Genomic DNA, 72,089 nt, shown 5'->3' on the forward strand with positions numbered 1-72,089 from the left:
GGCGCTCACTCGACAAATACGGTCACGTAAGACATTGTCCCTTGCGTCAATCGGCCAGTGTCATCTGAAACAACCCCAAAGACCCGCAGTCCTGTGCAGCTAAGCCAAGCATAGTGCGCGCAGTACCAACAGCAGTATACACATCGGTACTTCTATGTTTACGCATAGAGATAATATACTGACTCTGTTTACATGTTCTTTCGTAACTTCCACTGTTTGTGCCACCATTCTTAGGGCTTAAGGATGTGCCCTAAATTTAAACGCAAATAGCTCGTTCGGCAAGCTTATAAGCTCTGCCTAATTTGCGTTTGCTTCTGCCGTACTCCGCCAATTGCAGAGCTGTCTGGTATGACATCATAGGTTCTATTGCGGGAAATGAGCTGGTGGGTCGCATGGCCATTCCCTTTTTTCCTAATTGTGTAGCTTATTTGAGCGAACTTTACGTTAAAAGTGGTGTCAGTATGATTCTAACGAGGCAATCTTTTGAATGAAACAAACTTGTGTTTTCTCTTCATGGCTCCTTGAAAGAAGCCATGAAGACAAAACAGAAGTTTGGTTCATTCGAAAGGTTGCCTGGTACCGACACTGGCCGATTGACGCAAGCAACGGTGTCTTACGTGACCCCATTTGTCGAGCGAGGACTGTTTCAGGGAACGAATGTTTTCTCCCAGAACAAAAACAAGCCAGGTTTAAATGCGGGCAAAAACAAACCAAACGCTTGCCACGGTATGGTGGCGCCATCTAGGTTACGGAACGTAAAGAAACGCGGGAACAAACCAACACCGCTGTACAGGGTGGAGACAACCTTTGAACGGTCCCGTGCCGCCGCAATTGGGCCAACGGGCTCAACGCATTATTCTTTTCGTTTCCCACGAGACCTAGCAACGCGAAACAGACAATATGATTCAAACTTCTTCAGTAAACCGCGTTGCGGCGATAATTTTAGCGCGGTTTTGACACAATGACTTGCTTCGGCGGCGAGCGAGCAACCGAACATGGCAGCGCCAGCGTTACGTGTCTCTACCCTGTACGGCGGATGCGTGAATGAAGGTACTCTAGCCTGCAGAGCGGTCGGTTCCCGTGATGTCACTTGGGACTACGAAAACGCATGATTGAGCGGGAAAATCAAAATTTTAACCTAAATTGTTTAATTTCTCAGTGAATAAAGCACCGTTTGTATCCGGACAAGCGCTGGGGGCATTATAAAACACGAAATCTTTCGAATAAAACCAACTTGCATTTTCTCTTCATGGCTCCTTTAAGCAACAACTAGTTTTTTCGTTTGTGTGTAAACTGGAACAAGCAAGCAGGAGTTGCCTTCACTTGTGCTTTGCTTGTTGCATGAGTAATTTAGTCAAGTCATTATTGCTCCTTTCTGCTTTCTGGTCGCCACGAACCGGCACTGAACATTGCTCTTATGTTTGGCAAGAAACCATGGTGAAAGCAAAGTTGTGTACTGTACTTCGACACGAGCATGCCATGGGAATGGTAATGTTGCTTATTGGCTATTTTTTTTTTCATTTGTTTGGATATCTGGATGTAGTTCATTTCTGACTGTGCATTTGTTTCTAAGCTGTCCCTTGACAGCTCGAAGCAAAAAAGTAAAGTTTCACATCCTTTGCTGCAAGAAAAAATTCCTCACGGCCCTTGAGACTGCCTGCGTGCGTTGGAGGCGATATTTATTTACAACTTTGTCGCTGTGACATTGTATTTGCGTCTCTTCCTTCGTCTCCGTTTTTTTGTCTTTTGGCGCGTATCACTTCAACAGGCTTTTTTTCTGTTAAACCATATCTGTGTCTCTTTTAAAGCCGATAGTCTGTCTTGGGCTACTTGAACGAAAAGATTTTTGTCTGTCTGTATGTCTGTCTTTCTGTAATGCGATCCAGCCACCCGTCCAAAGTGAAACATGTGGGCTAACGTACGGGATAGCAGAGTACCCCGGCTAGCTTCGCTAGAGAACGCTACGCGCCGTACACTAGCCCTGCGGAATCTGAAGACTCACGCACGGGTTCGGATACTCACATGCAGTAGACAGGCTCCGGCAATCCAAAGCGAGGCTTTATTGCCTGGCAGATACAGGGCATATACCAGACAACACGACTATCGCTCGCGGGGAGACAGTGGCCCCTGTTGTTCGCTCAAGCCGCGGGACTCAGACCTGGATATCCATCATCACGGCCGCGGGAGCAGGGGAGGCATCCCGTGCGACCGATCAGGGCAGAATCTCTCAGCAGAGTCCGTGGAGCCAACTGGGTTCACCGTCATCGGGGCATTCGGCGTAGGCACTGCCGAGCCAACCGACTCCGGCCAAATCGCCCAGTCGACTCCCCGGCGGAGCGCTCGTTCGTCTCGCAGGTCAGCTCGGAGGGGAGAGGTCTTCCCCTGGTCGGGGAGAGGGTGGCGCAAAGGAAGGTGACAAACTGGTCCTCCTTCCCTTACGCACACGGTCGCGGCGAGCCGCTTCGGCGCGTCGCGCGGGGTCATGAAGAGGACACGACCTACGTGACACGCCAGCTACCCAAAATGGCGGCTACCAGCTTGTGAAAACGTGCAGGCAAGGCGTAGGGAAACAAGGGTCCCCACAAACATAAGCTGCGCAATAGGTTTATATGCCCACAGCCAAATCTAAACGTCTGTCATGGTTCATACTTGTCAACATTGTTGAATAAGACACAACATTATGCAAATATAAGGCAGGAAATTAATACACAAGTGATATTTAGTGTTTCTTTATACAGTGCTCCTTTATTTTTTGCGAAATGAAATACTGCATCCACTGCAGAAAAAAAGTTAACTCCGTCGCCTGCTGTCACCCGCGCCACTATCGCTTCTGGCGGCATATTAAGAAATCAAGCGGCAACAGTTACGAAAGGTTCCACTGATAGGTTCTACTTTCCGCTTGGAATGCACGTGGAGTAGGGGAACATGGTTCTATAAACATTGAAGTAGGGAGACTCGATTCACGCGCTTCTCCATATGGCAGCACTGGCATCAATGCACCTGGCCTGGAGCAGTGTAACGCAGTAAATTTAAATGGACTTAAGCAAACCTCTAGCATGTTGAGCAAACCTCTAAAGTTATCGATGGTGTCCAAGGCTTGCTGGACGATTCCCTGTACATCTGCTGTGTTCAAGGTCGTGCCCTTGTTGTCCAACCACAGCGTGATGTCATCCGCGTAGAATGTCAAGCCCAGGTGCGCAATTTTCCGTAGCTCTACAGCCAGTCCTCGCATCACGATGTTAAAAAGGACTGGAGACAAGATGGCACCCTGCGGCACTCCCGTGGCATTTGAGAACGTCCTTGGGTGGCCTGAGCCAGATTTGACTTCAAACGTTCGCGCTACCAGGAAGGATCGCATAAAGTTCATGATCCATGTGCCAACTCCAGCCCCATCGAGAGCCGTCAGCATCGCTGTGTGCACCACCGTGCACCTTCCGCCGATGCGTGGCTGTACATGTAAACAAATAAAGCAATGTATTAGCAATCTCCTCCCGCAGAAATTTTGTTGAAGCGATGAGTATTAGCTGAGAAATCGTAAATCAAAAACCACATATTATCGTCGCGCCGCGTTTCCTCCTCCTTTCAACTTACTCTCCGCTGTTGACGGCGAGCGAGCCTTCCCTCCCATGATGCTGCGCTCCTCGGCGGTGACGTACTTCCGCTATTGCGCTGCTCACACAGCCAACCGCTCCCGTCTGCTACGGGCAAGCTTTGTTGACACCATGAATCCCGCTCTCCGCTCAAGGCTGGAAAAGCGAACGAAAAATCTGGCCGCATGTGTGCGGCGGCCTGGCCTTGCCCTTTCGCGGTGTACGTTGCTGCAGAACTTTGCTATCGGCGGCACGCGACTCTTTATCGGCGCCGCACTCGCAGCCGCACGGGGAGGATCCTGCGCTCGCTCCCTTGGATGCACAGCGTACTGTTTATCCAAAAAGCGCCGTATCAGATGTGGCCCCGCTGGTGCCGGGTCTTATTTTGTGGCGGTGGTAATTCCTGGCGGCGGCATGTGAAAAAGACATTTTAAACCGATACAGAACCCGTGCACAAAACGCCAGTTCAGCTTGGGGCGACGCGTGGTGGAGAGCGGCAACGTTGGCAAAACATGCTCCTCCGCGGCTCTGAGCTTTCTAGCGCTGGAGCGAGCACCATTTCTTTGACAATATCAAACATCGGTTGCCCTAGAAACAAGGCACAAACCGCTCTAGAAGTCAGTTACGGTTGCGTGATCCCGGTTCAGCTTGGGGCCCCACCTCGCGGCATATGGGCACTGCAGGCATACTACTCAGTCCCATTTGGAAGTGCGAGATGCGTTTGGCATTACAGGAGGCGATGGTGTGTGTGTTGTGGACGCCTTTGTTTCGCGATGAAATGCGACGTTGTGCTTCTGCGGGTGGATAGTGCTTCCCATGGTCTGGATTATCTTTCTCAAGCGGCGTACGACTCAACCTCGCATGGCGTTTGTGCAGTGTGCGTGGCTAAAACCATCTCGGCTTGTGCGCCAGAGTTAAGTGACTTGCTGTTCGTCCCCGCAAACCGCGCGCGAGGCGAGTGCCGAATTTACGAGGGGCAGGAGGAGGCAACCCATCGTCTGTCAATCGCGGTTCGGACTTGCAACGCATGTTGTGACGTGTTCGTTCGAAACGCATCTCTGGATTGTTTGGAAGTTGAATAAAATGTATGCATCAAACCCGGGCATTCGGCTCAGGGCGTTCTCTGCGATTGCAAGAAAGAAGTGCCACGGGGCTTCAACGCTTTCTTTATGGAACGTACTCAAGTAAGACAATATTCATGTCGTGTTATGGCCATGTTGCATTCAATACAAACGGTTAAGCGTTTGTTTACACTTGTTTCGTTTGTCGTAAAATGTCCAAGCACTCCGGCACTCCGCTGGCAGATCAGCCGGCGAGCCAACGCTGAGCAGACGACTCATCTCTTTGCCGGAAGTGCGTGAAAAAGCCGCCCAATAGCAGGATGTCTAGCTCATGATGAACATCTGGGAATCGATGATGTAGACATGTGAAGATGGCGGCGTCCAAAAACACGAAGGAAAGGGTGAGGAAAAAGCGACAAACTTTGCAACAAAAGTGTGAGCTTTCCGCTGCGCATAAAAGAGTAATACTTGGCACAGACGATGTTGACGACCCAATCTAACGATTGCGCTAGTCAATTTAGTGTGCTCAAAACGCCTTTCAGGGCCCCTTTAAGGCGACCCCGACGACGCCCTCCCACCAACTGGCGCAGTAGCAGAAAGCCGTCTTGAGTGCACAGCCCTGGTCGGAAGCCAGTCTGGGCTGGATCGAAAAAAGCTGGGTTCTCCTCCTTGAGGTGGTATGTGAGCCGAGTCAGCACCATGCGCTCGAGGAGCTTGCATACTGTTGATGTTAAAGCTATAGGTCAGAGATTCTTAATGCTGTTGGGATTTTTCCCTGGCTTTTGGATGGGGTAGATAATCGAATATTTGCATTCTGCTGGGATGCTCCCAGTTCGCCAAATCTCGTTCAGCTCGTCCAGCAGCAGGAGCTTCTCTGGTTCGTCAAGGTTGAGGAGCATTTGCCAAGTGATACCATCCCCGCCTGGAGCACTGCGCACGTTGGCAGCATCCAGGGCCAGGGTCAGCTCTTGCAGAGTGAATGGTGCCTCAGCTCCCAGGTCACTGGCTGGTTTCCTTGGTTCATAGGTGCGTGGGTCTGCTGGGATGGCCGGTTGTGAGAAGAATGCCTCAGCAGCGGCCACCTCAAATTCTTCTGGCGTCAGGTCTAAGGCCATTTGTATGTTGAGTGCCGAGTTTTGTGTCTTGTGCTTGCCGGACATGGCTCGGTGGGTTTGCCATAACTTGAAAGTGCTGGTGTGCTTGTCAAAGGTTTCGCAGTATTCAAACCACATTGAACGGGCAAGCTGCTTGGCATATCAGCGAGCCTGAGCAGTTTTGTTGCACACTCTGAGGAGATCCCTGTATTGCCTGCCATTGGCCAGGTAGATTTTGTGAAGGCTCTCCCGTTTGGTCCATAGGTTCAGTAAGCGCTCATCCGGGGTGGAAGCTGACTTGTCTACCATCAGATGTCGTGTGGCCTCCTGTGCTGCCATTATTTTTGAGTCTGTCAATTAGCTTCAAAGATAGACATAATTAGCCATTTTTGTTCGAACAATGGAAAAAACAGTGTTCGTCATAAAACAGTAATCTTTATATTTTCTAATACTATGAGCCCTGGTGAATGCGATAATGGAAGCAGTCTTTTTTATGCATCATTTGGAACTAATTTTACAGCTCATTTAACTTTGGTGGCACCAGTGGCAAGGAACCCTTTTGAGTGCCCATTTAAATCACAAAAGTTTAATGAGCTGTAAAATTAGTTCCACGCGATGCATAAAAAAACTGCTTCAATTATTGCATTCGCCACGGTTCGTAGTATTAGAAATTATAAAGATTAGTTTAATGACCAATGCTCTTTTGTCGATTGTTTGAACTAAAATGGCTAATTACAACTAATTATTGTGGGAGCTAATTGACTCGCTGAAAAAATCATGGCATATTTGAAATCAGAGGGGGAAAAGCAGCAAGAGTGACAGGTTTCACATAGTTTACTTGCAAATTAAAAGTTGTTTTAAGACCAGTGTCCCCCCCCATAAGGAAATTTTTTACTGTGCCTGTGTTTGTATATTATGTCATTCTGCTTTTATTTTCTTTTTGATTCCCTGCTCTGCTGTTTACGTTGTTGGGGGTGGGAGCAGCACCAAGCAGCCTTTTTTTTCCAGAAATAGACAACAACTTCAAAAGGGGCATATGTATATTTAAAATTTTTGCAACGTGATCATTTACATTTTGTCAGCACATGAACAACATCCAAAATAAAAAACCAATAAATAGTTGTATAAAATCAAGAATAAACAGGTACAAGAGTCGCTTATTGCAAAAGGAGAGGCTCCACTGGTGGCATCGGCAACACCAACTCAGATGAGGCGTTCTTTTGTCCAAAGCTTCCGTTGAGAAAAAGAAAAAGAAAACCACAATGCACAATTTGACGAGTCGTTCACGGGTCTTCCTGGTTCTTGTTGATCACGTTTACTTTGATGTCTTGCAGCTCCTTTATGGCGTCGATGACCTTGTTGTGGCACTGCTGCACCAGCTCGAGGTGTTCGTCGTAGCAGGCCTGGGAGGAGAGCACCACTTCGCCTTACAATGAACACCGTCTAAACACTGTCATTAAACAAACATTGCCTAGGCCCCACTTTAAAGCAGCCACCACAAGTTTAAAGTTCCCGCCAAAACACGTTATAAACGTCCACTCATTCATCCAATGTGACAGTTATTGCAAGTGAACTGGATCCAAACTGCTGCAATACAAGTATCTAAGCAAACGGCCATTTCATATGTGCCACTGTAATAGTTATTCGTTGAAAAGTTTAGCGGTCAATTTCTTCGCCTGGCAACACTGGAAACGGCCACAGACATGGCCGATGCGCCACGGACACGGCGCGGCATGGGCCACTGCGCCCGCACGCCGAAGAAAACACCGGCGTGCGTCATCTGCTCCATTCCAATCCAATTCTAAACGGTGGCCTCAACAGAGATGTTATTAATCGCACTCACATTGAACTCGAGGCAATACTTTGCGTTCGGCGAGGTAGAGTTTGTAACGTGAAACACAGTCATGTGTTTCACAGTCGTGCTTAGCATCGACAGGTACCACCATCCCGTGGAGCCCGACGTAACGAGTGACTGTGCACTCACACGGTTGGATGGAGGAGAAGAGGAATGCCTGATCTGCGGGCTGTGCGCACGTCGCCTAGCAACACTTGGTTGCCTGCATGCATTCCATGCTATTGAATACCAGCTATAAGATGGTAGGGACAGCCTGGACAGCCCGTCCAGTGCGTGTTCCATTTTATGACCAAACAATAAAGCCTGGTTGGTCGACATTGCCTGGCTCCGACTGCATCATTGGCACCTCCCAGTGAGTTGAACAAACCCTCCCCCTTTGGTTCTCGTGTTCTAGTTCGCTAGCCGGGTAATACGGTCCGTTTCTAGCCGCAACCCCCCCATTCTGACACCCAAAGTGCCCACAAAACCAAGGGAAACCGCCGCTGCCTCCAGATTTTCACACTCAAAATTCTTCCTCTTGTCACTGAGAATGAGCGTCCCTTTCCGCTGCTGCTAGCAGTTGTTTACGGGAGTTGGTCGAACTGGAGCATTAGGTTGAACTCCTTACTGTTCCAAACAGTCGACGCTAGCCAGTGGCATGAATGACGACCCCAAACTGCACTCGAAAACGAAAGTTGAGACTATTTTAAATAATGTTCATATAGTAGTCGCCACTTTTGAAAATAGGCATTTATTGGTATTTAGACACAAATACCAAGATAGGCATTTATACATACTAATTCATGCTCTTATATCAAAGTGGGACAATAGCATATACCTGCCAACCTAGCAGCATGGAAATTTGGGAGACCACATCAGGGGGGTGGGGTGGGTAGTTAGTTTAGCATTACGAAATTACTTGGACTGGAGACTGACACCAGAAATGACAAGGGTGTTTATTGCGAGTTGATTTGTTCTTGCAACATAAAAAAAACTACTAGTTCTTGTAGCCGAGAGCACCAACTTGTGAAGGGGACCTTTTCCCTCGCCTTCTTTCGGTATGGTAAGGAGCACGTCTCGTGGCCGGCCTTTGTACGCTATAAACAACATACCGGCAGCGTCCAGATGCGTGGTGCACGCAGTACTATAGTGCTTAGAATATCCTTAGTGGTACTCTACGGTACAGTTACAAGGAACTATATGGTGGCGAGTGCTCTTCTAAAGCACCGCAACTGTTACAGCAGGAAAGACTTACGTCCGCGTGTGAATAAAAAAAGACCGACCTCTCGGCTGTGGTGGCCACTTTTAGGGAGATTCGAAATAGCATTCGTAAAATCGGAAGATGTGGTAAAAATTCGGGAGTCTCCCGGACAATTTGGGAGAGTTGGCAGGTGTGCAACAGGAACACAAGGAACGAAATAGGCATTCACCTGAAATGTGGTCTCTAATGACAACCAAGCCATGCTCGCACTACCTCGCCGGCAATCTCCGCAAAACCAAGACTGATGCAGCGACAATCAACTAGAACTGCTTCCCAGTTCTGGTGGCATTCCATACTGGTATACCTTCCATATGCGAAACTGAATAAACTGGATGCAATCAAACAATTCACTCGGTTAGTTGTTCTCAGACTTGCATTGGTGCGATTGTATGGCAAAATCGGACATTTGTCACGTGGGTCTCTCCTCACACAGTTTATGTTTGTTGCTGCCCTCAAGACTGCTCTTGAGAAAAGGAGAAAAAAGCAAGAAAGTAGCTGCCATGCTACGAAGTGAAACACCCACAATGAAACACAGAGCGCTGAACTGATAGCAAAATTTCTCTTGATGCATCGAGGTAAAACAAAACTCGTGGTCTAGTGGATCAACAAAGTGCGAATAAGGCACAGCATACGTTCCTTGTAGTGCTACCCTGCACATAAAGCTCGATGCAACATTTATGACACGATCATCAGGGCTGTCACCGCAGCTTTTGCAACTACGATCATGTCGATATGAACATGCACAGACATGCTTTAGCCCTCTAGTAAACTCAACGAACAGAACTTCACTCGTCACGTTGCGGGGTGGCAAATCTTCCAGCAGTGGTGGACAGCTACTATGGGTGTGCAGATATTCTAAACTTTTGATCATCGAAGTGAAGAACAACATGAAGCTCAATTCAGTTTTGAATAAAATCCGCTATTTGAACATTTCAAATATTTTCCAAGCATTTTGAAGTTTTGAAACCCAAACGGGAAGTTGTGTCAAAAAAACTCTGCTGTATGAAACTATGCCTCGTTGAAAACAAGAAATGCGCCGCTAAAATAGTTGCAAAATATGATTATTCAGATTAAGTTAGAGCCACTAAGTGACCACACGTATCGAGTGCCCCTTCTCTCCCTTGCATTGGCCTAGCTCTGCCGTCAAGCTCCTCTGTTCTCATCCTGATAGAGCAGTCACTCTCAAGCGACCCCAGTCAACCTTTTACAGATAACCAAGGTGGCGATGTTGTCTAGCTTTGCACTTCTAGAAATTAGGACAAAGCTTAATGAAAAGGCTCTGAGACTGCGCACTGGCAAAGCTGGTTTGCCCACTGCGCATTTTCATTCGGTACTTCAGCCAATTTGGCCTCAACTCTCTCTCTATACGTTTATATTAAGTATGAAGTGCCCTTAGCGGAATCCATATTTTGATATTCTTGTGTGTGCCACGAAAGTGTGTAATCAAAGTACGATTTATTTGTTTCTAGCACACAGAAAGGAACCCGTGATGCGAGCAGAAGCTTGGAAGGAAGCACGATACCGTCACTCCACGAGGGCCAATTAGGCCAATTATGCCTTGCATAGCCTGGACCTGATATGAAACTATGGAAGTGCCATTTACACCTTATTTTTATAAGAGAATGTTGTTAACCATACACCATACAGCTTATCAGTACCGTATTTTCCGGTGTATAAGTCACATTTTTTTTTAATGAAATTTTTATCCACCGGTGAGACTTGTGTAAGGAATAAATCCAGTTCACGGCGGGCGCACGTGGCCAGCGCACGTTAAGAGACACAGCTCTATGGCCTAAATGAACCCGAAGCCCACCGCTACGGTGTTTCTTGTAGCCCATATGTCGCTTCGGGACGTTAAACCAGATAATTTGCAGCTTTTTTTAGTCAAAAACAATGATAATGGCCTGGGACAACCGCGTGCCACTTTCTGCCATGCGCAGTAACTACAGTTCGGAATAAATTCAAAGTAATATCAAACCGGGTAGCAAAAATAAAATGCAGCTTATAAATTATTAGGGAGAGTTACTCTGAAGGAGGTAAACGTGCTGCTAATTTTTAAAATGACAGCTTGCTGATAAGTTTCGATTGTCGGGCCGCTTCCGGGCATGTCACTTCCGTCCGCCATGACACGTTTATTGCGCTGATTTACGACGGCACGCAAGAGACGCGCGACGTTTGGAGAGGTGGCCAAATGGATCTCAGACTCTTGGGACTCCATTTCTACAAAAACAGTTGTAGCCGGGTTCATAAAGGCCGGAATGATCCGTTCGGTGAGTGGCGATGATGTTGGCGAAAAAGACATCAGTGAATCGGAGGACGACAGCGATGTGCCGGCGGAACTCCCACTTGAAGTTGCTGAATTGTTTGTTAGCGAGTCGGAGGAAGACTTAGATGGTTTTGCCTAAACGCCGTCTGTAAGTACATGCCGTCTGTGTGTATCAATAAACCATTCCTGAGAAGTTAGTTCTCTCTAGACTTTGGACGGTATATGCACATGTCTAGCCCTCCTTACCGGGCGATGTGTTGATAGGTGGCGGCCGCCGCAACCATGCACTTTCGCCGCTCTTTCTAACGATCTGATTCACTACGAGTTTACCTAATTAACAAGTGCGTCTTGTACACTGGTGCGTCTTATACACCGGTGCGACTTATATACGTTTTTTTTTTTCCGGAAAAATTATCATTTTGAGGGGGGTGCAACTTATAGACCGGAAATTACGGTATATAGTTATACAAGAACTACACTAAGATACGCAAGCACTTGGTGTTGATGCCACCACACGCAATGAAAGTTGCCCCATTCAAAAGATAATACAGTCTATAAAGCTTCTTTGTGCTTGCTCTATGCTGCAGAAAAAATTAAGATCCTCTGAATGAGACTACTTTTTTCCAGACTGGCTATAGCAGCATACTTGAAAAAGCAACAATCGAGTTATCTCGTTTGAAATCGCTCAATATTCAGGCCCCTTAAAAAATGTTCATTTTGATGCGAACGGTTTTGATCGAATGGTTGCAAATCAAAGGCAGAAGCCACTACTCGCACACCCTAAGTTGATACGGGAGGTTACTTTTCACTTGGCAACACACTGCAAGCTTTGTTTGTTTTTTTCTTTCATGCTTTTAGGATTGGAGCACTCTGCCTCCACAACAGAATTCGGAGCAGTGTGTTAGAGCACACAGTAGTCGATGCAATTTAATTAAAATTTGCCAGATGTGGCCACTCCAAGGTGGCAGGAGAAACACGGTTGAAGGTGCTGTAGCTTTGATGTTCAAGATGCACCCAATGAATGCTGGACCACAGAGCAGGTGGTGACACCCGATGGGTTATACCCCTGTGACACGGGGACTTTCAATCGCGATTGAAGTGAATCGCGATTGAAGTGAATCGCGATCGAGTTTTCGAGCGCGCTCGACGCACTGCCGCTGCTACATGGCCCGTTTCAATCGCGATCGAGAAGTTGCACCGGTTGCGCTCGTGTACGCCAGATGGCGTTAACAATGTACTTGCGGCCGGCGTCTGGTAACTTCGTGCGGTCGTAAGTATACGTAACTATGTAAATGTTACCGACCGCTTATTTCGATCGCGCCTGGAAGCCTCGATCGCGCTTCAGAAACCAGGATTGAGTTCGAGCGGGATCGAGCTCGATCGTGATTGAGACTGCCGTGTACCAGCGGCCCGATCCGGATCGACTCAATCGCGATTGAAAGTGCCCGTGTGACAGGGGTATTAGTTTTAAATAAGATGTGGCAAAGCACCACTGAGGCTATGCCACCTCCAAAAAATGATTTTTGCAGCTGGAGAGCGTCACCATTACAGGTTCACAGTGGTCAACAGTACAGTAATATAGGCCAATGGAGGCAGCTGGCCCATATGACACCTAGCTGCCCAATCAGAACAGCCGTTCATTTTGTCTTTCTGAACGGTAAATGTAGACAAGTTTGAACGAAACAAGGAGGCAACCGTAAGTGCAAGTGCAAAAGTACGAGTTAGAAGTTTGGACAAATCATGTCAATAGAAAGAAACAGACATGCACTAAACCCCTTTGAACAGAAACGTGCCACCGAGTAAAGTCACTGGTTGTAAAAGCAGTAGATTAGGGAGAGACAGAGAGAGAATAGACATCTTTAATTGTAAAAGTAGCATCACGCCATACAGCAATGCAAAGGAAGCAAGGCTAAAATGGGGGCTAGTTGGTTTTGCATCTTCTTGAACCGCGCTGTTTTAAAACAGGACAAGGAAACGAGGACGTCTCGTCGTGTGTGCTATTTTGTTGTCCTGTTTTAAAACAGCGCGGTTCAAGGAAACGCAAAGGAAGGCATAATGCAATGTAAACGAAGCTTGAAAGCCCTATAAGACGTCGGCAAGCCTTACTTGCCTTTACTGCCAGCTTGATCTGTTCTCGCTCATTGTCGCTGGCAGCGGTGGTCTCCTTTTTGTTGACAGCAGCAACCGCCAACCTCTTCTGTGCATCGGCCAGGCTACACAGTTGGTGCAAAGGGAAGTAAAATCTCATTACACACCGTATTTCAACTTAAATTTTGATTTAAAAAGGCAGGCTAATTACACTGTATTACATTATTTTACTGCAGAATGTGACTAGAAGCAACCGTTTTGTGCTACAATGAGCTACAACATCGCACTGTTCATTCTGTATTAAACCTGAAAGAGCGAGACGCTTGGAAGCCCAGTTTTTCAAGCCACAACATGCAACAGGGCTTGGAACACTAGACATTAATTCTACATACAGCAGGAATTAGTTCACAGATCACAAAGCTCACAGAAGAGCTCTGCCACTTTAAAAAAAAAAAATTTCATTTCACTGCTCCCTGAGAAAATCAAACGTACATGAAACACTACGATGAATCCTTGGGCTGGCTTCCTAACATAAAACAGCTTTTGAGTACACTTGGCCAAATCCCCACCAACAAATGGCCTTTATATTTTTGGCCAACCCGTGTGTGGATGCAATCCATACGCAGGAAAACCTTGCTGTAACGAAGTCGGTGAAACTTGCAAGTTACTTCGTTACAGTGAAACTTTGATCCACTGAAATTTGCAGCTAACATGCCAGTGGCAACGGCAAAGCTTTTGGTGGCAACCGTGCTGCGACCCAGGTAGCTCTAACTACAGCTCAACTGCCCTTGCCAAGTTGGAACTCTAGGAGCAGACAAAGTTGCACCTGTGGAAAAGGAGACAGCCGATATTGTGGTCGAAAACTGTTACGAATTTTCGTCCTTGCTGCTAGTGAAGGCGGCCGTCAAATCTCTAGCGAATTCCTGGCGTCTCTGAATGCTTTCAAAAATGCCACCATGTGTGCATCCTTAAAATTGGTGCAACTTGCCAGGCACCCACCCACACGGCACCATGCTTTAGAGCGCTGCTCCCAATCCGCCTGCCTCATCACAGTAACCGCAGTCAGGATGAAACCGCGTACGTGGCAGCAGCACAAATGTGTGTGCCACAACGAGCCATGCAGCACGAACGAAGCCAAGACAAGACGAGACGTGGTGGCCGTGGCGCAGACGTCCTCTAGTGGCCACTTTGCACACCACACACTTGTCAATCTCTTCAATCTCTCCTAAGAAGGCACCCTTTGCAGATTGTAGGCAGTGTGTGGCCTCCTCCTCCATCAATGGACACGTCACCGGGCGACCCATTCACAACTCGTGCAGTATTACAAGCTTGTGCCAGAGTTCACGCTTCCCAGAATCTACTTTGAGAACCGAAAAGCTTGTGCTCAACTGTTTGCGAAACTTCGTTACGTTGAAATGTCGGCAAACAGGGCTGTCACAACACAACCGTGTTACACACTGCTTACAAATGCATCGCACGTGTACGCTTAAAATCGGAACATGAATGCATTTCGCTAAATTTGCACACCCCGCGGATTTCGCGGGGAAAGTTTTTTTTGTTTGTTTCAGCTACATTTCTCTGCTTTGTATGCATTCAAATGTATTATATGTATTATGTGTATTGCCGTTATATATGTATCCCACCTGCATGGCTCTTCATGACTGCAGTATACTGTAAACAGACAAGAAATTGGGGGATTCGTTAGATTCAAGTTCGCGTTGACGTTTGACGCTCTGGGCATGGACATAGGGGCAGTCTTAAGGCACCAGACGACCCCCTTCAGACCTAGCCATCAAAACACAGCTAGCATTGTTTTCCCCATTGCTGGTTCTAGTTGAGGCAAACTTGCCCATCACAACCAATTACACTGTCCTTACCTATCCTCGGAGCTTAGAATATAAACCGCGACAGTCTAATTGCCCTGTGGGGCCTGGGTTTGACTAGATTGAAAAGATGGGTCGCACACCCTTAAAGGAAACAAAACAGGACTGGGGACGGGACGAAGGAAGAGGCCAGCTACACACAGCGCTGACAAGCGACAAAAGCGTTTAGGTCCTACACGGAAATGCAAACGAAAAGCTCCATGGTATGATCAGACAGTGGAACCACACTAAACTTACAAGAAAAAAAAAAAAAAAAAAGCAACTTTAGGCAGTGGACTGCTGCAAGCAATATATTAGATACATCCACAAATATTAGCATATGCGCACATTGTATGAACGCAAATAAGCCCTTAAAAACATCCTTTGATGGCAATGCAATACTAACCGCTTCTTGGCATCTGCGACAGCCTTGGCCTGCTCACTTGACATGGACATGGTCTTGAGCTCCAGGTCCGCGCACCTCTTGGACAGCTCAGCGTACTCTTCGTCGAGCTCCTGAGCCCGCTTGCGCTTGTCCTGGGACAAGAAGACACAGGACGAAAACAGGCTGTTGTCTCGATCTTTGTCAACGAGCTCGCAACAACTTTAGCCGATGGTGGATTGGCCGGAACTGGACGAGATAATGTAAATATCGGAAAGGTTTTAAGCCAGATTTGCACGCTGGCAACAGTAGGAAAGGAAGCAGTACTGAAACAGGGTTCGTACAGGCTTCAAAAACAAAAATTCAAGGGTTTTGAAGGACTTTCAAGGACCAGAAAACACATTTTCAAGGTTCCCATCTAATGTTTTATCTGGGATTATTTATAACCTTTCTAACACAATGCAAAAGTTTTTTATTGCACAATGCCTAAGCACATTAGTGCACATTTGGATAGGTGCTAACGGGTTCGTAAATGCTCCCCCAGCTGTATTTTTTTTATTTCATGGCTGGTATTTACAGGTTTTTCTTTTTCCTTGGTGTTTTTCTGAGGCTGTTTGATTTCAAAACTTAGTTCATGTTGCCTGCATCTCCTGTTTTGTCACCAAGAGCATCAGCTGGAGCAAGTGTTGCTTCAAGGCAGGATGAACTATGTGCACGTCCACCATTTTCACGTAAAAGCAAACGTAGATGGAGCATATGAGACAGACTAGATGGAAGATCAAAAAGATAGAGAACAGAAGCTGGCTTTCACTGGATTGTACTATCATGATATGGATTGGATTGACAAGTGCCTGCTCCCAATGTTGCCTTGTAATAATGAAAATCTACCAAACTTGTAATTTCACACAATACACTGAAACTTGATTGTTACAATGTTTCTTTACATTTGTTACCACCTAAAATTTGATTGATTGTAGGGTTTAACGCGCCGACGCAACGCAGGCGATGAGGCGCGCCGTAGTGGAGGGCTCCGGATTAATTTTGACCACCTGGGGATCTTTATCGTGCGCCGAAATCTCGTACACACGGGCGTTTTTGCTTTTCGCCTCCATCAGAAAAGCAACCGCCGCGGCCGGGAATCGAACCCGCGACCTCGTGCTCAGCAGCGCAACGCCTTAGCCACTGAGCCACCGCGGCGGGTACAACCTAAAATCCATGACAAACACTTTAAATTCCTGCGAAAAGGCAGGGCCATTGATTCTCTCCGGAAAAATCAAGGCTATTCAAGGACCATTTAAAAATTCCAGGACTTTTCAGGCCTTGAACTTGACACTTCTAAATTCAAGGGTTTTCAAGGTTTTCAAGGACCGGTGCGAACCCTGTGAAAGAACTAGCTTGAGTCATGAGGTGCCATCAGTAACTAAGGAGGAAGTGGAGAATGCGCTTAGAACAGGGGAGAGAGGCTGCAGGTGATGACGTAACAATGGACCACCTAAAGGATCGAGGTGGCATTGTTCGAGGAAAGATTGCAAAATTATTTTTTTAAGCCAAGAAAACCACTAATATAATTATGATTCACAAGGCTGGATAACTGAAATATTTAACAGCATAAGCTGTTAACATACTAGATTACCCACACTTGATCATGTTTTATCAATCGGGCACCTAAGTAAAGTTATATTATGAACCCTTTTACACAAAATTTAGAAACTGTTAAAAAGGGTGATTCTGAACAAACTTCTGCAGTACTGGAAGCATTGAAAGAGGACGTAAATAAGATGCTTGGAGGACACACAAGGACCGCATCGACAGGATAATCCTTCACAAGAGCGAAAGGCTCCTGACCAGGACGACTATCAGACAAGAAGACACAATCTCTCCCCGATGGTTTACAGCCTCCCTGGAAGGGGCACTTGGAGAACTTGACAGGGAGAAATCAGGATTACGGGCAAATAAAAAATGTTTCCGTCTTGAAATTTGCAGACCTGTTTTTCAGCTAATCTTTTCACAGCTTGGGTGGAGATACATGACTAAATTGAAAGTGATGTCTACAAGACGCGCAAAAAGAGCCGTGCTTCTTGTTGGTGCAGCGGTTAGCACAATTGGCGGTAGAGCAGTAGCAGGGGTGGCTCAGAAGACAGACAAAGCCCCTACTGTGGCCAATATTATTTTGCATTATCTGTGAACATTGTCTTCCTTCCTCTTTATGCCCAGTTAGCACAATTTTCGTAAGGCATAATGCACCAACTAGCCAGCCAGTACATTTTACTTGAAAGAGCCATGAAAACAAAATACAAGTTGGTTTTATTCGAAAGATTTCGTGTTTTACAGCGTCCCCAGCACTTACACGGCAGCAAATGATACCGTACTCCCTGAGAAATTACCGTATTTACTCGCGCAATGAACCCACTTTTTTTCCTGAAAATTCAGCATGAATTTGGGGGCAGGAAAAAACTGCAACAGATTTTTGAAAGGGACCCTGCAACACTCTTCGTGCGGTGCAAGTAAACCTGCGCGATGTTTAGATTAGACTTCCAGGAACACCCGAGCCAAATATTACACGTGCACGTGAAGCGGTAAGCGTGCAAATTGCCGTGAAAGGCGTGGAAAAACCAACCACGCTCTCTTCAATTCTCCTCATTATGCACCCCTGGCATGGCCTCTGCGATGTCAATCGGGCCATGGCTGTCCTGGCTGTCCTATTGGCTGTCGCTGGTCAACTTCGCGGCTAAATTATGGCATTTCCTGTGACGATCAGCCGTCATCGGCGCTGTGTATGAACCTCTTCTATGTCCTAACCTGTCCGTGTGCTTTTGGTTTTCTTTTGTTTTGAGTGCGCATGGAGTTGAGTGACGAACTAAATATACCACTTTCAACAAGCCCACTCAACAACAGACGTTTATTGCTCCAAAAACGCCCTACGAGCCTGAGCACTTGCTTGCGAGCAGGCAGCCATGCCTGCTCTTTTGTGGCACCAGACCAGAAATAGACCCGTCCACGTTGCGGGGAAAAGGACGAAACTCCCCGGCCTGTGACATATCGAAGGCCACCGAACAGAACGCCGCGCGCCGCCCCCCTCTCCGGGAGAGAGCGCGCAGCTTTCGTCACGTTGTCAGCGGTTGAGTTGAGAGGGAACATTTATGCCGATTTTTCATCGCGCGTAGTTTCTGTGATAGTGAACAGATTTTCATATTTCTTGCAGGAGGAGATTGCTTGTACAATAGACTTTACCCCAAAAGACATTCCGAGTAGTCGATGGTAAGTGTTGCAGGGTCCCTTTAAAAGTTGAAATTCCACACAATAAAGCTGCTAAGAGAAGCGAGTCTGAGCCTTACCATTTCCGTAAAAACACCTTGGTTATTATGTAATGGAATTTTTTTTATTCTGAACATGCCCTACTCGCCACAGAGCTGTCCTCACCGAAGTCGCTTGCGGCTTCACATTTATAGTCGGCTCACAGCGCACCGTCTTCCGTGCCGTCAAGGTACTCCAAAACTTCTTTTCTCACACCTGAAACTTCCCTTTTTTGGGCCCACGAAACACACGACGATCCTTGTTCACTGACCAAAAACCTTATTTTCGCCCGTAGCGTACACGGAGTGGGTCAACACTGAAGTGCCGCCCAGCCGCGCGGTTTCCATGTGCATCAACGCATGCTCCACCCCTTTCAGTTTAAAGCCGTCTGTGCAGCTCATGTACTGGCCCATCGCAAGGCCCGCACCAGGAGCGCAAAAAAAGATCAGAACACAACTGAACAACACCACCACACATCGTCATGGAGTTTGTGTGTTCTCTTCATGGCTCCTTTAAGGAGCCATGAAGACAAAACACAAATTTGTTTCATTCAAAAGATTGCCTCGTTAGAATCATACTGACACCACTTTTAACGTAAACTTCGCTCAAATAAGCTACATAATTAGGAAAAAAGGGAATGGCCATGCAACCCAAGCTCATTTCTCGCAACAGAACCTATGATGTCACACGCGACAGCTCTGGGATTGGCGGAGGGCGGAAAAAGCAAACACAAATTAGGCAGACCTTATAAGCTTGCCGAACGAGTTATTTGCGCTTAAATTTAGGGCAAATTCTCTTAAAAGCCGGAAGAATGGTGGAACAAAGTGTAAGTTGCGAAGGCACATGTAAACATAGAAGTACCGATGCGTGCTGCTGTTGGTACTGCACGCACTATGCTTGTTTAGCTGCACAGAACTGCGGGGCTTTGGGGTTGTCCGAGACGACACTGGCCGATTGATTGACGCAACGAACCATATTTGTCGAGCGAGGACTGTTTCACGAAACGATTTTCTCCCAGAACAAAAACAAGCCAGATTTAAATACGGTCAAAAAAGAAAAAAAAGAGAAAAACCAAAGGCAGAAAACGGCTTGCCACGGTATGGTGGCGCCATCTAGGTTCAATAACGTAAACAAATGCGCGACTACCTAGATGCCAGGAAACCAGTGCTGCCGTACAGGGTGGAGACACCCTTTGAATGGTCCCGTGCGGCTACAATTTGGTCAACGTGCTCAACACGTTCTTTTCGTTTCCCACCAGACCCAGCAACGCGAAACAGGTACGACGATTCAAACTTCGCCAGTTAACCGCGTTGCGGCGATAATTTTATTGCAGTTTTTATACAATGACTTGCTTCGGCGGCGAGCGAGCGAACCAAAATGGCGGCGCCAGCGTATACGTGTCACCACGCTGTACGGCGGACGCGTGAATCAAGGGATCCTAGGCGGTCTGTTCCTGTGATGTCATTTTACAGACCACGAAAACACGATTTAGCGCGAAAATCAATATTTTAACTTAAATTAATTAATTTCTCAGTGAATAAAGCATCGTTTGCATTCGGACAAGCGCTGGAGGCACTACAAAACACGAAATCTTTCGAATAACACAAACTTGTATTTTGTCTTGCATTTACAGAAACTTGTATTTTGCCTTTAAGTATTTTGTTTTGTATAGGTGACGTAATGTGACTGCCGTTTCTTTGCCGCGACTCTCCAATGATGGCAGGGTTTTCCCACAACGGGCCAACTTCTGCTCTCGCAACTTAAAAAATGTGCAAATACACTCACGGCTGCCTGAGTGCTGAAGTAGGACTCTCGCTTTGAGATGAGCTCTTGTTTCAGCTGCAGCTGGCGTTGAAGGTCCTCAATCCCGAATGAGTACTGTGGGGAGAAAAATGGGACAAAGAAGATACCATTGTTTTTTCCCCAAATAAGCACAAGAATGCAGTGTCAGTGGATAGATTGCCGTCGCTCAGGAGACAGTAAATAGGTAAGGCAGTAAACCCCTGCTCAAAAGAACTGCTTTAATTACAGCTGTTTGGAACATGTAGAAATACACTCAGTACATTAATGCCGAAACACTGGTGGGTAGGATGACCACATTGATAAAGCTAAGAGCCACACGATGAAGCAAACAATTTTTTCATTTTAGGACACAAACACCTTGAAAAGGAGCTCAAACGAGCTTTCACTTATTTTTCCTGTGAGCTAGTTGTTCAGGCATGCTTAATAAGAAATTGTAGATTTCATTTTCCTAAATAGACGCGCCAATGAATGTTTGGTTCGAATCAGAATTAGTACGCTTGTTTTTCTTGCTTTCTATGCCAAAACCACTATTTGCACTACGCTACCAAAAACACAACTACAGAAGCAAAATACAAAATTTCAGCTGTAAGGAAGGCATTATCAGTCAATTCCTAAACTAAAACAGTTTCAGTGCACTTCTAAGGAACATTTCTAAACCAAATACTTAAAATGACACTGAAGTGATTTGTAAACAATGCGGGATTACGAGCGCAAATTGTATTCCGGAGTCCCTGGGCCCTGTTTCGACCACTCTGTGCGTGTTTACGCGAATTTATTTAGTAGAAAAATCAATTCGAAAATGCTGCCCTCCTCTCTGCACTCTCGCCCATTTTCTGTGGCGTTTTCGTGTGACGTCGGGAGGAGCCGAGCTCGCAATTGGCTGCGCTACTGCACGGCTCACCGACCTTCCGCGACCGAGTCAGTCAGCCCACCGTTTAGTCCGCCGGCCGCCGATGGGTCGTCGCAATTCGCTCGATCAGTTGAAACTAAGACACAACACGTTTGGGAATGGAAGAATGCGCCTTTCTTTACTTCGTAAGTTTGTACACTGTATCTAGCTCCAAGTCAAGGTCGCTTCACACAAGCGCTGCACAAGTGCACATGCGACGCTTCGCTGACTGGTACGCCAGTAGGAAAATATAAGGCCTCTCGAAGGGGGAGAAGAGTGAGCAAAGTCAATATAGGTACTAAGGAAATAAAATCAACTGATATTTTTACCGTACAGCGTAAAACTAGGGTGTGGGAAGCACTTTTTTGCGCTGGGCGAACAAGCACAGCGGTCAGCAGCACGACTACGCATCTGCGAACGCTTTTCCGTCTACGAAATGCAATTGCTAGACGTGAGATATTGTGGAAACTTGGGGGACGCTTACTGCACGAGCGCAATACAACAAATAGTCACCTAAGCTGCTTGAAATACTAAAACTAAATAAAAGTGTAAACTGGTTATACATTATATACCTTATATTTCCATCGCCGCCAGCGGCTCCCTGCGGCCTAGTCTGGGGCGCTAGGTATGTCATCGCAAGTGTTTCGCCAGTCACAAGTTCGAATCCCCGCGGGTGCATGCTTTTTTTTTTTTTACGAGTTAACTTTTTCGTTTTTTGCCGATGTTTTCTATATTGAGTTCACCTTTTTTTGGGCCGCAACGTTCATTGCTCCACGAACTAGTCCACAGAACTCGCGCAGGCTGACACTGGCGCGCTAGCGAGTTCTCGTTGGCGTGCTGTTGCCATAAGCACCGACTGCTTGCGGGCAGTGGGCACAGGCCAGAATCAACAGACCCTTGGCCTGGTGCGAACACGCTTTTTACGATACAGGCATGAGCGAGGCAAGCTCCAAATATGGGGGAAAAGCGCATGCATTTGAGCGTCTGCGGGGACGCAGAGGGCGTTCATGCACTGCGTAGGCCTCAGATAGTGACTGCTACGATTCCAAGCCGTCCTGGGAGGCTTATCTTATGCATTTTACAGCCGACAACATGGCAGAAGCGCGGTACTACGATAACTGGGATATTGAGAATGCCCATCCAGCGACGCCATCGAATGTCAAACATGTTTTACAGAACCGAAACCGAAACTTGTTTGATTGCTAACTTTGGGCATCGTCCAATCACGGTGCCCCCCCCTCCCAACGTCACAGCTTAGTTTGTGCGGCTGCCGCAAACCGCGCATGGTAGTTTTTCTTCTTTCGCGCTTTGTAAAATAATTACCGACTTGTCAACTGGATAAACGATGAAAAGTGTGCTAATTTGAGCCAGTCTACACAGAGCAAGCAAAAACGGGAGCTTGACAAATTCACTTCAGTGTCTCTTTAACATGTGTAAGCTACAAAAGCCCAACTAGTTAATTTAACCTAATGTACATTGCAAGCATTATCACTAATTATTGCAATTTAACGCGACTTCCTCATTCTAGGCCCAACTGACGACTCGCAACTTAGAACCACTCGATTGCCCACCAAGTCCTTCCCTGTGTAACGAGTCACACACACGCAAGATAATCCATTCACCAAGCGAGTCATCCAATCTTCCCAACCATAAGACGTTAGCTGAGCAAAGCAAAACAACAGCTTCAATTTTCACCCACCCACATCTTGATCAATGAGCCCATTCCTAGCCCCCGATCTTTTTTCCTGTCCCTTATCTAGTATTCTCTGCTTCCATCACTGGCTAGCAACACTTGCACTGCCCATCAGTTTCCAGCCTTCAGATTACATGCGTTGCCCAACTCAATCTCTGTAGATTTGAGCCCGAATGTCCTCAATACATCATGTGGGTTTACTAGGCCCCCTACACCCTACACCCAACGTTGCTTTTCACGATTCTTTGGGATGAATCAACAGAACCTTCGCCAGCGACGTCCCAATAAAGTTGTTCAATTCCACAATGCAATGCGCCAAGTAACGTTTCCACTTATTTTTGCTGCTGAAAGAAACATAATCGAAAGTGCAACCAAAACCCGACCATCCCACCAGCGTGGCAAGTTCCAACTGCCGTGCAAGATTCCACATTTCTGCTCCTTAAAGCGGCCACAGGAAGACAAAATATAACTTTGTTCTGTTTGAAGGAACTGGCCTTGGATAACTAACTCAGCTCATTCAAAGTCGTACAGCAATCGCACGAAAGTGGGTGGGGGATCACACCTGCCTCGTCTGTTCCCTTCAATCTCGATTAAATACTTGAAGTTTTGGATAAAATCGGTATTGTTATCGGAACAAAACAGCCTTTCTTATGACCCAAACTCCAACTGCGCCCTCACGGCCCCTTTAAAAGCAAATAGCCAAACTGTTTGCCTCTTAGTCAAGTGCGCTGAAGCGCGCAACTCGAACGCACCCTACACGTCCCGTTCTATTGTCCATGCAGAGAGACATACCTGGTCACACAGCTCCTCGTCCTGTCGGGTGGAGGCCTGCAGGTCCTGCTTGGCCTGCTCGAGCATTTCGTTGGCCCTGGCCAGTGCAGCCCTGTTGCAGGCCTGGTGTCGCTGCAGGGAGCGGGCGTCCTCCACTGGCCGCAGGTCAAAGTCGTCCAGCACTGAGCGTGGCAGCGCGCGACGCAGGGGGGCCACCGCACTGGAAAAGCTCTGCTGGAGCTTCGCGTTCGCCGCCCGGATCTGGATACCATACAATAGAGGAACCCACTGAAAGAACCTGGAGGCTCCTCTGTCTTCATGAAACTGTAGGGTTTCGTACTACAGTGAAAGCTCGTAAATTCGAACTCTAATCACCCGAATCAGCGGATACTTCGAAATGCACGATTCCCCCCCACCAAGGCCTGCAAAGAAGCGTGTGCATCAAAAAGCCCGTTAATTCAAACGAGAGCAAGTTCCCCCAATAGATAATTTAAACTACAATCCAGCCCAAATGGCGGCTTGGCACCTGGTACACGATAGGAGAAATGCGTCCACTGCTGAGAGAAAAGCGGAGAGAAGGTAAAATTGGGTACGAACTAGGGAAGTGCAAATACTCGAATATTCAAATACGAATCGAATAGTACCTCCGCGAACAATTGGATTTGGGAATCGAACACCTAATAGTCGACTTTTCGAATAGTCGAGTGGATTTTCCAAATGCACCCGGCTCTGCAAAAGCGAGAAATGTCAGTGCACACTAACTGACTGATCGTACACCATCTGCTCGGAAAGTAAACAAAACCAAGCTTTCGACAAGCCATAAATTTTATCCGGCTGCACGGGGTAATTTGCAATTTCATAAATAAGATCTTTCCATCATGCCGTCACTTCTGGCCACCATTTTGAATACTGCGACCACATGTTTACACGTTAGGGCAGCTTCTGGTAAAGCAATCACCGCCTCTTTTGTTGCTTGGACAGTAGTGCCTCCGTTAAATTAAAATGAAGAGCAGTTCTGTTTTTTTAATGCAGTTAATGTATGTTTATTGCATTGTTTTGTTTGTTTGCTTTTCTTCCACAACTTATCGTTCACGCTTCACGCTCCTCATGTGCTTCCAAAGCAGTGCCTCACTGCGGTCAGCGATTGTGGTTGTGCCGTACTTTAGCGTCATTGTTCATGCCTGCAAAGTGCTTGCTTAGATGTTACGAGGCACTGTCTAGTCGTTGCCTACGATTGCAGTACAGCAACTCCAGTGAAAGTCTTTGTTTTTGCTTTTTTCGTTCTCTTTAAGATAAATAAACGTTTTTTTTTTATCTTCCTTCAAATGCATATCATTCCTACTCCTTATTCCTGAAGTATTGCCCCATAGTGGTTCAGCGACTGCACTATTGGAAATGAGGGTTGAAAAGTGTGTTCTTCGGTTTGAAAAAGAATGTCATGACTCCCAAACATGCGAAGTAGATTCTTGTTTTTGCCCCAGAACTATTAAAAATAGAGGCCCGTGCAAAGAAAAATCGATATTCAATATTCGATTACATATTCGGCTTTTCTTCCCGAATTCATTCCGTATTCGGTTCAGAAGTTACTACTTTGTACTTACCCGATTCTAACATGCACTTTTTTTTTTCGGACAAATAAGCCGAAAAATCGCGTGCACATTAGAATCGGCTACGAAACTGAAACTGCCGAAAAAGCGGAAATTTCGTCCTACCCATCGTCATTGCCATCTCAAGATGGCGCCAAAGCTTTTACAGGGTTCGTACAGGCTTCAAAAGCAAAAATTCAAGGGTTTTCAAGGACTTTCAAGGACCAGAAAACACATTTTCAAGGTCCCCGTCTAATGTTTTATCTGGGATTATTTATAACTTTTCCAACACAATGCAAAAGTTTTTTATTGCACAATATTTAAGCACATTAGTGCACATTTAGATAGGTGCTAACGGGTTCGTAAATGCTCCCCCAGCTTCATTTTTTTTATTTCATGGCTGGTATTTACAGGTTCTTCTTTTTTCTTTGTTTTTCTGAGGCTGTTTGATTTCAAAACTTGGTTCATGTTGCCTGCATCTCCTGCTTTGTCAGCAAGAGCATCAGCTGGAATTAAGTCGAGCAAGTGTTGCTTCAAGGCAGGATGAACTATGTGCACGTCCACCATTTGCACGTAAAAGCAAACGCAGATGGAGCATATGAGGCACAGCAAACATGCAATGAGCAAGCGTCCAAAGACTAGATGCAAGATGCAAGATAAACAGAAGCTGGCTTTCACTGGATTGACAAGTGCCTGCTCCCAATGTTGCCTTGTAATAATGAAAATCCACCAAACTTGTAATTTCACGCAATACACTGAAACTTGATTGTTACAATGTTTCCTCACATTTGTTAACACCTAAAATCCATGACAAACACTTTAAATTCTTGCGAAAAGACAGGGCCATTGATTCTCTCCGGAAAAATCAAGGGTTTTCAAGGACCATGTAAAAATTCCAGGACTTTCCAGGCCTTGAAATTGACACATCTAAATTCAAGGGTTTTCAAGGTTTTCAAGGACCTGTGCGAACCCTGTTTTAGCAACGATTTTTTCGGACGCAGGAAGCCTAGGCTTTTCTATCGGCGTTCACACAAATCATCAAATTGTTCCACTTGCACACTTGATAACAGCAATGGCAGCAGCGGCAACGAAGGTGCGCCGCTTCCTTGGCTTACGAGCGGCTCCCACGCGTTCAAAACGAGTGGTCGGCTGAAGCGTGCGCCTCTGGAGAAGCTTGCGGGATGGGCGTGCGAGGTGTGGACCATGATCCCATCGACCATGGTCAAACGTTCGTTCAGAAGTGTGGCATCGCGAACGCGCTCGACAGAACCGAGGACGAGATGTTGTGGTCAGCGGAGAGCGACGAGTAGTGATACGAGCGAGATTACTTCGGGAAACAAATCGCCCGTTTCTCTCGCATTTGTTTTTCTTGCTCACAAAGTTCCAGGCACGTTACAATCTGAGGTGCGAGTTTTTTTCTTTTTTTTTTTTTTGCCTGGAAAATCGGGTGCACGTTAGAATCGGGTAAGTACGGTATTCGGTATTTGCAAACCCCTAGTAAAAACTAGTCCGAAACCCCTATGGCAGACTACATTAATGTAGACGCGAGTGCAGCAGTGTGTGGTGCACTGACATGCGGGGCCACCATATCTCAGGTCGGAAGAGCAAAACCTGTTGATGCTGGTGTCATCAAGGAGGGCGAGGGCAAAGCACCGCTGCCGTCGTGTGCTGAAAACTTGCGACCGGATTGAATGCTGCTGACCTCTTCCCTCTCGAAGACGGCAGAGAAAAGGTGTTCCACTACATTCACTAATTGCAGCAAAAAGTGCTGGCTCTCGCCTTCAAAAGCGAAAGGCAGACTGCAATAGCAGGCTTTTCGAACCATTAAAATTTTTGACATGCCCTAGTGTACCTAAATCGCAGTTTACTGTAGTTATTCTTCACTTTCATTACTTTGAACTCATTGAAAGTGACATGACTGCGGTTCGAATTAACCAGCGTTTACTGTACTGCGTGCCAGGAGCAAACCTGGTGCTAGTGCCTACGCAAGTGTGACACTTCCAAGCATGCCATCGTGTCCTGGGGGGGGAAGAGGGGGGGGGGGGGGAGCGTTCCATCTTTACGTGGCACAGTACGCCAACACACTCAGACATTACCTGTGACCGCAAAAAGCTCAATTACTGTTTGCGAAAGGCCACTTGAAGTTTTGAGAAAGTGTAGCCTGGGTTTAGAGCCCATGAACATAGGGGCGCATGTTTAAGAACTCAGCCTTGCACAGCCCCCTTTAAAGGAAAGCCTGCCAAAGCTGGCAGCAGTGTTCGAACAGCAGCAGCAGTTGCGTAAAAGTTAGTCTAAGACCTTACTTGCAAAGCAAGCACCCTAAACGTCACAAGCTTTTATTCCAACAGTGAACAGTTTAACCTGGACAAACTGAGCATCCTGCCGATTCAATAAAGAGGGAACACAGACCTCCTCGTTGCTGTCGTACCAGGAGAGCCCCAGGAGCTGCTGCTGTGCCCTGAGGCGCTCCATCTCGCTGCGGATGGCCGACAGGCTCTGCTGCTGACGCTGCTCCTTCTGCTGCAGGCTCTGTTGGTCCTCCTGTCGGCCACGCTGCTCTCGCAGCAGGGCCTGCTGCCTGGCCAGCTGCTCCCTCAACTCCTCCTTATGGCCGTCTGGGACAAGGAAGGAAAGGGCAGCACTGAGGGGAATGCCAAGGAGCTCTGCAGACAACCAGACACAACAAAATAGGGTGTTTAAGGCTATCCATTGCCTCTTTAGCACAAGACCTCCCTCCCATCCCCGCTCACTCTTCACAGTGCTTGTTCCCTCAATCTGAGGTGGGGAGGGGAAAAAAACCAGAGAACTTAAGTCTGCTTATGTTGCTCATGGCTCCACCTGGCAATTCTTACTTCCTCACTGCTACGTCATGTTTGCCTCTTTCTTCGCTTTGTGCTTCTTCATCTTCTGGCACGAATTACTGTGACAGGCAGACTGGCCGGAATCAGTTCTCGGTGGCTGGTGTGCAGTTGGCCCGTTCAGCTCTCGCATGGCGTGCGCTAAGCAAACTCTTCTTCTGCCACTGGCAACATGTTGAGGTAGCGCAGCAGTAATGCACTCAACTCCTACCCTGGAAACCCTGCGGGTATAATCCCATCACAACTAAAATGAGTTTCTTCTATTTACTCTTTACAGCGGCAGAATTTCCTGTACCAGATGACGATGACAACGCCAGCTTTTCACAGAATCAAACTAGCTTGCTTTAGAACAGCGAAGGGCTCAGGGAGACTCCCTGCGGTATCCCCACCTGCTTCCATTAAGTACTACAATCCCACCCTTATTTCCACACTGTCCTCAGTATCTACAGTTATTCCGTGCATGTGGATGCAACTAAAACAGCATCTATGATGAGATAATTGCAAACACTTTTTTTGCTCTGGAAAAAGGACAGAGCCACCAATTCATGCTTGTGGTTAAGGTTGGACTGAAAGCAAAGAGTCTCCTCAATTAGCAGTGGTGGCTTGGTACATCCAATGTGTGCATTTTCTTTTTGTTCTTAATGCCAGAGCATTGAATGGTCAATCAAGCGTAAATGCCGCCGCTCAATGTCTGCAGCATTGAAGCGGCTCCTAAACCTCGTATCGTATGCGACATGTCCCATTGCATGCTGTCATCATAGATTTATTATCACTCTCCGGAGTCGAACGCGAGTTAGTGCTGCTGAAAGTGCAGCTTTTAATGCCTGCACGATACATCAAACAATTTGAAAGAAAGAAATGTATTTTACATGCGCACACACATGTGCATACAGGCACCGTCATGCTAACAATCTTACACTCATGCTCTCTCTCTCTCTCTTCTCTCTCTCTCTCTCTCCACACACTTGCACTCCCACACTGAAATCCGTGTCTGTAACTAACACCGTTATAAAACACTAGCAAAAAACATAAATGCACCCTTTGAAAGGGTGGTTTATTGTTAATTATACCCTATCAAAGGGTGTTTTTCCTTAGTTTTTGATAGGGTGTAAGAGTGTTAGTTATAAACAAAAAAGGGTGCCAATCAATTTACAGTGCACACTCTCGATCCCTCTCCAATATTACACACAGTTAGCTGCTTGCCAAGGCAGATTCCACACATGAAGGCAGATGGATCCAAGCACTGCCTATGCTGTCTTCTGATGTAGCAGAAAGTTCTTTTTGCAACCAGATGGAGCAAAAAGAGAAACTCACTGATGACCTTGATGGCCTCCTCGTTCTTTTCCACTTCGGCCCTCCTCAGTTCAAAGTGCTGCTCCATCTCGGCAAAGTACGTCTCAAAGTTCTTTACCTTCATCTCTTCGCGCACCAGGTGCACTTCCAGCGCCTCCTGTTCCTCCTGCAGAAAAGCAAGCAAGCCAGACTTAAGCCAACACAAGCCAAGACAAGCACAAAGCCCAAACAAGGCAAGGTGGCAAGCCAAACGGGGCAGACGCAAGCCAACAAATGTCAAACATGACATCCACGCAACCAGGCCAGGTCACCAATCAAGCCAGCAGAAGTCGCGGGTTCGGTCCCCACACTGGACGCACGTTTTTCTCTACTTAAACGGGGACACTGAAGTGAATTTGTCAAGCTCCCGTTTTTGCTTGCACTGCGTAGACTGGCTCAAATTAGCACACTTTTCATCGTTTATCCAGTTGACAAATCGGTAATTATTTTACAAAGCGCGAAAGAAGAAAAACTACCATGCGCGGTTTGCGGCGGCCGCACCAACTAAAGCTGTGACGTTGGGAGGAGCGGGCACCGTGATTGGACGATGCCCAAGGTGAGCAACCAAACAAGTTTTGGTTTCGGTTCTGTAAAACACAACCGGTGGCGTTGTTGGATGGGCATTCTCAATAACTCAGTAATCATCGTACCGCGCTTCTGCCATGTTGTCAGCTGTAAAAATGCATAAAGATAAGCCTCCCAGGACGGCTTGGAATCGTACCATTCACTAGCCGAGGCCTACGCAGTGCATGGACGCCCTCCGCGTACCCGCAGACGCCCAAATGTCATGCGCTTTTCCCCCCATATTCGGAGCTTGCCTCCCTCATGCCTGTATTGTAAAAAGCGTGTTCGCACCAGGCCAAGGGTCTGTTCATTCTGGCCTGTGCCCACTGCCTGCAAGCAGTCGGTGCTTATGGCAACAGCACGCCAACGAGAACTCGCTAGCGCGCCAGTGCCAGCCTGCACGCGTTTTGTGAACTAGTTCGTGGAGCCATGAACGTTGCGGCCCAAAAAAAGGTGAACTCTATATAGAAAACATCGGCGGAAAACGAAAAAGTTAACTTACAAAAAAAAAAAAAGCACGTACCCGCGGGGATTTAAACTCGTGACTTGCAAAATACTTGCGGTGACACACCTAGTGCCCCAGACCACTCAGCCACGGGGCGGGCTCAGTGGCCTTGGTAATACAGGCTATATATTGTACAACCAATTTACACTTTTATTTAGTTTTGGCATTTCAAGCAGCTTAGGTGACTATTTGTTGTATTGCGCTCGTGCAGTAAGCGTCGCCCGAGTTTCCACAATAGCTCACGTCTAGCAACTGCATTTCGTAGACTGAAAAGCGTCCACAGATGCGTAATCGTGCTGCTGACCGCTGTGCTTGTTCGCCCAGTGCAAAAAAGTGCTTCCCGCACCCTAGTTTTACGCTGTACGGTAAAAATTGTATTGCCTTAGTACCTATATTGACTTCGCTGACTCTGGCCTTATATTTTCCTACTGGTGTACCAGTCAGCGAAGCGTCGCATGTGCGCTTGTGTGAAGCGACCTTGACTTGGAGCTAGATACAGTGTACAAACTAACCAAGTAAAGAAAGGCAGATTCTTCCATTCACAAACGTGTCCTGGCGTCGTTTCAACTGAGCGAACGAATTGCGACGACCCGTCGGCGGCCGGCGGACGAAACGCTGGGCCGACTGACTTTGTCTGAAGACCGGGGAGACGTGCAGTAGCGCAGCCAATTGCAAGCTCGGCTCCTCGCGACGTCACACGAAAACGCCGCAGAAAATGGGCGAGCGTAAAGAGAGGAGGATAGCATTTTCTAATTAATTTTTCTACTAAATAAAATCGCGTAAACGCGCCCAGGGCGGTCGAAACATGGCCTGGGGACTCCGGAATACAATTTGCGGAAGTAATCCCGCAATGTTTACATATCACTTCAGTGTCCCTTTAACATAAAATCAAAAAGGTTAACTTCACCAATAAGAATAGTAATCAACAAAACAAGTCAAACCATTCCCCTGCGCATTCATTGGTGTTCTAGACTTCTGGCTTTCGTTCTTTGTATATTTTCAACAAGACCCTCTCATTGCTAACACACAAACACACAGGTTTCGTGCATTGAAACATGCATAATGGCGAGGCATGCAAAACAACTAATGCTCTTCGAAGAAAAGGTGGGAGAGAAATGAAAAGTTGAGTCAAGGAACCAAAAAGGTATCGCACTCACCGCTAGGGCGGTCAGCCTCCGCAACTCCGCCTCTTGTTCATCCAGCCGTCTCTGCACGTCTTCCACGGGCTCAATGGGACCAAACGTGTCCAGCACTGCGCTCGGCAATAGGGGCAAGATGCACGGTTCAGCATTGGTGATGAAACGCCTACGTTATACCCCTGCTACACTAGCGTCCGAATGTCATTTGAACCACATGTCATTTGACTCAAATGCCAAGTTGTGCTGCTACACTAGGTTTTGAAATGCCATTCGGCTCAAATGACATTCGAGACAAATGAGCACCGAGGGAGACATTTGGGATTTCAAATGCCATTTTTAGCACTCTCGCGCACAGCGTTCCAAGTCAGCATAAACAAATACCGTATTTACTCGCATAATTTGCGCACTTTTTTTCGCGAATTTAGGGCCACAAAAAGGGGGTGCGCAAATTATGCGGGTATATTGCAAAAAGTCCAAAATAACGTGTAAACGGTCCTAACGCAGACTATACAAATAAGAGAAAATAGAGTGCGATAGCAAAAGCGAACGATACTCGTTTATTTAAATAAACGCATACACAGTCAAAAGTAGTTGAAAGTACACAGTCAAAAGTACCTACAAATAGTCCAGTCTGGTTGTGGTCTAGTCGGAATCACTCGTCGAGAAATCCGACTCCAAGTCCTCGTCACGGCCGCCATCACTGCCCTCCCAGAGCGCATCGTCCTCAGTTCCGTCGAGTGCATTCGACAGCCCCGTCTTTTTTGAAGCTGTGCTCCACGATGCTGGGTGAGACCATGTCCCACGCTGCCATGATCCACTCGCAGACCATCTCCAGTGGCAGTCGCTTTATCCTCCCAGTGGGAGTGAGCCTGTGTTCTCCGCTGGCCATCCACTCGACGTACATCTTGCGCACGTAGTCCTTGAAGGGTTTGTTGACCGACACATCCAAGGGCTGATGTTAGGCCACCCGGAATAACGGCCAGGTGGGTCCGCATGGCGCACAACTTCTCCTTCACACTCTCCACAAGATGCCCTTTGAAGCTGTCAAGCACCAACAGCGATGGCAGTCGCAGCAAAGCCCCCGGTCTCTTGCCCCAGACAGTGTCGATCCAGTCCTGCATCAGCTCCTCGTTCATCCACCAGTTTTCTTGAGCACGGACGTGAATGCAGGCCCCCAGTTTCATTTTGGGCACTGTCTTCCTCTTGAAGATGACAAAGGGGGGGAGTTTGCGGCCATCCGCTGTCACGGCAAGCATCATCGTGCAGCGTTGTTTTTCGCAGCCAGTGGTCTTGATGGGCACAGACGAGACGCCTTTCTTGCTCACTGTGGTGTTGGGCGGCATGTCGAACGTCAGTGGCGTTTCGCCAGCGTTCCCAACCTGGGACATGAAGTTCCCCGTTCGGCGTAATCCAATCACGAAGCGGTAAAACAACACAATTTTCTCCTCGTAGTCCTGCGGTAACTGCTGGCAAAAGGTCGTTCTCCGTCTGAGAGACAGTTGGTGGCGTCTCATGAAGCGCGTCACCCGGCCTCTGCTCGCCTTGAATGCCGCAGCAGGGATCCCTTTCTCGTGCGCAATCTTCCTTGCTTCAAACTGTAGCATCTCGCACGACACGGCAAGACAGGACGACATCTGTCGAACATACTTCAACAGCTCTTCTTCCACGGCAGGAAACTTTCCTTGCTTTGGTCCCCGAAACGCCCTCCTTCCAGGTTTGGTATTTTGGAGGGAACTCTTCTGCTTCTTCCAATACCGCACGTGGCTCTCGTTCACGTTGAAGTGCTTTGCGGCGGCACGGTTCCCTTTTTTCTCAGCAAACTCAATGACACCGAGTTTGAATTTCGCCGTATAGTTATTGTAGCCCATCGCTACTGTAGCAAAAGGTGACTGACTGACGGCGACGGCAAAACGTGAACACAAAGGGAGGATTCCGTCGCAGCGCGCACGCAGGAAAGAGGCAGAGGATTCTCTCACAGCACGAACGCAGGAAAGAAGAGGCGGCAAGGCAACACCGCGGCAGGGCTGATACGCCCTCTCACACCTCCGATGCAGAAATTAGTGCTTCCGACTCCGCGTCTGCCTTTGTGTGTGTTGTGTGAGAGTTCTCACGGCGCAAAAGAAAGGAAAGGAGGAGGAAGGCACACACTCGAGCAGTTCCGACTCCCAGCGGAAAGGACGAGAGGAAGGGTGTGCATGTGTCGGGAAGAGCAGAGCAGGGGAATGTAGCCGGGTAGGGCGCCTGGATGTTCCTCCTCGCCTGCGCTCCGTCATGGAGGGGCGGAGTGGAGGCGCACCCAGACACGGAGAAGGAAAGAAGTGAGAAAAGAATGAAGGGACTATTGGCGTGCAGCATCGTGTATCAATACTCTCCCATGCGCCACGCCGCCGTCCAAAGCATGCTTGTTTGTGTGCACGTGCCAATGGGTTCTCTTGGGCGAGACAGGGAGCGCAAAATATGAGAGTAAAATTTTTTTTCTCTAAACTTGCGAGTAAAATTTTTTTTCTCTAAACTTGGAAAAAAACTTAAGGGTGCGCAAATTATGCGAGGGCGCAAATTATGCGCGTAAATACGGTACATTACTGGCGTACTCAAACCAACAAAATATTCTTAATTGTGGGACTTTGTTTACTTTTCGTTCACTTAAATCGTGATATCAAGAAGTAATAATTCCGTACTCTAAGCACCAGTGCGAGCAAGCAACGAACCCGTGTGGCCAGAGAGCACAAAAAACCTCGATTGGGATTCAGAATTAAGCAAGAACCGTGTCAAAGTTTACGTTATTGGTAATTTCATATTTTAATATGAAAGACTGCAGCTAAATTTGATTGTTGCATTATTGTGTAAAAACAGAACCTTACAGCAGCAGCGCCATGCAGCACGACGGGCGAATGCTAAAGCTTTCAAATGCCATTGAAATTGTAGTGTAGCACGGCGGATTTTGAATGGCATTCGAAGCACCCCATTTGAGTCAAATGACATTTGGTTCAAATGACATTTGGACCCTAGCGTAGCTGGGGTATTAGAGAGACCCTTGATACCTACTGCCAGTCATCTACTTCAAAGTGAGCATACGCTCCAATGGCCGACGAATAAAATGGGCGAACGCACAATAAATACCATATTACTCATGCTGCCAACACCGTCCGGCAAAGGCAGTTAAACGAAAAGCTAGTTTCCAATGAAGTACACAACTTAGATCGGAACGATGTTACCTGCTGGAACAGAAAAGCCCAGCAAAGCTGATGTATTTTGTAATTTAGAGTAAAAAGTGCAGCAACATCCAAGTGCAAAGGATGTTGGAAAAGGTTGTCGGTATTAATACTTCTACAACAACGAGTACAGTCATTCGAGAAACCACTTTTGCAGAAAAACTTTTTGCCCCATTTCAGCCCTGAAGCTTGAACCACTGCCTTATCTAAAGCAAGCTTGCCACTGACACGGCACTCCCCGTTCCAAGTATAATATGTTTCCCACGACACTCGTAAAAACTGCAGAGCTGTTTTTAGTGATGCTAAGCTGGTTCATAATACAGAGCTCTTTTTCTACTACCGTATTTACCCGATTCTAACGCGTCCCCGATTCTAACGCGCACCCGATTTTCCAGGCAAAAAACCGAAAAAACTTACACCTCCGATCGTAACGCGCAAGGAACTTTGTGAGCATGAAAAACGAATGCGAGAGAAACGGGCGATTTATTCCCCGAAGTAATCTCACTCATCTCACACCTCGTCGTTCTCCGAGAGCTCCTTGTCGCCTTCTGCTGTCCGCAACATCTTGTTATCGGTGTCATAAAGCGTGTTCGCGATGCCGCACTTCTGAACGAACGTTCAACCATGGTTCGATGGGATCGTGGCCCACGCCTCGCACGCCCATCTCGCGAGCTTCTCCAGAGGCGTACGCTTCAGCCAACCGCTCGTTGTGAACGCGTGGGAGCCGCTCGCAAGCCGTGGAAGCGGTGCACCTTCGTTGCCGCTGCTGCCATTGCTGTTATCAAGCGCGCAAGTGGAATAATTTGACGATTTGTGTGAACGCCGATAGAAAAGCCTAGGCGCCTAGATCCGAAAAATTGTTGCTAAAAGCTTTGGCACCATCTTGAGATGGCGATGGCGATGGGTGCAACAAAATTTCAGCTGTTTCGCCAGTTCGGTTTCGTATCCGATTCTAACGCGCATGCGATTTTTCGGCCTATTTTTCCGGAAAAAAGGTGCGCGTTAGAATCGGGTAATTACGGTATGTATCGCATAGCCAAAGAATAAAACAAACAAAAAAAAGAGAACTTGTCCTTTCTTTGGCGCCATTTCTGAAATGCTTTGGAAAGGCTATAGCTCTCAAGGGGCCTCTAGGAGGTGGTGGCTGTACCATAGAAATTTCAAGATTCTAGAGGAATGTACAACCCTTCAACCACAATCATCTCACTGTCCACTCTGCTTGTCCAGTCAGTGCAACTTCCAGAGTATTTTTTGGCATAGTGCTTACCAGTATTTCCCGCTCATTGCAGTCTCCCTTAAAGCCACAGGTCCTACCCTTCAGGCCACGCCGCCTGTATAATCATTGGCCAACGCGCGAGCGAAAAATGGCCAAACAGCCACTCTCTCTCCTACCCTTTCCCAGCTCCGTAGCCTTCCTGCGCGCTTTCATGTCCGCCAGCCAGCTATGCAAAATAAAATAGTTGACAGTTAGTCTAGCGTACCACAGGCAGCACTTCAATGCCTTCTTTATCACTACGCCTCTCTGCCTCGGTTTGTCGCTGATAAAACCACCTGCACCACGGCGGACGCAAAACCACTTGTGGTGCTGTAGGCTGATGCCGGCTTTGCGCACTTAGCTACTGGGATCACGGGCCCCCGAGATTTTCTGAGTGGGGCATCCCCCCCTCTGTCCCCTCTGCATTTTGGCCTTGTTTTGTCCATGCTGTTCTCACTCTGCATCGGTACATAGTTTTAATAAAATCGAGGACTGTACTGTACCAGCGCCCTCACAGCGTGGCTGGACCTTCAACTACTTATACTTTTGTTTTCTATCGCCTCCTGAAATATACAAGCACGTGATATTTTTTGGAAAGTAATGGTAGAAGTGAGCGCTTAGACAGCAAATGTGCACGCAGTTTTTTCTTTGCTAAATCCTCCAGGGAGAAATGTCGGTAAAATAATGACTGTACCATCCGAAAATATCATTTCAATGTTTGCTATTTGTCGACCCAATTAGTATGTTCTTACGCTTTCAGTTCTGCCTACGTTAGTCATTACGAAAAATGCAACAGGTATGAAGTGAGCGACACGTTGACCGAGACCCCAGTGCGCGCCTCAGAACTAGCGCCCCGTCACGGCTAAGATGCGAGCGAAACGGCTCTTGAAACTTAACATGCAAGCTTTCCGACACACGTCGTAGAAGTGGGTGCAGCGTTCGCGACTCGCGAGCAGTGACGTAAGGCGGGACGTCCGCCGGCGCGCGCCACATAGCGGATGAGTGCCTGAACTATGCGTCCCTACTGTTCCCATTGGAAAGCGGGCGACGCCTTAGGCAATGTGTATACTAGGTATACCTCCACTGCTCATTATTAAGATCATCACTTCCGTCTACAATGCCCACGGTAACATCCCCTCCCAGGGTTCGTACAGGCTTTAAAAGAAAAATTCAAGGGTTTTTCAAGGACTTTCAAGGACCAGAAAACACATTTTCAAGGTCCCAATCTAATGTTTTATCCGAGATTATAACTTTTTCAACACAATGCAAAAGTTTTATTGCACAATACCTAAAAGCACATTAGTGCACATTTACCGTATTTACTCGCATAATCCTCGCACTTTTTTTTCGGAAAAGTCAGTGCAAAGTTGGGGGTGCGAGAGTTATGCGGGAAAAAAAAAATCCGGTGCACAGTGTTGCCAATTTGCCTTATGCCAGTCCCGCTAAATGTAGTCGTTTTTTGTATAGGTAAGCTCAGTGTTGCCAACAGCAGCTATTTCTTTTTATTTTATTATTTACAACGTAAACAGTCTCCCGTCGATCAGCGACCATGAAATTGCCGCCTATGCTTTCTGGCGCGCGCCCTATCTCGTCGTCGTATGTGCGTGCCCTACTCCAGTAACGCACGTTGAAGTCGGTGACGCCGAAGTGCCTGCCTGCGGCACGGTTGCCGTGTTCGATCGCGTACTCTTTCGCTTTCAATTTGAAAGCGGCAGTGTAGCTGGCGTTCCTCCCCATGGCGAAGCGGCACCAAGCACAAAACAATTAGATCAAAAAGTTCTCAAAACGGCAGCGACCTATCCACCACTGACGCGAGTGACTCACTGACTGCTGCCGCTCAACGGCGGGACCACGACGGCGACACGACGACACGACAGCGGGCTGCGCGAACACCGTCTAGTTGCGCGCACGCGAAACATGCGCGAAACCGGCTCAAGTACAGTGCGAGTAGCGTGTTAGGGCGCCTGTTAGGTAGTAGCCATGCAGGTTGTTAGGGCGCCTGGATGGCCTTGGATACACAGCGCTCTCCGCCGAACGGAGAGAGCGGCGGGGGAGGGCGCGCGTTGAAGAGCGCGTGCACCATGCGGGTTTCGCAAGCAGGCAACTTTCGCCGCTGCAAAGTTGGGGGTGCGAGGATTATGCGAGTGCGAGGATTACGCGAGTAAATACGGTAGATAGGCGGTAACGGGTTCATGAATGCTCCCCCACCTTTTATTTCATGATTGGCGTTTCTTTTTTCTTGCTGTTTTGCTCAGGCTGTCTTATTTCAAAACTTAGCTAATTCTGCCTGCATCTCTTGCTTTGTCAGCAAGGGTATCAGATGAAATTAAATCGGCAAGTGTTGCTGCAAGGCAGGACAAACTGTGTACACGTCTGCCATTTGCACGTAAAAGCAAACGCAGATGGAGCATATGAGGCGCAGCAAACATGCAATGTGCGAGCGTCCACAGACTAGATGGAAGATGCAAGTTAGAGAACACAAGCCAGCTTTCACTGGATTGTATCCTGACATGGATTAAGAAGTGCCTGCTCACAATGTTGCCTCGCAATGAAAATTCACCAAACTTGTTGCAGTTTCATGCAATACACTGAAATTTGATTGTTGCAATGTTTCTTTACATTTTTTAACACCTAAAATCCACAACAAAACACTTTAAATTCTCGTGAAAAGACAGGGCCATTGATTCTCTTCACGAAAATCAAGGGTTTTCAAGGACGATTTAAAAAATCAAGGACTTTCAAGGCCTTGAAATAGGCACTTCTAAATTCAAGGGTTTTCACGGACCTGTGCGAACCCTGCCCTCCAGTTGCAATGTCACTTCCTGTTTAACTGACGCAACAATTGTCAGGAAAGTGCCGAAAGTCCAGCCCGAGAAGTGCCATGCGATTAAAAGAACCTAAACTCCGACAAAGGTGCGGTAGAAGCACAGCAGCTCACCGAGTCCGTCGAGAAACTTGCTGGGGTCGTCGCCTTCTTTCGACTCCAGGCAGTAGCGGAGGAGGATGGCAGAGTTGCCGCCGCCACCCACTTGGAAGCCAGGGGAGCTCGTGGGAGGGACTTCCGCCTGGAAAACGGACATGCACACACACAAACAGAAATCGGAGTATGAACAGGGGAAAGTTCGCTTGTGGCGAGAAAGGGGCCAATCAGAGAGCGGCTTCTGGTCAAAGCTTCGCAATGTTCACGTTTGACTCACTTGACTTGGGGAGAGACACACCATGTTGAAACTGTTCCCTCCGAATTTCCTATTGCCTTGCACTCACTCGCTTGGGTAATACCACCACCAGCTAATTCTCACAATTTTGTCTTGGCCACTGTGGCATTACATTTTTTTTGCTTACTGTACAGCCACTGCACACTGTATTGCTTATCCAAAGCTCATATTTAAAGGGACCATGGTGACAAGATAACACTTCACTACGATCGAAAGATTACTTCTTTGGAAGAGCCCTCGTGTCAGTTGGACGCAAACATAACGCAAACAAGCTTGGAATTGGGACCAGGACTGGCAACTTACCGCACTGAAGAAGTTCTCCAGTGGGTTGATGGTCATGAAGTACTGCAACGAAGAAAACAGTCACAGTCAATCACCAGCTCACAAAAAAGAAATCAGAAGTAGCACTTAGCTGCTTAACAGAGTGGAATCCTTGGTTGCCCAAGGATCCTTAAAGGCCAACTGCACTCAAATTTCTTTGTCCAAATTTGATCCAAGTAAGTAGTCTATGCTCTTAAAATCACCATGCCGAAATCCTAAGCTTCGTAATCACAGAACACGCTAGGTACCGCCATTCAAAGTACCTCCGAGCAGACGACGTTTGCACCGGGCAGAGAGTCACCGAAACAAGTTCCGAGCGGCCCGTGACGGAGGTTGGGGAGCCTGTCCAGTGGAGCTCGCACTTCTCTGGTGGCTTGCACGGCGCTCCGCCGGGTGCACGAATTCGTTCGCCCGGGCTGTCTCTGGTACACTAGCGCACTGTACCCTTTTCGCCATCACAAGTTCAAGACTGACCGCATAGGTAGCAATATCTGCCATTTTTTTTTCTCTGATGCAAAAAGAGATTAGAAGCCTACAAACTATTCACGCGCTTGCAAACATTCTGGAGTTAACAAATCTTTTTTTTACTTGAAAATATTATTTTTACTCAAAGAAAAGAATAGCGCGAAACACACACTTGTCTCACGTTTGTCATTCCTATTGCACCTACCACAGAAAAAAAAATTTCATTAATTCTTGACCACTTGCACTTTGGTATCCAATATCTTGCCATATTTGGGCTGACCCAACGCCACCTCCATCCTTTAAACCTTCCCAAAAGGTTGACGACCCAACTATAATTGTACACGCGGGCATAAACATTTGCGCGACTTTTGCCTCACTCGCTGAGTGAACCAAAATGAGCCTTTCTCGTAGCAACAAATACATCCGCGCAAATATCGGCCGTCGTCTTCGCGAATAAGTGCGAAAGGTAACGAAACTGCTCCTCTCCTAAGCAACAAATTAGATTTTTTTTCGATTCCAAAGTGAAGTATGTGCTTTAGTAGAGCGTTACATTCAGTTTACTTGAAAGTAAAATGTTTTCAACAGCACATGTCTCTGCTAAAAGTAGAAAGAAGCGGTAGATAGGCAATTTTTCGTGTTTTACTGCATCAGTTAGCTGTGGAGGCTGGCTTATAGTTTCAGACCACTTTCATAATTCGATTCTCGATGTGCAGCAAGGCGAAAAATACTTGGCCGATATTCGCGAAGCTGTTTGTACGTAATGTATAGTGGAAATAGTGATTGATCTCCACCCGCGCGTGGTTTGTTCCCTTCAAAGAGAGCGATCGTGGAAGCCGTGGCGCCGGCTGACGAAACCTGCATTTTGAAATCGTACAAGAAAGTACCATATTTATTCGAATCTAAGCCGATAGTTTTTTTGAAACACTGATATATCAAACTCCACGGTCGGCTTGGATTCGAGGATTTTGAAACACGCGCCAATTTCCAAGTGAAATTGAGAGAAGTGGTGCGCAGCTAGCGCCACCCAGAAAAGAAAGTATTGTAGCCATTACTAGACCAGCCAGTAGCCACTTAAGGGGCCATAGCGATGCCGCCATTTTGAACTGTGTGGATAGTGGCCTGCGTGCGGTGTGGCGTTTGGTTTTGACCAACGTTACTCCAGTAACGTTGTTTTTGACAGCGCAATGGCACCAAACAAGCGGTGCCATTATATTGCCGCTTTTAAAAGAAAAGTTGTTTTAGCCGTGGAGTTGTCGAGCGTTCAAGCCGGGTGGGACTTTGGCGTGAATGAAAAAAAAATGTCCGCCATTGGAGGACGCAATGGGAGAGGATATTTGCGTGCGCCGGAACGAGGATGGCATTCACCGGGCCACAAGAAGGCTGTCACCAAGAAATGAAGATGGCATTGGCTGACTTCGTTCGGACGCAGCGAGCAGCTGCCCTTCCAGTAACGACGGAAGTGCTCCAGGCAAAAGCAAGGGAGCTTTCAAGGGAACGAGGCTTATCGCGGGCACACTTCAAAGCCAGTCGGGGCTGGCTACAGAAATTCATGAAGCGCTTCGGCTTTAGCCTCCGTCGTCGAACCTCAATTGCCCAGAAGTTGCCCGGTGATTTTGAAGAGAAACTGATTGAGTTCCAGCACCACATCTTCATGTTCAATAAACGTGTTTTCTTTTTGTGAACGCTGACCTGCCTTTTTGTTCCGCCTACATTCGAGGTAGGTTTTTTTTTTTCATGGCTTCGGACTTTCGGGGGTCAGCTTAGAATCGGGGCCGGCCTAGATTCGAATAAATACGGTAGCTTTGTAAATCAGGGCCTGCTTTTAATTCGCAATGCCAAAGAATTCCGCCTGCGCCAGGTTTTCTTAATAAAAAAAATTACTGTCGGACAGTCTACTACATCTCGATTGCTAGCAACGCGATGCCGGAATTGCGCCCAACTCCATTGTCCTGGGAAAACGTTAGTGGATGGTCTTCTGTGGAAATAACAGTGTATGAAACGCGACACTACCACACGCATTTCAACGCAGCTCTGAGCGGCCGCTGGTTCTGGCGCAGCCGCCTCCGTTCCATCACGTTCGTAACGTCCGGCCGCCAGTAATGGCCGCCTTTTCGATTCAGTTTCGGTTCTAAAAAACGCCAATGCCGCAAGCCGTTTGCGACGCACCCTTTTTAGGTGTACTATTGGGTGGCATTATTTTTACGGTGTTGAAAATTTGAGTGCAGTTGACCTTTAATGAGCATTGAAATCTCAACACTCCGAGGACTGAACCAATAGGCTTCAGTAGCCGCTGAGCAAATGCTGCGAGTAATTCTTTCAACTGATTGAAAGTTGGTGCATTTCGAAACAAAAGCTGTGCACTTGGAGCCAGGAAATGGAAGCTGCCTCTCAAACAACTTGACTTCTTTTGGCTTTTGGCTCAGCTTTTATCACTGAACTTTGCTTTGCCACGTATATCATACAGACTGGCTCCGTCTTCTGTTGGAGTGGCCAATCGCCACATGCCATGTTGCTGGGTATCGAATTGCTGACGATTGAGATTGTGGGGTTTAACGCGCTGATGCAACACAGGCGATGAGGCGTGCCGTAGTGGAGGGCTCCGGATTAATTTTGACCATCTGGGGATCTTTAGTGTGCGCCGAAATCTCGTACACACGGGCGGGGTATCGAATGGCAATTCAATACTATTACAAATGAGTTCACAAAATTTGTTGACCATCCTTACCAACCAATGAAGGATGCAACAACGAGACCACACTGGTCTCCTCACGAACAGCTCCGACTGCACATTCAGTTCTACATTGTAGTTCATATTACACAATACGGTTTTCTGTGCCAAATCTCCACCTGGGTTATAAAGTGTGCCGTAGTTGGAGGGCTACGGAGTATACATACACACACCTGTTGCAGGCATTTTTATTCCTTGCCTTCGTCGAATAAACAGGCACTATCATCATCATGATCATCAGCCTATCTACGCCCACTGCAGGGCAAAGGCCTCTCCCATTATTCTCCAATTACCTCGGTCCTGTGCCAACTGTGACCAATTTATCCCCGCAAACTTATTGATCTCATCTGCCCATCTAACTTTCTGCCGCCCCCTGCAGCGCTTGACTTCTATAGGGATTCCCTCTGTTACCCTTAATGATCAGCAATTATCTTGCCTTCGCATTACATGCCTTGCCCATGTCCATTTCTTCTTCTTAATCTCTACTAATATGTCCTTAACACATGTTTGTTCCCTGACCCACTCCGCTCTCTTCTTGTCCCTTAATGTTACACCTAGCATTTTCCGCTCCATTGCACGCTGAGTCGTTCTCAATTTAAGTTGAACCTTCTTAGTGAGCCTCCAGATTCTATAATAGGTACTACAATAGGAATCAAACACACGTCTTTGTGCTCAGCAGAAGAACACTTTAGGCACTAAGCCAATGCTTTGGATGTATTGGCACTCATGATTCGACAAAATGGATCACGTCATCATTCCAGCGAAACTGAATTCGATTACTATTAAACCGTGTTTCGACATGTCAAGTCAACCAACAGCACGCTGACTCTGCACAATGCGTTAGTCCGTTGCTGTACGCCTCTCCCATTTGTCATTCTGGACAAGAAAATAAAAGGATACCACACGTAAACGATACCAACTCGCACATTTCAGGACTACAGCCCTCCACCATTGACAGACAGGAGCGACTTACCTTGACAACATCAGCCAGCCAGGTGATGATGGCCAGGGCCTTGTGGGGCTGGGAGCCAATGCCTGCAAGCATGCTCTTCTGCAGCGGGTACGGGTAGCGGAGGAGACGGAGCCTCTCAAACACCGCGTCCTCCGAGCGCACACCCTTTCCGCCCAGCTGGAACGTGGGCTCCAGGAACCGCATCAGGAACTGCACAGCCACACAGGGGGACAGAAGAGGGCTCCTGGTGGGGCTGCCTTTTATAAGCACAAGCGGAGGTCCACAAGGCGATGCCAGGAAAACGGTATGTGTTCCATACAAGTATGCAAAGTATGCCAAAAAAAAACGGTACATAATCCAATACAGAAGTATTTCAGGAGGGGAATCTGCGGGGTTGGGACAGCGCGGGCGGGCTGCGCGTTAATGTCACTGTCTGGCGAGGAGGAAATGCAGCTTGCGGAGCAGCACAACAGATGGCGCGGCGAGCGCGTTGCCATAGTTCACATGTTCTCCTACGGACGCGACGCACAAAAATAGTAATATCATCGAATATATTGCGAAAATTGCCCGATTTCGTTCTGTAAAATAAATAAATAGAAGCGCTGGGCACTTTAACAGTGGTTATTAATAAATACTGCCCCAGTTACAAGCCGTACCGCGCTGGAAATGAAGCACTAGAAGGAATCCCGGAGCAGACGACGTCTGCCGACGCCGCCTTCCCGCCACGAGTGGTTCACTCACGCCGCTCTCGCCTCTCGCGAGGGCTTCTCAGATTTGCGCATGCTTTTCATGTTGCACAGACAGGGCGGCGAAGTTAGGATAGTCTAAATGTGAACTAATGGCATAGAGGATAAGAACGATCATTCACTGGAACTAATCATACCTAGATTCTCAACCACACGTTTTTTTTTTATTGTAGGTTTCGCATTATAAAAAAATCAAAGCTCCTTCGTCCCACGAAAAATGTTTGAAACGCAATGATTTCTTCCGCCGCAAACCGACTCCAACGAAAGTCCAGTCGCGCGAGGGATTCGCCGGCGTCTCCCTACGGCGGCAGCCGGCTATGCACTGGCTGACCTTGAACCGGCATGCATTTTCCCTTTGGTGCCTCGCGACAGAGGGCGTGTCGGTGCCGTGACTTTATTGCGCCGTAGGTGCAAGCCCAGTTTCGCCTCCTCAATAAGTCTTGCTCCGTGACAAGGGTGCATGAGGGGCACCCTGACAGATTCCTTTTTTTCTTGCCCTCTGGATTTGTAACAGGCCACCAAGTTTGTATGGAAGAACGTGGAACCTGCAGTTTCTCATCGGCATAGAATCGCAAAGGTGTACGGAAGTGGGTTTTAATGGAAGGCCCCTAGCTCACAGAAATGCAACAATATGACCGCTCATTAGGCAAACAAGAGCATCAGCTGCGCTTGTGTTCGCTAACTGCGTTTCAAAGCACTGCACTGCCTCCAACATTGGCAGCACCAATTCCTTTTGGGGGGTTGTAAAAAGAAGTCAGAAATAGTAAACTACAAATAACCAAGGCACCATGCAAAACAATGTGGCAAAATATTGAACTACACATACCAGCCCAATATAAAGGGCGATACGAAGCCAATGCTTTATCTAGGCAAGACCAAAAACGCTGGGAAATATGGGGAGCAATGATATGAGAGAGGGAGGAAAAACTTACACCGAGCAGACAGACAAGCCCAGACCATCATTTTAGTTTTTCTAAAACGAAGGCCGAAAGAAAAACCACAGTGTGAAATCAACACGTGACACCCACCGTAAAGACGTTCTCAAACTCCCTGGATGACATCCTGCTCAGCAGCTGGGGAGTGGTGGGGTGCGGGTAAGCCTGCTCCTTGAGGAACTGGAACAGACAATGAATAGTTGCTGGGTTACAACCAAGTCCACATTCATACCCAATGCAATGGTTGCACATGACACAGCTGAAACAGGCGTACGTGTTACTATACTCGGTGACAACTTAAGAACGGCACCGGAAGCTGCCTGTGTCTTATCACCGTAGCCGGATGTTTCTCCGCGTGGCGCAAGTGGGGCGTTACTAAGAATATTCTGAACATGGCGTGAGCGGTTCCCATGATTTTTTGGACTTAATATGCTTATAAATGACTCCAGTGAAGACAAACAAACTGCGCGAGACAAGGCAGACGATATCACGCATTCATAGCAAACCCCTTTCAAAACGCGCGCACTGACGTCACGGGTCCGGCGCTTTGGCGGAGTGATACACTACATAAGGTGGGGCCGTTCTGGAGTTGTAAACGAGTATACAGTGTAGCAGAAATGTGGTGCCTTCCCTCAAGCACTCTAAAAGAGCATGTTTAGGTTCTAAAAGCACAGATTACAAGAGTGCTTTTCAGCAGGACACAGAAAACACTTTACCACCCCTTTCCTAAAGGAAGTTTAGAGAAGCGCAAAAGCTTTCTCAGACATCAAAACTGCGCCGAAAGTGCATCAAGACCTTCGCCAAGAGTGCGCCCAATCTATCATCGATTTTTCAAAGACCCAAATTGCAAACAAACAGTGAACCCATGGGAAGATTTTTGGCGCACTACACACTACGAATGATATAAATGTACACTGATACATTGTGTATGAGATAAAGGTACACCACTGCACTCGTTCATTGTCTTATCTAGAAGTGCTCCTTCTTCGTGATGTTAAAGCGACCATTTTGGCATAATGGAAGCCTGGTTTCATGCATCGGTCGTGTGCCCAGTGACCATATTGGAGCTTTTCGGTCAACCAACCGGTTTTTTGGGGAAATACATTGGGCTTTTGACAGGACACCAACGGTCCCACTAAGAAAGCTTTCAACAAATTTGTGACTGATATAGGGTGCTAAATGAACAGTCCACGACAATCCAAGTGCGATGCGAAACAAAGGGGTTTATAAGAGGGTGGACCAACTGGCAAATCGCTCCCCCACAAATTCGCAGGCACTGCATGGATGGTTTTAAATGACAGCAGGCTATGTTTTCTCACGCACGCTGCTGTGCGTTACCCCGTCCTTCCACTCGACATTGTGTGGATGTGTATGCGTGCTATTTGGCTCTTCTCGAATACTGTTACGAGTAAGACCCCAGTTCATGTTCACCTTTGTCCCTCAGTTTCGCTGCTGTCTTGGTCCTGTCGTTACGGCAAGGGGAAATATATTCACAAGGCAGCAACGAGGCCCACAGGAGCTTACATCGAAGCCACTGGCATGAACAACCTCTTCGTTCTTGGCATTCAAAAACCAGCCCTGCCTTCATAGTGGCAGAGACCACCTTCCCACCGACATTGGGGGCAGTTATCACTATAATCACAAGTCTATTCCTTATTCTTCAAACAGCGCGTTTGATCACGCTAATGCAGAAATAAAGCAGAGTCAACTCTTTCCTCCCGCTCCTGCAGTCCAGAGAATGATTCACACTACAACCGCAACGAACGCAATCAGGCGACTTCACATTTTCAGCATGGTGTGTGTGTGGTGAATTGCATTCCACCAAAAGGTGCCGCGTGTGGCAGAATAGAAGTCACTCAGACAAAAAAAGCAGTACTGGCTGGGCGAATAATCCCACAAGGCACTAAAATTAACACATTTTCCAGCAAGAAATTAGTTTACCAGGTGCCGTTGTAGACAGTCTTCCATTTCCCTTCATATCTGGTATTGCAAGTATCCTCTGAAGCACAAATTCCTTGCGGCAATGACAAGAGAATCTATGGCTTTTGGAATGCTGTAAATGATTAAATCCCCTTCAGAATCCACCAAGTTGTCAAACTTGAAGTGGAGCTGTCAAGACAACGTAATCATCGAACACAACGATATCAGCTTGTTGAGATGCTTTAGAATGTGGACGAGGCAGCTACACAAGAGCAAATTCTTTCGGTTTTTGCTAAAACGACTGGCTGCCAATTTAACCTTTTTGGAACCTAGGACTACCAAAGTTCCCTTCCTGCCACCTTTTCGACTAACAATTTTCAACTCACCAGGAAGAGCTTCTCCACACTTTCGGCCAGATAGCCCTTGTCCATGAATGGCCGCGCATCCTTCACACTCGCCGGCCGCTGGGCACTTTGGCTTAGACGGCCGTCCAAGTAGCTCAGGCTCGACGAACTGAATAAACAGAGGGACATCAAAACGCCATAATGAGATCATTTCACTGCGGCTACCTTGACACCAACTGCGGCCTCTAAGAGAGAAAAAAACGGATGTCAGCACGAGTGCTTGGCTTATTACAAACCGCGTAAAAAAGTAACAGCATGGGAATCTGTACCGTCGATTTTATCCCCAAACACTCCGAATCTACCTCCAGATCTAGCTGCACAGCTTCCCTGCAACCAATCAACCAGCTTTTATGCTTCGAACCAAACAACTGGTCGTCCCTATAGTGCACTACAAACACTGGCTACAAGCCGCCGAATGGGCTACACACTTTCAGCGCCCCAGTCTCATTCGCGAGAAGTTTCTGCCAAACTAGACCTGCTTCTTTTCGAGAAACTCGAGCGACAGACATGAACTTCCCCCACAGACGTAGAAGTTTCAGAAGGGTGTGGGCAAGCGCTTAACGCCACAAACGCTGACGTGTGAGCAAAAGATTACCGCCTAGAAGCCGCCGGGGTCCAAGACCGCAGGGACGTTCGGCCGCTGCGAGCCGTCGAAGGCCCCATGGAGGGCCTGGGGTCCGCCGACGAGCTCCGCCGGGGAACCTGAGCGCGCGGCGTAGCGAGGCTCCTCTTCGAAGTCGAGGCCTTCGACTGCCTGCGGTCCATGGTGCGGGACCTGGAAGGAACGTTCGAACTGTTGACAAAGCGAAAGAAAATAAGACAGGTGAGGGACCGGATCGAGACACCGCCCACAATCGTAGCGTCACATCCCAGGCTTCCGACAACGCACTCGCAAGCGAAAGCAGATTACACACGTAGTCATCGTAGTCGACTGCATACGCAAATGGTCGAGGGCGATTTAGTATCTTACTTGATTTAGGACGTCGCTGTTGTACGAATCCAAGATACGCGGCAAGCGGCTCCCGCCAGAACTGGCACGGCACGAGCCACCGGAACAGACTGAAAAGGCACTCGATAAGACGGCGAGAACGCCGCTAATGCCGTACACACCCTGAGCACTCCTGTCACTGTTCGACACCGAACCAACCGAGCAACGGAACAAGTTCTAACTGCGCTGGTCTCAACCGTTAGAATTCTGGGCACAGAACAGATTCTGGGCAAGCCAGGGCAAGCGCCGCGCGCTTTTTTGTGCAAGCTCTAGTCACGTGACCAGCATGTGGCGGATCTTAGCGTGTAAACATGTCACCACCTGCTAATAAAATCCTGCTAATTAAAATCTAATAAAAAATTTTAAAAATTTCTGTTAAAATTTTATGACTTGTTATTCTATTATTCTAGAAAAGCAATACCTAAGTGTATCACCCTACCGAAGTGATAGACTCATGACGTCACCACGCGCCCGTTTTGAAAGGGCAAAGGCTGCTGCACGCCGGGAGCGTATTCCCATCCCAAACCATATCCCGTAAATGAGCGAAACCATCGGCCGCCGCGAAGCAGCGCGATCACAAAAGACCAAAACAAATTTTTGTTTGCTTTCCGGAACATATATAATAGCCACATATACGTAAATTTAGCGTCCATCCGCGCGCGCGCACTCAGAGCCGAACGCTTATCTAGGAACACGATGAGAGGTCAGCGTCAACTTTCAGGCGCGCAAGAAAAGCGCGGAGAGCTCAGGGGCTCAGTTAAAAAAGGTTAACTTCTACCAAATGTGCGTCAGCCTCCCCAGCGCCGCCGGCCAGCCCCTCGCACGGAGCGAAACCATCGGCCGCCCGCAAAGCAGCCCAAACGATGAGGGGAAAAAAGAAAAAAATCCACGTCGCATGAAGTCTCGCACATAGAGAAAGTGACGTCTCCGTGCTGCGTCGCTGCTTGGGGGGTGGTGTCGGCCTGGGTCCCTATGGGATATGGTTTGGGAATACGCGGTCCGGCGAGAGAGAGAAAGAACTTTATTTGCCCATAAGTAGAGAGCTTGGACTCTCGTCAGCCAGAAGATCTTGGTCCCTGGCGGCTTCTTCGGCCATCTGGACAAGGCGTAGCTGCGTTAGAGGATCAGAGCTGCGCAGCAGGGTTTCCCAGTACTCTCCCCGCTCACATTACCACACTGATTTGTTCCACGACCATATTGCCTTTACTGCCACTACACACCCCAGAACAGTTTCTCCAAAAGAAAGAAGATATTCGTCGCACCACACGAGCTAATTCCACCGTGTGGAACGCTCGCTGGGAGGAGGTCTTGCTACGAAGACTTCGTGTTGGTGTAGCCCTCTCTCCCGCTGTTACCCGGGAGTGGCCACCACGTTACCGTGCCCCGTTCGCACAGAGCTGCCCATATTGCACGGCTCATGCCGAAGATGCGGACACTGAACATTTGCTGGTGACTTGCCCTTTATTGGAAGCGGCGAGAACAAGACGCCTCGAGCACGGCCGCTGGATGAGAGCGCACGCAAGGTGCGGCCTGCCGCGTCGCCCGGATTTCAACGGGCGAGGGCATGAGTGGCGGTGTTTACGTTTGCCGCCGCTTGACTCCCTCGCGGCGCTAGCGTTCGAGGACTGGTTTCGGGACGGAGCGGGGTGGTCCCCGTAGGCGAGCGCTTGCGCCGACTTAGAGACACAGCCAGCGCACGGGTTTTAAAGATGTGGTTGTCCTTCCTGGGCTACTCAACCGCGAAAACTGTCTGTCCGTATATATGTATGTCTGCCAGTCTGTCGCTCGATCCAGCCGCCCGGCCGTGACTGAAGCAGCCAGGAGTTAAAATCATTCTTGAATGAGATATAACTAGGCAATACATTTTCAATCTAACAAATCTAAAAAGATGCTCCATATTCGACAACATTGTTAAAAAAATAATATTCAACAAAAAGATAATAACCACCGGTTAGCTTTGTCTAAAAGCGTCTCACACGCGTAAACCGCGTTGCACAGTTTAAAGCCGCAAGTTGATTAGTCACAGTTCAAGCGGCAGGTATTTGGTGAGACTTTATTCGTACGAAATTTCAAAAATGTCACCTTTTCTCGGGAAACGCGGTGTCGACACACGGGAGAAGAATGAATATTTGCCGGCGACGGATTAAAGCTTGCCTACTTCTCTGAAAAAAAAAAATACTGGCCGGGCGAAATGCGCACCTCATAAATTGAGGACACGCGATAGGATGGTTGAAAAAGGATTTGAAAAGACTAGACATTTCGCTATGCGTGTCTTTTGATACTCCTATACTGGCTCGATCATGTCTTACCGCGCATAGATATTTGGGTTGCTTCATTTTAACAGGCACGACAATGCCTTTAAACGCACTACTGAAAACTTGATGACAGAGGTTGTATAGAAAGAAAAATAAATGCACCGTGCTGTGTTCAAGAGACACGGCGTACGGTCCACTCTCCTAGCTGCTAAGCATTTTTCAAACTTTGCGAGCGCTAGGTACATTTCCTTCGTTATTTCATAGCCGATTCAAACCCATATGCATTTATCCCTGAAGCTAACGGTCGGGCTCCTGGAGCAGCACAAGTATGCGCTCAAATTAGCGCGCTCTAAAAACGTTGCGATAGTTTTGCTCTGTGAACATACTGCGCTTCAATTCGAATCAATTTTCGTAGCGTAGGAAAATTTTCACATACGTTGTTATTACGTCAGCTTTCTTTTTTGAGTACCCAAGCATAATCTCTACGTAATGCAACAAGTGTAATGCCTTGTATCTGCACAAAAAATGCGTTATTAACGCAGTTAGAACAATTAATAATTATGATATTCAAGATGTAGATTGTTGGTTTAAAATAGCAAAGAAAAGAAGAAAATGTGAAATGGAACAACGGTGTTTGCATGTTTACGCATATTATTAGGCAATTTTTTGGAATTTCTGTACTATTTCGCTTTTTTCTTTTGTGTCCGGGCAAAAATTTAGCTTGCCGAGCTCGCCAAATATTTTTTAAAGTATTTTGTGGACCCGGACATCCCATGTGCTCTCCTTAATTTCTTTTGAGGTTACAGAGAACAAGTAATAACATCAGGTAGAAACTGGAATCGCTTTTCCTTCAACTGTAGATATATAATGTCAAAATAAAAAAGGGCCGACATAGCTGTGATAGTAGTATTACTTCATAACTAAACAACACTGTAATCAAGTCATATGTGCCGTGAGATTAATACGAAGTGTGGTGTTTTATTTAGTGCACGAGGAAAAATCTACATAAAAGTTGGTTATGTCTTAAACATTGAGAAGTGTTGGCACTCATAAATAACAAGCGCCGTCACAAAAACATTGTTTCTGTTTGTCCGGAATTTTAATATATTCTCTGCAGTCGCAGCTTGCAGACAAAACGTAAATATGTGCCGGGCGTGAGGTCACAAAGAGCATGCCGGGCGATGTAAGACACAACGACATAGCAATGCGAGACAGAAGGCACACTATCAACGCGTAATGCTGCTGCTGCGAACGGAATTTAACTTCCATCTTGACCAAATTAAGCTCGGCCGCCGCTAATCGTGTTTGTCTTTTAACAGGCGTAACATTAGTGCTGGTAAATGCCTTATGTGGAGCGTGAAACGCCGATGATAAGCCCACACTTCGAAATAAGCGGCCCAAAAGCCGGCGTCCCGCGGGCCGCGCTCGCCGCAACCAGTCCCGGAACGGTGGCGCCGCGGTGGCAGTATTTGGCTCTAGGCGCACTCACGCCGCATTGGAGGCACGCGGCAGACCGCACGTCAGTGCGCCTTTCATCCAGTGGCCGTGCCTCGAGGCACAGGCCTCCTCCCTGGCAGACCACCTGACCTTCATCGGTGGATTTGGGGACCCCCGCTCCCTGCTTGCGTTTCTTCGCGAAACTGGAGTTAATCTATACTTGTGACATAGGATTTATGCCCACGGGCATACTATCGCAATAAAAAACAAATAAATAACTCAATCAATCACAAGCCTCTGTGATGACAATCGTTATTGCGCTGAGACGATGGAACGATATTTATTGCAGGTGATTGTCCCAGTGAAAGCAGCACCAATCCTTACCTCAATGAACTAAATTCAATTGTTGACATTATATTGCCCTATTTACGCCTAAAGAATCGCCATTCAAAGTCATCTATTTGATATAAGAAGCCCATAGGCTTTCCTTTAAATTTAGTGGGAGGGCTTGGCAGATTTAACCACTCTGGCCAGGTTCCCCTGGTCACCCGTGCCAGGGCTGCAGCCATGGCCAAAAGATAAGCACATTCACGTACGCCAACCTGTGAGGGCTCACCCTTTGCCGTCTGCTCTCTTTCTCTTTCTTTCTTTTTCTCTCTCTCTCTACACTTATATCACTTTTTCATGAACCTCCCCTTTGCTTTCCGAGGTTTTCTTGACTGCAAACCCTTATTTTCTGTCTTATTTCACCGAGCCCCTCATTTCCCATTTTCTGATTCGCTGCATGCTTAGCGAGGGCCTCTGTTCTGGCAGTCTTGGTGCCAAAGGTAGCTTAAGAGGGTTCTACGCTGGTCGACCACTCTCGACATGTCGTAGGCACTCGAGTCACGGCCCGGGGGTTAAAAAGAAAGTCCCCTTCACCCCGAGTAGTCCGAGTGGCGCTGGCTACCACCCTCAAGTGCAGGAAACAAAAATACCATAACATAACTACCCTCCAAAGTGCCTTCGATAGGGTGCGGCACTCTGCGATTCTGGCGCAAGTCTCTCACTTGAACATGGGGCGGCGGACGTACGCATACATACGGGACTTCCTCACAGGCCGCTACACGCAAATGTGCGCCGGTGAGCTCCAATTACCCGAGAAGCAACTTGGCAGCAGAGGTACCCCCCAGGGATCCGTGGTATCGCCGCTGCTTTTCAACCTGGTTATGATTGGCGTCGCCAACCGCCTCGGGCAGGTGCCGGATGTTCGGCACACCATCTATGCCGACGACATTACACTGTGGGTCACGGGAGGGAGCGACGGCCACATCGAAGATACTCTCCAAGCAGCAGTCGACGCTATCGAAGACCAGCTTGATGGCACAGGCCTCATATGCTCCCCCTCTAAATCAGAGCTGCTCATCCTCCCCCCGAGGGGCAGGCGCAAGCCGCAATCACCAATTCCCATTACGGTGTGTACGACAGGGGGCCAGGCGATTCCCGAAGTCGCACAGATACGGGTTTTGGGCCTCCTGATCGAGCGGAACCGAACCAACGGGTCCACGGTCAGCAAGATAGCAACGAAGGCGGCAGCGGCGGTCCATCTCATCCGGCGCATCTCCACGCGACATGCGGGCATGAAAGAATCCAGCCTCACTCGACTGGTACAATCGTTTGCCGTCAGCCACATCGCATATGTGGCCGCCTTCCACAACTGGCGGCAGTGCGAGCGGGAAAAGGTGGACGCCACTATCCGCAAGACCTACAAGACAGCTTTGGGACTTCTCCAGAGTACCAGCACTGCAAAGTTGCTCACTCTAGGTGTCCATAATACCCTGGATGAGATTTCCGAAGCCCAGCGCACCGCCCAAATAGAACGCCTATCTAGAACACGGACGGGCCGCTACATCCTCCACCAAGTGGGCCTCCTCCCCCGAGGCGGCCTGCAGGGGTCCAAGGAGCAGATACCGGCAGACGTACGCAACCGTCTCATCGTATGTCCTACCCCCAGGAACATGAACCCCGAGCACAACCACGACCGCAGAGTTGCTAGAGCGCGAGCTCTGGTGGACTTACATGCACAAGACACCGGCGCAGTCTTCGTCGACGCGGCCGAGCATCAGAGTCAGCACGCCACCTTTGCGGCCGCAGTGGTGACGGCTACAACGGGCGAAATCAGGTCTTCCGCATGCTTCCGGGCTAGCAAGGCCTCACACGCCGAAGAGGTGGCCATTGCCCTGGCCATAGTGAATCCCCAGTGGACTACGGTGCCCAACGATTCAAAAACAGCAGTGCTAAACTACGCTCAGAACAGGGTGTGCAGTGTCGCGGCGCGTGTCCTCCGTACAGCAGGAGTGCGTGACAGTGCGGTGTGTGTGAAGTGGTTCCCGGCACATATGGGCCCCAGTGTATCCCGCCGGGGCAATGACAACCACAACGAGACGGCCCATGCCGCCGCGCGAGGACTGGCCGACCGCGCGGTGGCTAGTGGTGTCGAAATCTCGGAGTGGCAACCCCCAGAAGGTAACCAGGACCCCCTGACCACCTACAACGAAGTGCTACAGTGGTACCGATTCAACAGGAGGACTATGCCGCCCCCGCATCCGGGACTTACTCGAGCGGAGGCGGTGCTATATAGACAGCTGCAAACTGATTCAATACTGACTCCAGTGCTAGCCAGACATGTGTGCCCGGAGGTATATGAAAGTGACATTTGTAGGCTGTGCGAGCGGGAGCGAGCCACTACGGCTCATCTCCTCTGGAACTGTCAACTACGACCGCGTGAGGCCAGCGAGACCACTACGCTCCCACCGCAGTACAATGCGGCGAAGAAGAGCAAGGACTATAACACCCAGCTCTACAGGCCGTCCAGCAGGTTGCGGCGGCCCTCGAACGGCAGCGGCCGGAGTGCGACGCGCGGAAGGGGGTACGATCCCCCCGACCTCGTAGAGCGCGCCCGGGTGCGGCTCAAGAGGTGCTATCGTAACGACGTCGCGGCCGCGTCACGGCACCTGGGCCCCTGTTAAGGGCGCCCCACCGTCTGCAGGCCCAAATAAAGTTTATTCTCTCTCTCTCTCTCTCTCTACCCGAGAAAGTGGTGGAGAAATAGCCCCGCAGGTAGCGTAGTGGTTATCGCACCAGACCGGTATTTTGGAGGTCGTGGGTTCGGATCCCACCCGGCGGGGATTTTTTCGCCACTTTCTTTCTGACTCAAAAATTTCTTCATCTGTTTCTATGACCCACCCCAACTCCCCTTTGCTTTCCGAGGTTTTCTTGACTGCCAACCCTTATTTTCTCTCTCTCTCTCTCTCTCTCTATATATATATATATATATATATATATATATATATATATTGTGGGAACGCGACCTTAGCGCGTTCCCTTTGGTTCGGCTTCGCCACGCCGCTTGCTCCTCGCGAGAACTTGCTCGGCAAGACGTCGGCGAGGGGGATCGACCTCCTCGCCGTAGGAGTGTCTCTAAGCCGGCGAGCGCGCGCGGGATGCGAGCTGCGGGAGAGAGTTGGAGCTCGGGAAGCGAGGCGAGACGACGCGCCTTTTGACCTCCTTCCTTCGAGGATCGGGCAAAAAGGAGGGCGACAATGGCTGCCATCGGCGTCCGAGCGAGGCAAACGCGAGCGCGCTGAGGCGCCCCCGGAGATGACTGTTGTCGCGGTGAGTCGAACCTCTCGATTCCCTTAAATTGCCCGGGCGAGGAACTAGATCCTCGCCGTCAACCAGCTAGCCTGCATGCTCTCAGTTGGATATTTATTATTCAGTAATAAATGTCAATGAGCGAAAACACTTGTCGCTTCCTTTGTTCCGGTGAGCCACGGCCCGCCGCGGCTGGCGCGGCACAGCGCGCAGCCGCGGGGTGGGAGATAGCTTGCTAGCGGGGCGAAACGAGAAGACAAAGACTGATTAGTCTCTCTCGTCGCCGGTTTTGCTATTGCAATGAAAAGTAAACCAATCTACTTTAACCCCGCTATTATCCCACAATATATATACATATATATATATATATATATATATATATATATATATATATATATATATATATATATATATATATATATATATATATATATATATATATATATATATATATATATATATATATATATATATATATATATATATGTGTGTGTGTGTGTGTGTGTGTGTGTGTGTGTTGTACAAAGCTCGGTCCAAGTTTAGGAAAATTAAATGCAATATATCTGTATATATACTCGCTCTAGATTGAAAAGGACGATTTTTTTCGGGCTCATACTCTGTCGGACGCGGGCTGATATTTAGAAACAGTCTGGCGGGCTCCGGCTTATTTAAATTTGTGTGTGTGTGTGTGCAGCCACACTTGCACACACACACACACACGCAGGCACGCACGCACGTGCGAACACACACGCACACACACGCGCACGCACACACACACGCGCGCACACACACATACACACGCGCGCACACGCACACACGCGCGCGCACGCACGCACACACGCGCGAACACACATACACGCACGCATGCACGCACGGACGCACAGACGCGCGCGCACACGCACGCGCAATAAAATTATGTTTATTTAATAAATAATTAATGATCACACAATAAAATTATGCCGTGTGACTTGGTGCTTTTCCGAGAATTGCGGTTGCGAATCCTGTATTTGCGCTCTTTTCGTTGACTTAACTGAAGTTTTAAGACATCTGTCATGTGTGCTGCATGGGTCAAATTTGAAAAAAGAAAACGGGAAACGTTTGCGTACGCACGACGCAGTTTGCTCGGTATGCAGACCTTGATAGAAAAATCAGCAAGAAAATAAAGAAAAAATTCAGAAGTGACGTATGCTGGCCAGCCTAAAGCACGCCACTCTTTCCTCAGTTGACACAATACGATAGCAAAATCATCAAACAACGAAGAAAAAAATATCGGCATGATAACGAGCTCGATGGCTAAAGCACGGCGCGGTCTGCTCGGTTGGCTAAATGGGATGAAGAAATGAGCAAACAGTAAATACACGACGTAGCTACCTTTCCCATAAAAACCCTGGTACATTAATAGCATTATCAACGGTTTTTACACGAAAAAAGAACTGTAAGCCCTCGGAGAATGCCCCAACGCACGCCTACCCGCCGCTACCCGAGGCGAAAAAGCGCTCGATGATGATGATGATGATTAGTGGCTTTCCCTTTAAATCGGGGCGTCGGTTGTCAGCAACCGACTTGCCTGTTTTATTACGTTTATTTATTTATTTATTTATTCATTTACCCTAAAGGCCCTTACGGGCGTTACATAGGGGTCGCAATGAAAAAAAGAACACATTGCAACATCAAAAACAGCAACACCCAAAAAAATGCGAATACAAATACATTCATGACGAAATGCATAGTTTCAAAAAAAGGGTACACAAAAGGCGCACAACAGTTATCCAATCCCTAAAATGCGAGGGTTAAAAAATGACCCAGGTTCAAAATAACACAAACATCGAACATTGAACCAATCTAAGAGGTTCAAAAATGACACAAACACTGGAAAATGATTTATACATTGAGGAATAACTGCAACTCTTTGATAAATGAGTCGTGATTACTGAGTGTGACGATGTTACCCGGGAGCTGATTCCAGTGACGAATAGCAAGTAAGAGTGGCGAAAAGAAAAATAGGTTGGTACGCGCGAATATTGGTTGAACTTTGAATGCATGATCTAAACGGGAAAAAACGCGACCAGCGGGTCTTATGTGCGAGGCAGCGAAAGAAGACTGGCTGTGGTATAGCCTATGGAAAACCGATAAAAGACTATAAAGCCGGCGTTGTTGTAGAGGTGGTAAGTTCAGGGATTGTTTCATTTCTGTTATACTTGATGTTCGTGAGTAGTTCCTGAGAATGAATCGGGCAGCTTTATTTTGGAGTGCCTCAAGTTTATTTACGAGATACGACTGATGGGGGTTCCAGATTAGCGCTGCATATTCAATCTTTGATCGAACAAGTGTTTGGTAGGCCAGAAGCTTTGTGGATGTGTTAGCTGAATGCAGATTGCGCCTAATGAATCCGAGTGATTTAGAAGCTTTGCTGGTTATTGTATCGATATGGTGATTCCAGGTTAGATCAGACATTATGTGGACCCCCAAGTATTTTACCATGGTTACGGTTTGTACAGGCATACTATTGAGAAAATAGTGACGGGGCTCAGACGCGCTAGTTTTGGTAAATGTTATGGCGTTAGTTTTGGGCACATTTACTTCCATCTGCCAATCCCTACACCATTTCGTCAGTTGATTAAGGTCTGCTTGCAAGGATAAGAAATCTTGGGGGTTTTTAATTTGCTTATAAATGACGCAGTCATCCGCAAATAATCGGATAGTAGAAGAGATATTAGTGTTAATGTCATTGATATATATTAAAAATAAGATAGGACCCAAGACTGAGCCCTGTGGAACACCGGAAGTTACTTGAGCTAAAGAGGAGGAATTATCATTAATGGTTACTGACTGAAACCGATGGGTTAGGAAGTTCTTAATCCACCTGTTAATCTTAGGGTTGATATTAAGAGCAGAAAGTTTTTCCATTAGACGGATGTGAGGGACTTTGTCGAAGGCCTTGGCGAAATCTATGAATATAGCATCTATTTGTGAGGACGAATGTACTGCATTATGGAGATCAGTCATTAATTCGAATAACTGAGTTTCACAAGAACGGCCTTTCAAAAAACCATGTTGATTAGAAAAAAAGAAGCTCTGTTTTGTTAGGTAGCTCATTACGGCAGATGATATTATGTGTTCTAGAAGTTTGCAAACTATGCTGGTTAAGGAAATCGGTCTGTAGTTAAGAGGCACAGATGGGTCGCCTGACTGAAAGATGGGGATAACACGGGCAATTCTCCAAGCAAACGGTACGCATCCTGTGTCTATCGATTGCTGAAATAAAGCAGCTAAGATCGGGGATATGACCACTTTAGTCATTCTTAGTAGTTTGGTGCATATTTCATCGGGGCCTGGTGCAGAGTTGGTCGGGAGTCTATCAATGGCTGCAGCAATACCCTCCTGAGTGATAAGCAAGTCATCCATTGCTGAATCTAATGACTGTAAAGTAAGAGTGGATGGTAATGGGCTTTCATTTGTAAACACAGAACAAAAAACAGAATTGAATTCCTCTGCAGCCTCTGATGAGGAAAGGTCTGTACCATTTTTAGACAATGATATGGACGATGATGATGAGTACTTTGGATTTATCACTTTCCAAAATTTTCTCGTGTTGGTCTGCAGTAGGTTTGTTATATCGTTGTTGAAAAATTTTTCCTTGGCTGCCTCGATTTCTGCTTTGCACAGTTTAGAGTGTTCTTTGTAGCGCTTCCAGTCATCCGCTGAATCAGATCGTCTGGCCTTGGAATAAAGTCGCTTTTTCTTATTGATGCAGCGTTTAACGCCGGTCGTAAACCACGCGCTTTGCGTCGATGACGTGATACTGATTCTTGGAACGTATTTTTCTTTCAGTTTCAGAAGCTTATCGCAAACAATTTGCCAGTTTTCATTTACATTTCTCAGAGCAAAGGAAGTGAAGAACTGCGCGGAAAATGATAACAATTCGGTTTCTATCATGGCGCGGTTCGCGCGGCTGTAATCAAAAATTGTTTTCGTTTTATTCTCGGTTTTGGAGCTTTCTAGTGTTACCTCACAATGCACTACGTTGTGATCGCTGATGTTATCTAAAACATGTACGAGCATATTGCTTGGTTCTGTGGTCAGCACAAGATCTAAAATTCTGTCGACACGTGTAGGCAGTCTGACCATTTGACTCAAACTAAAGGCAGACAACACATCCAGAAATTCTTGACATTCATGCCTTTTTGTGCTGCCATGTGGTATGCCTGACCGCCAATCAATCCCTGGGTAATTGAAGTCTCCAGCAAGAATTATGGGGTATTTTGGGTACTTGTTTTGTATAAAGCACAGCGATTCGTTTAAGTGCTCAATAAATTCGGGGGAAGAATCTGGCGGACGGTAGCAGACCCCGACAGCACAACGCACAGAGGCAGATACGCGTACTATATACATGAAATTGTATCGACTAAATGGGCTTGCAAATTCTTTTTAACGGCCACAATAACACCACCACCGCGAGACACTGTTCTATCTTTCCTAAATACAGAAAAGTGTTTAGCCAATGACAACTCGCAATCACTAACATCAGAGGAAAGCCACGTTTCAGTTCCAAGCACAATATCCGCCGAACATGATTCAGTGAACGAGCATAGGAGGTCCTGTTTATTAAATAGGCTGCGAAAATTTGCCAGGAGGATTGACAGCTTTGAGGACGAACGATTTTTCAGTCACTTTTCTTTAGCAGCCGTGGCGCTTGACTCCTCTAAAAGTGTCTCACCCTGTTCCGTAGCAGGGGTTCCGCGCCTCGGCAAGGGCACGACACCATTAGTTACCGGGTCGAGGTGGTAAAGTCGGCCATTCAGGAGAAGTTTATCAGAAATTACCTTGTATTTTTCACCTGGTTGTTTCGTTGCGTGGGCAAAGTCTCTGAGCTGTTTTCTGATTAATTGCATTCTTGGAGAAAAGTCTTCCTCGATCCATACACGTGGCGCCAATACGCCTTTCAGCTTCGATGCATTCTTTAGGATGTTATGTTTGTCTTTAAAGTTGAGAAATTTTACAACTACAGGGCGGACAGTTCCTTCTTTCCATTCACCTATTCTGTGCGCCCGCTCGATCTCACCGACGTCTATGTCTAAGTTTTCGCTAACAAACTTGGTAATTGTTTCCTCAGTGTCTGCCCACGTTTCCGGGCTGGTCTCAGGAAGGCCCTTAAATATGAGGTTATTGCGCCGTATGCGGTTGTCTAGGTCGTCCACAACAAGGCTCGATCGCTGAGTTTGCCTTGAATCAATGTTCCTAAGCTGATCGCATGATTCCTTTAGAAGGGAGCTGACACTACTGACGTCTACACGGAGGTCCCTGACAGAATCAGATTGCGCGAGCTCAGACAGGCGTCTTTTGATATCCGTCACACTGAGCTGGAGGTCTTTCAATCTGCCAGATACCTCCTCCTGAAATTTGTGGTTTGATGTTATCGATTCCTTAACGAGTGTCAACACCTGATCTAATTTATCCGGCCCGGGGTTTGTTTCCACGTCGCCAGCACAGACAAGCAAGTGGGCAAGACAAAACAAGACCAGCGAGAACCTTGCCCCAGTACTCAGATGTCGAGTAAGACTTTCGGCTTGAAGCCACACCGGACAATCATTGCGCGTAGAGCAACCGGCGCGAACAAAGCAGCCCACTCTAATACGGTACGTGCAAAGATCAACGCCCATCGCGAAGCCTTCGGCGGTCAATCGTCTCCCTTTGAGCCACAATCGCACTCACAGGGTCAGGCGTTGGAAACCACGCGTCCACCACAGGCACCAGAAAACACAGACCACAAAATACTCCCAGCTAAATACGCCCTACTCCCAGCTAACCTATAGATTTGCTTCCTCCCTCCCATCTCTCCCTCTTTTCTGTTTTAAACTCATCGCCCCCACCCCCCTTTTTTCTCCCCTCGCTGTTCTAAATTCTCATCCGCATGATTACTCCGCCTGCGTACCCATCCCTTCCCTACTTTTCCTCCACCACCACTCCAGTCGCCTCTTCGTCACCTCTATGGCCTTGAAGTTGAGGTTCCCCCTCGCCCCAAATCCCAAAGCCTCCGCCAGCGTCGTTTCCCCCTCACCCTGCGGTGGCCGTACCTCTGCGCAGCTCCTGACAATATGGTCTATAGTTTCCCGATCACTGCCGCAGCATGCACACGTTTCATCCTGCTGCCTGTAGCTACCCGTGTATGCCCGGGTTCTCAGGCACCCTGCCCGTGCCTCGAAGAGCAACGCACTGCCTCTCGTATTGCCATAGAATACCTCCTTCTTAATTTCCCGTTTCTCTGCCCTATTAGTCTCCAGGGTTTTTTTCGCTTCCATTCCCTGTGCCCACTTCGTCCTCTCTGCTGCCTTTACCTGCTTTTTAACTGTTGTCTAAACCCCGCTTTCCCCTACCGACTTTCCGTACCGCTTGGTCAGCTGTCTGGTCCTCCGTCTCCACCGCGTGTCCACGCTCCTCAAATACAGGTACTTAAACACCCTCGCGGCCCATTTTTCGTCCTCCATGTCACGAAGTCGCTCCTCAAACTTTATCTTGCTCTGCGCCTCCCTCGCCTCGAAAGACGACCAGCCCATATCCCCTTGTACCGCTTCTTTTGTAGTTTTACTGTGGGCCCCTAGGGCCAATCTGCCTACCGTCCTCTGATTTACTTCCAGGCCCGCTTGGGTCTCTGGCTTCATGCACAGAACCGAATTAGCGAAAGTTAATCCTGGTACCATGACCCCTTTCCAGACTCCCCTTACCACCTCGTATTTGCTGTATCCCCAGAGGGCTCTATGCTTCATTATAGCCGCGTTCCGTCTTCCTTTCGTCTTAAGGTGAGCCACATGCACCTGCGTGTAATCTTCGCTGTTGTTCAGCCATACTCCTAAATATTTATACCCTTTCACCAATGGCATTTCTACTTGCTGCACTGATACTGTTTTCTGCTCCTCGCTGTCATAAAAGACCATGATCCCCGATTTTTCTCTGCTAAAGGATAGCCCTAGGTGCGTCGCTTCTTCACCGCATATATCCATCAAGCCCTGCATACTTATCCGGTTGTCCGCCATCAACAATATGTCGTCTGCATACATTAGTCCCGGAACCCGTTGTTCCACCACCTGCCCGTTTTTCATGTAGGATAAGTCGAACCCAATCGTGCTGACTTCTAGCGTCCTTTCTAACCCCGTCATGTAGATCATGAACAGCAGCGGAGAGAGAGGACATCCTTGTTTCAAACCCTTGTAGGTGTATACAGGCCTATTGTATGTTACCCCCTCCCACACTATTTGCACTTGGTTCTCCCGGTATAGCTCCCTGAGTAAGCTAATGAATTCTGCCCCAACTCCCTCGTCCTCCAGGATACTCCAAAGCCGCTCCCTGTCTACATTATCATACGCCGCTTTAATGTCCAGAAAGGCTAACCACAAAGGTCGGTTTTGCATCTTCGCCACCTCTATGCATTGGCTTACCACGAATAAGTTGTCGTCTAGTCTTCTGTCCTTTCGAAACCCATTTTGAAGCTTCCCTAATATCCTATTTTCTTCCACCCACTGCTCTAGTTCGAACTTCACTGCCTGCATTGCTAACCTGTACAGCACTGACGTGACGGTTACTGGCCTATACGAGCTTGGGTTTGTCCTGACTCCTTTGCCCTTGTACACTAAGTTCATCCTGCTCATTTGCCACGCTGCCGGTATTGCCTTTCTTTCTATCCTTGTTCTGATGGCTTGCAGTAGCTTTCCCTTGCTCTTTGGTCATAACTGGTTAATCAACTCCATCGGTATCCCATCCGTGCCTGCCGCGGTATTCTTGGGGACCTTTTCCTCTGCTCTTTTCCATTTCAGCTTGTCCCCATCTATCTCCAGACATTTCGGCCTACCCGCCGCGACATCTCTGTGTCGCTGCGGGGCCTCTTCATCCACCTTACCGAACTTCTCCGTGATGATTTTGTGCAGGTATGCCAATGCTTCCTCTCCCTTGAGCATCTGCCCCTGCTCGTTTTCTATAGTACCGCCTTCTGTGGGACTCGTACGTTTCCCTAATGCCTGCACATGGTTCCAAAACCTTTTCGGCGCGTCTCTACCCCTTCCTCGTATTTGCGCTGCCCATCGCTCGCTGTCCCCCTTTATTTTCGCCTGCACTAATTGCTGCACTTCCTGTTTCATTTGCTTATACTGCTCCCATTTTAGGTCCACCTCCTCCTGATGTCTCCCCATCCTCTTGGCCTGCCTGTGCTCTCTAGACGCCTGTTTACGCTTCTCTATCGCCGCCTTTATTTCTTTGTTCCACCAGCTTTTGGGTGTTTTTTTCCCTCTCCATTGATTGGCCCCCTCTGCCTTGACTATTTTTTCCTGCATAGTCTTGATGAGCCTGTCATATTCCCACTCTTCTCCAGGATTTCTTTCTATGTCAGCCTCTATGCTTTTGGCTATATCCGCAATTTGTTTGCTGTTTAACTTTGTGCACTGCCCCGGTCGACTCGTTTTTTCGCCCCCCAGTTTCCCAAAACTCAGGTTTATGCGCTTGTGGTCACTACCCAGACTGTGGCCCCCCTTCCTCATCTATGGTCATTCCATCCAACCATTCATAAAGTCCCTCTGAAATAAGGCAGTAGTCAATACTCGACTGTCTCCTACCACACTCCCACGTTATTTGACCCTCGCATTTTTGTTCCCTATTTACTATCATCAGCTTCTGGTACTCACACATATCTAGCATTAGATTTCCGTTGAAGTCGGTGTACCCGTCTAGATCTTCAATGTGTGCGTTCATGTCCCCTACCAATAGTACCTCCCCGGAACGTTTCAAATCTTCGATGTCCTTTTTTAGACACGCCACCAGTTTTTCGTTTTGTTCTTTGCTATCCTTACCCGTCCACAGGTAAGACACCCCTAAAGCCATCTCCCTACCCTCCACTATCCCTTTCATCCACATATGTTCTTTAGAGTCTTCTTTCACTCTCTTCCAATTAGTCCCCTGCCGTACCAGCATACCTACTCCTCCGCCTTTTCTCAATCCAGCCGTCCTGATACAACCTTCCCATACATACTCTCCTATTACCGGAGGTTCCTCCAAGTCCCGTAGGTGCGTCTCGGTCACAGCGTATACCTGGATATCTTCATCTTCTAGCTGCTTAGTAATCTCCATCCACTTCTCTCTTTTCCTGCCACCCTGCATGTTTATGTACGCGATCTTCAGTTTTCCCCCTCTCTTCTTTACACGCCATCGTCGTCCCTTTCGTTTGCCTGCACTAATCTGCACCGACCCCGCTATCTCATTTTGCTCCTTGCATTTGTCTACGCCATCTTCGCAAAGGCCTGTGGGCCCCCTAAAAAAGCCACAGTTCGCGCCGCGTGTCGTCTTCCGATGGCTGCTCCCACCTGCCCGTTGAAATGCACTCCGTCACGCTGGAACGCCCTTTTCCGGCCCATCCATCGGACATCCCTGTTGATGTCTACGACAGCGAAACTCAGCTCATTGCCCAGCTTTCGTATGTCTCGGTTTACCGCTACAACTTCCCTTTCCACATGTACCCCTCTCCCAATTATCTCTGGTACTGTGCTCACGACGACCTGCACATGTGGGCACAGCCCCCGAAGTTCCTTCACCCCCTTTTCTAGCTGCTTGCGCACTCCCGCGCCCCTTCCCTGCAGAACGTCATTGGTTCCTCCTGCGATAATCACTAGGTTCTGCCCCAGCATATTTTCCCACATTTTATCCTTTGCCTTAACACTACCCTGACCGTCTGCCCCGGGAACACGCCAACCTGCACTCTCTCGTCCTCTCTCACCCGGCCTCTAATCTCCATTTCTGAGTACCGCATGTTGGAGTCCCCCGCCACGATCACCATGCGCCTTTCTTCCTTTTCCTGGCTGCCCCCCGGCGCGGCCACCTGCTCCCGCGCCGGCTGAGTCAGCGCCAGTCCGGGATCGTCTTCCGGCGAGGCGTCTTTGTCCTCCTCCTTTCCCTTCTAGGGGTCAAGCACTGCCGACACATCTGCCTCGTGACCTGCTTCATCGTTTGTCGGGATGTCACCCTTCGTCGCCAGTTTGACCTCCATTTGCGCCAACCTCGCTTCGAGTGCCTTCCTCTGCTCTTTTTCATCCTTCAACTCCTCCTGTAGCTCGCCTACCTGAACTCTGAGCTGCTCCTTTTCTTCCTCGAGCCGGTCGAGGCGCGACGCTAGCACACACACTCTGCACATGAAGTCCTGTACTTCCGCGTCCTCGACCGACTCGAATCTCGTCTCCTCGAGCGGGTATTCGTGCTCGCACCCCGTGCACATCACACTCGGCTTCTTCCTCTGAGGCATGGTACTGCCCGTCCAAGGCGTGCCCAACTCTGGCTTACTTCACTGCCGCGTTATCGCGCGCTCCCCTCCAATCTAAAAGTAAGCCGCAACGTGCGATTCTTTCCTACAGCATCAATTCTTCTTTCATGAATTAACAACGCTTACAAACCGCCACGTGCAACAACCGCGCGACACCTCTGATTCGGTCACTTCCCTACACTAACAACTACCGCCCCTTTCAACTAACCTACATCTCTCTCTAAAACATGGTCACTCTAAAAAAGGAATAATACATTTGAAACACTTATCCGTTTTCGTCGTCGATGCCTCCGCCGTGCTCTGTTCCGCCGTGCTCGGGCGGGGCACGCGATCGCCACCGCGCGGGGTTGACACGAAGTGCCTCACTCGGCGGCGGCCGCTTTTTCCACTACCCAAGTATTCTAGTTCACTCTAGCGCGGGCAGGCATGGCGGGTGCGTGTGCTTCTGCTAGCAGTTAACGCTTCACGATTTCCTGCTTTATACATTTCTTGCAAACAAGGGAAATCTAGAAACTTCACTCGGCGATCGTCGTAGTCCACATTGTTGATCGGGGCAACAAGCCGCTGCTCACGCTTCGGTCGCATACGTAATACACCACCACGCTCATGGTATTTGCGGATAATCTACCACAGTTGATACGGTTATTAAGTCCCCGTGAGGCCGAACTGCGCTTGACGCACTGAGAATTAACTTCAAACAAAGGAAATTAACACGAAAATACTTTTAGAACGCGCTTCCTAAGCGAAGTGTCACGCGTTGCAAGCCAACTACGCAGCAAGATAGGAACGGTGATCCTACAAGTGACGTCAAAACGATCGCAGCGCCGGCCTCTCCGGTGGTGGGCCTCGCGGCCAATAGAGTAGCGCATACTCGCAGAGAGAGAGAGAGAGAGAGAGCAATATTGATGTGAGATATGATCTGACAGCACAAAAAGACATTCATAAAGCATCGAATCGATCACTGGCCAGAGAAGTCCAATGTCCCAAATTCCCTCACCAAATTGTTTTTTGAAAATCTTCACGGGCGCACTGTATGCAGAAAAATGGCGCGATGCGTAATGAAATGAACAAAACGTCCCTGTTTCAAGTCGCTTGATCACCGTTTTTATGCAACAACCGAGGACTTGTAACGGTGTTGTCCTGGATAACTAATGTAACAACCTCCGAAATTGAGCTTAAGTAAATATCCTATTATTTCTTGTAGCAAGAGCAAACAACACAATGTGTCTCAGTTTATAGAGCATCGTAAAAGTAAGCGCCGAAGAGCGGCCACGCTACGGAGAGGGGAGCCAACACACTCGAACCACTCTTCACACGGGGCTCAGCGAAGTTTGAGTAGTCTTCGTAGACGAACTTGGCGTCAGCGCCGAAGTCTTCCTCCAGTGTGCTCTTGGCCGCTTTCGCGGCAACACCTGCGGGTGAATGGAGACTACGGTAATCAGTGGATGATTCGCAAAGAAAACGAAGCGACAACGTGTGTACGAAGTGCCCTACCCCGCAAAGATATTTGCAGCACGTATTTCGTTTCGGTGTTGTATCATCGAGTAAACGCGTGCTTTCGACCACCATCTCAAAATTTTGGGTCGATGCATTAGGTATGTATGGCACGCTCATAACTGCACGGAGGTATACAGAGCGGTCAATTGTGCCTCAGCGTAACTCAGGTGTGTAGAGTAAGTAAAAGGCAGTGCATATTGTGTGGACCAGTGGATGATGATGATCATGAATACAGGATAATGTGAGAATTATTCTGCGGACCAGACCACAGGTACAATGTTCCAGTTTATTCTGTGGACCATACCAGGGTATAGTTGATCCTTATTCGTCTAAAGCAACCTAAAAGAAACCAGTCCACACTTATTTATATAAATAATGGTTAGAATTGACTTCAAATAAGGTTACAGCAAAAAATTCACTTGAAAAAAAAAACATAACTGCTGGAACTCGAACCCAGGGAGTTGGGGCCAAAGTATACCTCTGCGCCACGGAAGCCGACGAGCAGAGAGCTCAAAATAGAACACAACCCTGTGGTGCAGACCACGGAATAAAGCTGAACATTATTCTGTCGTCTGGTCCACAGAACAGGCATAGCGTGATTAATACATCGGGTACTGGCCGAATTTCAATCAGCAAACATTATATCTCGCTCTGAAATCCGCATTATCATACTTGGCCCCCCTCAAACACCCGCACAGCGGCACACGTATCTAGTCGGTGTTGCGCACACACGCACTCTTGGAAAAGACGATGAAGTTATGCGCGCTCTTCATCTATTATCAGTTTATTACTATCAGCTGTGTGCGCTCTTATCCTAATCTGTTGTGTGGTCCTGAATAAATGACCGTTGGTATGACTTGGTTTGCATATTCCTGTCTTAGTTGTTCCTTTACGTATTCTCACAGGATACCGGTAAAATACTTCACAAAATTGCTGATTAAACCATACGCAAGAGGGAGGGGAGGGTTGCTTGCTCAACTCTGATTCAGAGGTGCAAACGATTAAGAACGGCAGTAGCTGATGTGCTTTATCAGTCCGCCTAAGCGACGGACCCGGATGTCAACGGGCGTGCGTGTTTTAAAAGGCGATTGCTATGAATGCGTGACATCATCTGCCTTTTCTCGCGTAATGTCTGTCGTCGCTGGAGTAGTTTATAAGCATATTAAGTCTAAGAAATCGCTAAAACGGCTCGTACCATGTTCAAAAATATTCCCAGTAGCGCACTTGCGCAGCGCGTGGTAACGTCCGGCTGCGGTGATGAGGCACAACGGCAACTTTCGTTGCCGCTCTTAAGTTGCACCCAAAGATAATAGAAATGCCGCTGCGCAAATGCCGTCATCTGGCGGGGAAAGAGCGGCGAGTGCTACCCCGTGTTTCCTTCCTTCCCTCAGATTTTGAACAGATTAAAGGGACATAGAAAAGCTTTGTGAAGGTGGCAATCAAATGCATTCAGGTGGTAGAACACATAACGGGGGATTTTTGAGCCAAGTGTGAGCCCCATACGTTGTACGGATAATTTGTAAACAATTTTTGAAGATCGCCTTTCTCAGCCAATGAGCGCGCCGCCGCAGCGAGCCGACCGCGGCTGACGCAACAGCGATCGCGGCTGACGCAACGGCGAGGCGCCCCCCTGATTCGGCCGATCGTCGGTCGCCGGCAACGTCACTGCCATTGGCTTCAGGCTGCTCTTCCTCCTTCCTGCGCGATCCCGAGGCAAAGGCGGGTCTCCAGCGATTGACGCGTGCCTTGGCGCAGGAATGTAGCTAGCGGAGAACGGAAGTCGAGCGTCGCGATGTCACATGGCTATTCCCAGTGTTTCCGGCTGCTTTGAAAGAAGCAGAGAGGGAGGAGGAATCGATCGGCAAGGGGGGAGAGGTGCACTTAATTGCTTCTGGCGCAGCTAATACTGAATGTAGATCAATAATTCCAACGGCATTGCATCGCTATATTGGTACTACGCGACAATAAAGGCCTTTTGTAACTTTTACAAAAGGCTTTTCTGGGTTTCTTTAAGGGCGGACACATGAGCTGTAAGCTACGCGTTTCCGCGCGCATTTTAAAGCAAAGATTTTTGCCTTCCCCCCCCCCCCCCCCCAAGGGTTCTTTCGAGACCGTTGGTGTCAACAGAAAACTCCCGCGAACAAATCAAAGAATTTACTGGCACCGCCAGGAATCGAACCTGGAACTAAGCTAGAGCCCGTTGTCTTACCGATTTATCTACGAGGCCACGCGGCGACAGGAAAGACAAGTGGTGCACTCAACAAGCACATTTACGGGTATAACCCCTGCATTCTAGCTGATTGCCACGCGATAGCGATTAAAGGAAGCTCACACCAACCCATGGCATCTCACTTCTAGTGCGCCAATGTGCTAAAGCCTGTGGCTTCCAGTGTTCACGTAAAAAATATCAGCTCCTTGTCGGCCGCCCTCACGCCAAACGACACCTCAAGGAACACATTCAAACACTCCTTGATGACCAGGCCATCACTCCAAGCCCCAGCATCAAGATCCTGGGCCTACATCTTCAGGCCAACAGCAAGAGTGACGTATCCTTGCAGCGCCTCATGCAAACACAACATCAATAAAATCATACACATGATCAGGCGAGTTCCCACCAAGAGGCGAGGCCTCAAGGAATCCGATACCTTTCGATTAGTTCGAGCTTTTGTCCTCTCGAGAATCATTTACGTCAACCCCCTGTCTTCTTCTCAGCAAGGACATAAAGATGCTTTATATAATGACTAGAAAGGCGGTTGAGCAAGCCATTGGTCTTCCAATGAGTAAGTCCACAGAGAGGCTGCTTAGCACGGGGCTACACAACAAGGTGGAAGGGCTAATAGAGCGCCATCTTTCTATCCAGAAGCTCCAAACGAGCAGAACTGCACGGGTCGCCGTATCCTTCACCACATTAGCTGGGCAGCACAGAATGTCACTCCGCTTGATGTACTCCTGGACTTTTGGCGACAAGAACTAAAGATGCTCACCCCTGACACGACGAGGGCGGCCGACAAGCACGGGCTCAAGCGCTCAACACCACCCTCGGTGGGGATCATGCAGTTTCGACGCCTCCCAACATCGAGAGAAGCAGAGGGAACCAGAACCAGCCTCCTTGCTTGTGCCTCACTCAAGACAAAAGACATGATGGCAGGAGAAGAGGCAGCCATCGCCTTGGCTGTCACTCAACCAGGGGTTCGTAAGGTAGTCACCGATTCCCAACAAGCCTACCGGAATTACCAGTCGGGTTTGGCGACCCGACCTGCACTGCGTGTGCTACAAAACGACTCCCCAAATGGTCCCATTCAGCTCGTCTGTGCACCACGTTTCCATGGAGGGCAACGAATACGCCCACCATGCCCGCGCTTTTACCCCCCCCCCCCCCCCCCCGTTCTATGGAGCTGCACGAGGACAGTCACCCGCTTGCCTCGTTCAGGGACATATCATTATCGCCTACTGAGACAGACCCTACCTTCACCTTACCCTGACCTTTCCATAGAAACTACCCTACGGCTCATACAATCCGGCTCCTTCCCATACCCGACACGTCTTCACTTAATGCACCCGAATCGCTACGACGCTGAATGTAAATTTTGCTCAGAAGTAGGATCACTCTGCCACATAACCGGGGTGTGCGACTTTAGCCCTGAGCACCCTCCTCTCTTTCCGTCAACTACCGAACAAGTGCAATAGGAGATGCTGCTGTCCAGGCCCTCTCTGCCTGGTGGACCGAGCACAGGCGGCGTGGACTGAATATGGGCTACAGTGAAAAAGGAACCACTCCTCAGGGCCGCACTCTGGGCCGTTCAGAAATCTGAATAGAATTATTTCCCCGTCCTCCTCCACGTCCAGCTCCTCCTGCGTCTCTGCCGCCGATCTCGTCGCCTCCGTCCGCGACGGCAGAGACGGAGAAGTGAGGTCGTGTAACACCGGGTTTGAGCTTTCATTTTATAAAAAAAGAGTTAA

At 48.0% G+C, this 72,089-nt stretch overlaps 1 protein-coding gene across 1 annotated transcript; it reads right to left on the bottom strand.

The window, feature by feature from the left end:
- Positions 1–6,636: 6,636 nt before the first annotated feature.
- Positions 6,637–49,224, bottom strand: LOC144169031 (uncharacterized). Its single transcript, XM_077698024.1, has 16 exons — positions 49,136–49,224; positions 48,996–49,084; positions 48,621–48,800; positions 48,008–48,134; positions 45,795–45,881; positions 44,042–44,230; positions 39,858–39,899; positions 39,278–39,404; positions 31,891–31,985; positions 29,647–29,791; positions 27,884–28,089; positions 23,910–24,149; positions 20,518–20,610; positions 15,463–15,593; positions 13,217–13,319; positions 6,637–7,148 (listed from the first exon to the last, which is right to left on the bottom strand). The coding sequence occupies exons 3-16, from the start codon at positions 48,788–48,790 to the stop codon at positions 7,029–7,031; spliced, it is 1,875 nt and encodes a 624-aa protein (XP_077554150.1). The 5' UTR covers positions 48,791–48,800; positions 48,996–49,084; positions 49,136–49,224; the 3' UTR covers positions 6,637–7,028.
- Positions 49,225–72,089: the final 22,865 nt, after the last annotated feature.

The sequence above is a fragment of the Haemaphysalis longicornis genome, unplaced genomic scaffold, assembly GCF_048455015.1.
Source record: "Haemaphysalis longicornis isolate Haplotype H1 unplaced genomic scaffold, Haemaphysalis longicornis Haplotype H1 scaffold_2, whole genome shotgun sequence".
In the NCBI taxonomy this organism is placed as follows: Eukaryota; Metazoa; Arthropoda; class Arachnida; order Ixodida; family Ixodidae; genus Haemaphysalis; species Haemaphysalis longicornis.

Bases quoted from the DNA above. Each gene is read 5' to 3' on its own strand.
- LOC144169031 (XM_077698024.1), bottom strand. From the start codon at position 48,790: ATGGACCGCAGGCAGTCGAAGGCCTCGACTTCGAAGAGGAGCCTCGCT. The intron at 31,986-39,277 runs GTGAGCTGCTGT...TGCCGAGCGCAG, and splicing joins CAAGTTTCTCGACGGACTCG to TGCTGGACACGTTTGGTCCC. The intron at 13,320-15,462 runs GTTAGTATTGCA...CCAACTGTGTAG, and splicing joins GTCGCAGATGCCAAGAAGCG to CCTGGCCGATGCACAGAAGA.